Source organism: Hydra viridissima, unplaced genomic scaffold, assembly GCF_058129835.1.
Source record: "Hydra viridissima isolate aposymbiotic clone 2 unplaced genomic scaffold, HvirCarnegie_v1 scaffold_14, whole genome shotgun sequence".
Lineage (NCBI taxonomy): Eukaryota > Metazoa > Cnidaria > Hydrozoa > Anthoathecata > Hydridae > Hydra > Hydra viridissima.
This window is the reverse complement of record NW_028324313.1, coordinates 3511728-3582758: the sequence shown is the minus strand read 5'-3', so window position 1 is coordinate 3582758 and position 71031 is coordinate 3511728. Positions and strand designations below refer to the sequence as shown.

The window sequence follows — 71031 nt, the reverse complement described above, 5'->3', positions numbered from 1 at the left end:
ATGCTGTTTATGACTACGAAAAATAACGACTACTAAAATGATACGTTCAATTATGATTCATCAACAGCGTTCAACGCTGAGAACAAACAAAATATTTTAGTATTTAAATTTTTAATACATTGGATAATTGGTTTAATAGGCTTTTAAGGTTAACAGATTAATGAAGTCGATAAAATGGTTTCGATGAAAATATTCGTCTTCAAATATTTCCTCCTGTGAAAACAGTTTAAACCACTTAAAGGATTTCTTGAGTTCAAAAATCTCAAAAATGTTCGACAAAATGATAAAGTGAAGCAACCTTAACAGGCGCTGTTACTTTGCAAGAATTAAAAAAAAAAAAAAAAAAAAAACAGTAACAAATGCTTTCAAATCAATTGTTCACAAGAGGATATAAGTTAAATGAAATGCAGAATGGTTTTTTCCTTTTTTTTTCTTTAACAAGTAAGTTTGCCATATTTCAAATTTCTCTTTTCCATTAAGTGAGTGTTTGTACTTTTTATTTATAACTACCTTCTTATATCCCATAGTCAAATAATCCTGTGTTTTAAATTAAAATATCTTAGAAACCATGTTGTTTAAAACATCATGAAAAGCATCGACCAGAGACTTTCGTTAGGAAAGCTTAAAGATTGCCATTGGAATAAAATAGGCTTACTTACCACAAGCATCTCAAGCACATTTGTTGCTGTGTTTATGAGCATTCAATGACAGGACATCTTTCAAATTGAAAGCATCAATCCAAAGATTGAAAGCTGAAATAAAATAAAACGTTATAAATTATCACCATTTTTTTTCTTTTACTTTCCAAATAACAGTTTTATATTTGTAAAAAAAAAACAACCTCTCGAAAACTGGATATTTGCCCATCAAGAGAAGTTTTGAAGCTAACTTCTAGTGTTGCATACTGATTGGTTTCTTCTCCAGAGTTTAAAGCCAAAAAAATTCAAAAAAATTAAGTTGCTCTCTTTTCTAACTTTAATTCTGACAGCTTTGCTCTTTGATTTGTAAGACTTGCCAATTACTTTTGATCGAGATGGTCGGAACCCGTTAGCTTTTTAATATTCAGACTAAGATATGTCTTTTGTTTAAAATTGATATCCGTTGTCAGCAAACAGCTGACATAGAATCAAAAGGAATATTGATTTAACTTGAAAAAGAAACGACATTTCGTTGACCGATGACTGTTTAAGATTAAATATCTGGATTTTCCCAGAATTTTTCTGACTTTAAATAAATTCCTTGTCCTATTTGATTGGCAGCGAGTAAGAATAGAACTATTAAAATAACAATGACGCATGTCCCTCCCCTTTTATTCCCACTCCCCCTCCTTCTCCCTGTCCGTTGCGCAATTGACCAAGAAATACGCGTTGAAAAAGTTCCGAGAATAACGAGTTTTTTCAGGGTATATTTTTGAAAAACGTGGCTGATCGAAACAAGTTTTATAGTTTTTCCATGAAAGTCTTCAGTTGAAAAAAATATATATTATTGGCCAATATTGTGCATGTTTTTCAAAATGGTTGCTTGCTGAATTTTTTATTCTTTATTGTTTAGTAGCCTTCTCTCAGAGTTATAACTTTGAATGAGACTCATACAATTTTTTAAAATTAAACAATATTTCAAATAAAATCCATAAGTACTAATAAATACTTTCTGGACTCCTAGTAGTAATAAATTTTTTTAGAGACACATTTTAAATAAAAGAGTTTTTTTTTTTTTAAATAAATCTAGGAAATATTTCCTTCTTAATGGCTAAATAATATTTTTATTTCTAACTTATCCTAGTTTATTAATACCACAATCCTAAAAAATAGTTTGTTTGATTAGTTTTTGTTGTTTTCCATTTTCTGATCTTTGGTCCTTTGGTTTATGCATTTTTGCAAATTCATAAGGTTATGCATTTAGTTTATGCATTTTTTGACCTTAAGTTAAAAAATGCATAAACCAAAGGTCAAAAAATGCATAGAAAAATGTCAATAATAATTGTAGTGGCTCAATGCCCTACAATAACATACATGGTTTTTTCCATGTTTTGAGAATAGGTTAGGGTATTGCTCTTTTTACACCTCTTAATTATCTCTTTAGAAAATATTGACAGCTTCCACATAATATAAAGAGCACGAGGTGTGTTTTGGTCTCCAATTGCCATTTCAAAGTACATTCAATATGCTATGTAAAGCTTTGAGCCTGTAACAATTTTATGTGATACCTGAGTTAATCCAAGATAAATTCTAAAAACATAATAAAATTTATGTCAGCTTTTTAAGTTTTTTATTTATCATAATCTATAAAGTTAAAACTTAAATTTCTAGAAAAAAATTGCAAACAGTAAAGTAAAATATTTTAGATACATAAAAATGATAAAAGATTTACATGTGAAAAATTATTTACAATGTAGAAACCTAAAATCAGAACTGAGAGTTAAAAAAGTTTGTTGATAGAGGAAAACTAATAGCAATTTTGGAATCAGCACACACAAATTTAGTATAAGTAGTAAAAAATGTTAAAAGTAAAATTTTTGAAAATTTTGTTGCCCTGTGTAATATCTTGCAAAAAGTATATAAAAAAGATACAAATTGTATGTTATAAATTGTAAGAAATGTTGTTTAAGATTTAGTACACTTTGTATAACTAATGTGATAAGTATTGAAATAATTTTTTTAAGATTGCAAGTTTGATAGGTTTTTTTATGCTGCATATAAAAATATATTTTTTTGAAAGCTTTAGCACAACAACTAATCTTTTCAAAGGTTATTACAAGTTTTGTGGAAAATTTTGATAAATGCTATGCACAGTTTGCTTGTTCATGTGTATAAACGCAATAAATTATGCAAAGAGTTGAGGAATGCAGTTTTGACAGAAATGTCTGCTTAAATAAACTACAACATGTGAAAATGATGAATAAGACCTCATGTTTTAAAGGTAAGATATCTTATAAGTTTTGTTAATAACATTTATTTTCCTAATGTTTTTATTAAATTCAGAAACTATTTTAATATGACAGAAGAGGCCATACCAAGTTGTGAAAGTAAAGCATAAACTTTTAACCTTTCAACATTTGGTATAACAAAATTAGAATAGTTGTTTTCATCACCTTTTGGATCAAAGTAAAAACAAGTGACTAAAATTTATTTTAATGACTAGACACCATTAAGATAAAAATTCGGCTCTAACAAAAAAAAAAAAGAATACGCACATGTAAAATTTGTATAATTTATCCAAAAGTTTCTTTTAATGCTTGTATTTTTAAAGTAAGCTTGTTAAAAATTATTATGCAATAACAAGATGGGGGCATTAAAATCATATAGGATGTTATGTTAAATGTTCATTCATTTTAAATTGAGAAAGTAAAGCCATGTGCTGACTTTTTTCTCCCTGTTTTTTGGTGATTGTGAGCAGATCAATTAAAGCAGTGTAAAAAATGTGTTTAAGTATAAATTCAGTTATTATGTCTCCATCATGCATGGATCTTAAGCATCCATACATGGATATTATGAATCCATTAATGGATATTATGTTTATTAAAGTTACTTAATTTTTTATTTGGTTTTTAATTTATTTAATTAATATTTAACAACTCATTTAGTTTATTTTAAAGTTAAAGTGCAGGTACTAATAACTAAAGCTACAGTCAATCTACCCAATCAAAATGATCAGAATATTTTATTGATAAAGCTAAAGTCAATCTACCCAATCAAAATGATCAGAATATTTTATTGATAAAGAATATGAAAGAATAAAAGTACTTATTAAAAATAAGAGTCAGTTTCTCTTGCAATTCTACAGGACAGCCTTTAAAATATTAGGTAAATTTTTTTGACTGTTTAAAAATATTTGAATAATGATTCAAATCAATTTAAAAAACTGAAATAAAATATCAAGCTTAGTAAGTTTGATAATTAAAAGATATTAAAATTAGATAAAAAAAAAACAATCTAAAAAACATTTCATGTAAACAGTTGCACTTATAATTTAAGAAATATATAGATAAATCACATTTTGTACCAGGAACCATAAAAATCATGACAATGAAATATATTAAAAATACAATTAATTTACTGTTTAAAGTGTTTCATGTGTTTTTTGTGTTTATGTTTTTAGAAGAGAACCAATTATTCATGTTGTTGTGACAACAGCTGAACTCTTAAATACCTGTTGTACATTGCACTCGGAATCCTAAGCGACCGTGTTAATGGCCAATGACTAATGAGAAGACGAACCCAAAACAACATTGGGTATCTATTCAAGCATTACTTTTTTTAATGTCCGAAAACCATTACCGTTTGGTACCTGACATCTTGACCGTTCGGCTCCCCATAAAAATATAATAGCAGTTGTAATTAATAAATGTAAAAGTAAACTGCTGACTACCTTTTTGTGATCGTGTTATGTAAATTGTTACACTAAAGTAAAGGAAGATTAAAATAGAAATAAATGATGATTAAAATAGAAATAAATGAAGATTAAAATAAAAATAAATGAAGATTAAAATAGAAATGAATGAAGATTAAAATAGAAATAAATGAAGGTTAAAATAGAAATAAATGAAGATTGAAATAGAAATAAATGAAGATTAAAATAGAAATAAATGAATATTAAAATAGAAATAAATGAAGATTACAATAGAAATAAATGAAGATTAAAATAGAAATAAATGAAGAAACAAAAGAGAACTGATTAAGAACTTTCTTTTAAAATTGTCTATTAATCATTTTTGCCAAAATCTTTGTACACGTCCAAAATATTTATGGCTTCATGAGGTCTATTGAGACCCTAATCCACATCATGAGGCATCATTTCTGATGAGCCAACACTATTAAAAACTGTGTTCAGTTTTTTGAATTATTAAAGTATGGCAGTTTTTTTTCAATTTCTGAAGCCAAAGTTAAAGCTTAGAATTTCATCTAGTGACCCTAGAGATTCCAATCTAGTGATCTCGATTGAGATTGGATGGAAGTTTTTTTAATCTTTGACATTCCCAACATTTGAACAGGATCAATCCCATCCAAAATGCATCTCTTGATGATATTTCTAAGTGAAATCGCATATGTAACTCCCGACTTTTGATTACGCATCAGGTGATTAAATCAGTAGGAAAAAAATGAAATTTAAAAAACCAGAAGTAAAAACAAGTCATTTTTTGACATGTTTAATACAGTATTTTAGTTACATCACTTTGTGAAATGTAAAAAGTAAAGATATACAAGAAGATTTTAATTACCTTAACTGTCTTAACCATGGTAAATTATGGAATTTGTTAGCTTGCAAACTTACAAATTCCATAATTTAATTTTATACTGATCGTTGATCTAAATTCAAACTTAAATATGTCATACAAAAGTAATAGAGAAAACCACGACAACTTTTTTTTCATTGTTATTATTATTTGGAATATGTCATACAAAAGTAATAAAGAGAAAACCACGACAACTTTTTTATTATTATTATTTGGAATATCAGAGATAAAATAAGTACGAGATGTTGCTTATACTCATAGATAATGCTTTTTCTTTTGGTGTGGTATCCTTCACACTGCCTTTTGTATTGCAAAGATTACATTCTTCTTATCGTTAACTTTATAAGCGCATACATATATTATATTACATAATAAAATTTAATTGAAATTGTAAATTAATAAAAATATTTAGCCATTTAACGTTAATTTATACTCAAAAATGCATCACTCATCCTCCTTTTGATTTTTATTTATAACTATTGCAAGTTGTATTTGATGTTGAAATTTTTATTCCAGAAACATTAATACAAATATTTTGTACTTTACATAAACAAAATAATTGATGCCAAACTGAGATACACGTGTGAAATTGGCTAGCATTTGAAAGTCAAGCGAATAGGAATATATAATGCGGCATTTTATATCATTTACAAAATGAGTTTTCTTTTTAATTCAAATAGAGAGTCGAGTTTTATGTTTGTATATATCACAAACAGTTGCATCAAAATCATGGCAGGTACTAGTTAGTCTTAAATTGAATGTCTATGCCCCTGCATAGTTTCACAACATGTCATAGAAGATGTCAAGATGGATTAAAAGTTTTCCTTTTCCTATGAATGAGTGCTAGAGACTCTAAGCTAGATCAAGATGTTGTGTTTCCAGTACTTCAGAACAATAGTTATGTGTTGATAACTGTTGTTTCCACTAAAATTTGGGATGTTGACACCTAAGTTGACATCTTAGTTGACGTAAAGTTTGCCTATTTATTTGTTCTGATGTTTTTCTTGAGCTGTCTCTTTTTTCTTTTTTTATCTTGATATTTAACAGCATTATCAATAGAGCAATAATTTTTTCAGCCCATTTTGTCAATATTTAGATAATAATAAAAAAAAATCTTTTGATGAAACCACACATTGGGTCATAAAACAAATTCAAACAAGTTGATGTGCTATTTACAGGTGTGTGAACATATTTATTAGGGATTGATGTAAACAAAGTCGTAAGAGTATGTATTTTTTTTGTACCTCCATTCTAGATAAACTTTACATAAAAATTAAGCATCTGCGTATCGAAACTCATCTTATTACGATATAATACGATAAGATATTGGAATGTGCGTATCGTAAGTTTTGATATATTACCATGATATTCTATCCAAAAAATATGTACGATAAAGTTTTGATATTTATGGAAAAATCTTTATCGTATCTACTCATATCATAATTCGATAATGATACATAAATATACATTTTGTACTGACTTATGGGATATAAGGCAATTAAACGATCAGTATGTAACGTGTTCATAGGCCGTAAAACATTTTATCCAGCTTTCTACTCGCTAAATAAAATTCTAGCACTGTCAGAAATGATTTTTCTTGTTTACTTGTCTCTTCACTTTTTATGAAAATATTTCGTCACAAAAGTCTTTTAAATAAAAACAACATTTGGATAAGACTTGAGAAACCCCTTCTTTCATTAAATGCTGCATTCGTAAACAATGATTTTAAAAATTTTATGAACACCATTAATTATTGAGGAGCTGTTCAAACAAGTTTTTGTATGTTGATTGCAAAACCAAGTGTAAATGCGTAATTGTGAAAAGCGAAACATTTAAAGTTTCGAGAACTTTTAAGCTGGCAAAATTGTTTCATCAGCATTTATCAGAAATTATATTTAGAAATATCTGACTTATTGTTTTTAGATGCTGATGATAAAGTTATTTGCTTTGGATATAAAGCCATATATTTGACTCTGCTATAATGACGACTTACACTTTTCAATCAAATAAATAAATCCCTTTCAGACGTATAGAAATTTATTTTTAAATGAAAGTTATGCTTTCTAAAGAAGGATATTAGTTTGAATTTACCCAGGGGAATTATGTGAATTTATGGGAATTAAACTTGAATTAATTTATGGGAATTAACCTGAATCTTAGCTCATAAATAATTAGATCAAAGGATTTGTAAAAATACGATAAAATAACCTGGTGATTAGAAAGCAGGTTTCGTTTTTTTTTAATTTCATGATTTAAAAGTTAAAGTTCTTTTTAGTATCGTTGATCGTCTCGCAGTACGAAGATTAAAAAGCTTCCTGCAAATCCACTTATGATTTCATTCATCAGTGGATTTGTAGAAAGCTTTTTAAGTCTTCATTTTAGTTCCAGATTGCGCATCATCTCCTGGATATTCAAGGCGTTAAGGATTCTCACCATTCGTTGATCACACAATGGAATGTTAGAGAGCGTGTTCAAATTTCAAGTAATTTTTGTAGAATCGCTACAGATAAAATGGAATCGATATTCAATAGCCATTTATATATTATAAAGGGGCAAAATCTCATAAGAGCTCTCGTTTCTTTATATAATTTTTTTAAAAAAACGGATTTCTGAAAATGAAAGCGACGTTAAGCTGTATTTTAGAAAAAATCGAAATTGATTAGTTTTTTAAAACATGTTTTTTAAACATTCGTTTAATCAGTTCATGAGCAAACTTTTTTTACTTGAAATTTGTTTACTTTTTGTTCATCTTTTTAAATAATATTTAAAAAGCGTTTTTTAAATGAAAATTATCTTTTTAATGCTCGTTGGCTTGTTTGTTTGTTTTTTTGTTTTATTGTAAATAATATCTGATTTTCTTTTCATCTATCTCTGTATTTGTTTGTTTGTTGTTTTTTTTCCAATATATTCTATTCATTATATTTATCTCTGTATATTTTTAAAAAAAATTCTTTTTTTTTTTTTTATTCAACTTTCATCTCAAAAATTCTTTGTACAATGGCTTCCATTTTAACAGCGCTGACGTAATTTAAATCGGAATTTGCTTAAAAATTTAATTTGCGTTTGGTTTACTTAATAAAGTTCTTCATTTGTTTAAACATATTTTGATTTGAACTTTAGGATATTCTTAATTCTTTTCAGTTGTAATATACACATTGATAAGCAGTTCTTAAATAATTTACGTACTAATGATTGAATTACACAATTAAAATCCAAATTGCATTCGTCTCATGCTTAAACAAAGATTTAAGTAAATACCTTTCGTGGCTGAGCTAAAATTTTGTATAACGGCGAGTTTTAAGCTATGCAATTTATAGCTCGCTTTAATTCAAAATTTACAAACTTATTTATTCTAGTTGTATTGTGGGTTGGCTCTATAGCATTGTAGCACGATAGTGGCATGCGATATTTGCATCATGTTGTACGATAGTAACTTGTGAAATTTGCATCTTGTGGACCAAAAGGGCTTTCGACGCATCGAAACGTAATAAGTTAAGTTTTGGTCCATGTATTTGAAAGTTAAATTTAAATGATGCATCATAAAGAGTTTCATTTTATAACAGTTTATTAAAATTTATGAAGATCATAGATTTATTAAACTTCTATACCTCAAGCTTTCTATAATCGTAAGTCCTCACCAACATTGAGCCCCCTAGCTGGGAGTTTGAGGGTAGTTGGGGAAAGGGGTTCTCAAGGCATAATAGTGTTTACAAGAGTGAAAAGACGTAATTTTAAAAAACGTTCTTTTATTTTAAAATAAATCTTTCAGTTGAGAACTCACGAAAACTCAAAACACATCAAAACAAGACTTAATGTTGAAACTATTATGCAACAGACTTATTCAAAGTTATAAATACATTTCTTATCAAATGACATTTAGTGCGAGCCAGGAAACCGATTGCATAACATTATTGAGATATTTATTTGATATACGCATGCAATAACTTTAGAATTGTAAAAAAAAAAAAAATTACGCCATCATTTGCTAACAAACCAAACGGTTTGTTTCTTTGGAAAAATCAACATCATTCGCAGATAAACACACAATCTTTACGTATGTATTGCTGCATCATCAATAAAATAGCTCATTTTGTAGAAACAAACTTTTTCAATTATTGTCAGCAATTTTCAAACCTTTAGATAAAGATTTGTAATATCCATAAAATTTAAATTTTTTTACCAATTTGGACATTTTAATTCTTAATCATAGTTTATCTTAGTTTTCATATTACATTTAAAACATAAAAGTCTTTATTTACTTTTTTTTTTTTTAGTTAAAACCTACTCCAACACGAATAAATTGTTGAAAGCATTAAGGAAATAAATGTAATCCGATTCTCATCTGACCGTATTGAACTGTTGCCCAGTAAAGATTTAACATGATTAACGTCTTGCCTTCAACACAGGTTAACTTTGGTTGCTCTTGAGGAAGCTACAAACAACGTCATTTATGTTTGGGTCTGCTCCATTTTATGCAGCAAAAACCTTAGCAGAGTCTTTTTCAAAAGAAATAGGTGTCTTAAACCTACCATTTTTAAATAAACCTTGTCTATTTGTCCAGAGAAAGAAAAAAAAATCTATAACAATTGAGAGATTATATTCTACAACAACATTTTGATAATAACATTGTGACTACAACATTGTCAAAATGTTGTTATCAAAAATGAATCTGAATTTCAACCATATTTTCTAAATATTTGTTTCGTGTCGACATTCGTTTAACAACCTATAGATTACCTAGAACCAAACTTTATCATACGTGTAAGTTAGAAAATCCATTGTGAAATATATCCATATATCCACTATATGTAATACAATATCTATTATTTTCTAACTTTCAAAACTATACAGTAGATAATAAGTTTCAAACCACTTTAAATATAAGAGAGATAAATAAAGTGGTAATGTTATTATTATTATCTATAGTTTGCTGACCCATTTAAAGGGTGGAACTTTGTTACATGCCATATGGATTTTGTAATATGCAGGAGAATATTCTATAGGATCAGGACGGCAAAGCGATTTATAGAACTATCTTTAGAGAACCTTTTTTAGAAAGTTTGTTCCTTGGATTCTGCTGAACATGAATAACAAATAAGCGATTACATCACTTATAATAAGTTATATATAAAAGTTTATCAATAACAATGATTGAGATTATATCACTTTATAAGAGTTTATCAATAACGATGATTATATCACTTTATAAGAGTTTATCAATAACGATGATTATATCACTTTATAAGAGTTTATCAATAACAATGATTATATCACTTTATAAGAGTTTATCAATAACGATGATTATATCACTTTGTAAGAGTTTATCAATAACGATGATTATATCACTTTATAAGAGTTTATCAATAACGATGATTATATCACTTTATAAGAGTTTATCAATAACGATGATTATATCACTTTGTAAGAGTTTATCAATAACGATGATTATATCACTTTATAAGAGTTTATCAATAACGATGATTATATCACTTTGTAAGAGTTTATCAATAACGATGATTGAGATTACCATCATTGATTTTTAGAAAGTCTTATACTACATTTTAAAGTTCCTGTATCAAATATAATAAAAAACACCCAGCAAAGTGTTAATCTAATTTCAATTATGAGTTTCTCTTGACCTTCTCATTTGATGATTTGTGATTTTTACAGTTCTTAAAAAAAAAAAACCCATTAAGAATGTAATTGATATAGAACAGAAAATCTACAACAATTCAAAGCAATCAACTTTGAATTAAAGTAGACAAAACATCAATCAAACTAATAAGCTGTGTAATGTTTTCTACTCCCTAAAGATTAATAGTTTTGTTGACTTTTATTTGCAAATGATGCAGTTCTTTGACGAGTTCTATGAAAGTCAAACCTAGAAACATAGATGCTTCTTTGACTGCTGAATTCATCTAAGAGCAGATTTTGAGTTAGGAATTACGTTCTTTAAATCCTTTTGTTCAATTTTGTGTTTCAGGAAAGCAGCTGATTTAAAATCTACATCGCCATTGTCGGTTTTTAAAAACTGCTTTGTGATAATAAGTCCTCCCACCGAAATTTGAGATAACAATAGTTTCTCTAATCTACTTCGGCTAAATCCATTTTCCAACTGCAAAAAGTCAACTTCACTTATCGGTGTAGCTGTACCCTTTGTTAATATCATAGATTAAAAATTGTCGAAACCGTACAGTTTTTTTTTCTTTTTTCATTTCATTTTCAATTTGGGCGTAGAAGGAATACGCAGACAAGATGGTGGGCTCTTTCTCAAAATATTGTTATATAGTACTTTCTGCTCCATCTATTCTGTTTACATCATAGCAGAGCAAGGTGTAAAACAACCAATCTTTGGTGTGAGCAGAACAATATCAGCGTACATAACATAGTTTTTACAGTCTCTCAATTACAGGTCTTTAAAAATTTAAGCATTTGTGCTGACAATATTTTCTGCTAATCTTCCAGCATTTCTTTCATGCCATGTAACACTAAATGGTAAATGTCTGTTTTTCTTCCCTCAGAATGGTGCAAAAGTTTCCTAAAATAAAATCAAACGCTTTGTAAAAATAGCTCTCTTTATACCCGGAAGTTGAAGTAACATAATAAAGTTAGTTAAACACATTGTGACTACTGTCTTCATCACCACCTAGAGTATATTTTCTGGTAAATTTCTCATTTTGTTCATTTCTTGGCTTGTAAGTCCTTCTTTGTTTTATGAGCATTTTTGGTTTTAATAATTTTATAGCTTTTGATTTACATTTCGCACAAATATGATAATCTAGATTGCAGAACTGTTTATTTATGCTAGCTCTGTACTCTTCTGTTATTCTCTCTGAACATTTTTCTTACAAAACAAAGTGACAATTTTAATCGATTTCTGGTCCCAAACTTTTTTCTGAGTAAGTGCAACACCTTGTTTTTTTGTATTCATTGTTGATGAATCTTCACTAATAAGGATTCCCCTAGAAATGGGCGTACATAGGAAAATTTCAGAATCAGCCAAAATAGTTGCAAATCTGTTTCAATCAATAGCTGATAGCAAAGATAATCGGCGATGTGAAAAAAAGTTTAGGGTAGGTGGATTGACATGATTGTCGAGGAAAGTTTAAACAACAAGAAAAACAAACTGTTTCAAAGTATCAATAGAAAACTTACGTAAATATAATAACAATAATAATGCAAGTAATAGACAAACAGGCTGTGATAAAAATAAAATTAATAACGTACTCATTTTCAAGGTCTTCACTTTTTGGAGATTCACTTTTTGGGTTTGATTGCACAAAAAGAATCGCAGTAACATTAGCGGCATGGTTTCGGAAAATAAGTACAAAAAAAAAAAATAAAAGCCAACAAAATATAAATAGCATTTGCTTCCAATAACTACTGCTGTTCCAAATTTCAGTTTCGTTTACTTCTTTTCGTCAGTCCAATTACATACAACTAGAACGCACTCGTCAAAAATCAACTCACTCACGAAAATGTTATCAGTAAATCGTTGGAGGGTAGTGCAGATTAGCATTCCCTTGTTCTGCTCTGTTTTAGCCGGAACCGAAAGTGCTAATTTTCCTGCACAGTAAAACTGCAAAAAGGGGCCGTGGCCGAAGTTTGAGTAAAACCAGAATTGAAACAGAAACCGAAACCAAAAAGACCGAAACTTGAAAACCAAATTAATACCAAGATTACATAAAATAACTATTTTACATATAATTAAACGATCAGTATTTCATAATTGAATAAAAAGTTGACCTGAGAAGATGTTTTAATAATTGAAGTTCACTTAAAGAATGATTTGAAAATTATAGCTTGAATTACCTAACGTGGTTTTGGTTAAAATTATAACAACGGTTGATAATTAAAACTGATTGAACCTCAAAAATGTTAAAACACCGACTTAATTGGAAAATCATCACAATTCCATCCTAAACTAGAAGCAGGTTATATAAACAGGTATTATAAAAAAATCAACTTCTTTTCAAAATTACGGTTCATTAAGGTTTCGGCCAATAAAAGAAAAAGAAAGAAAAAAAGAGAAATTTTCTCATCTTCGTTTGCCAACTTTATTTTTTTAACTTAAATTATGAAGCAACCATCTAAAAAAGTTTTCTCAAATGGTCAATATTTTAACACAAATTTCTTTCGAGCCGTTATTACACATATTAGAATTTGGAACGTTAAAAATTTTGAAGAAAATAATAATGAGTAAGATTATATTGATTTGTCAAAATTTCTTTTTTCAAAAATTATCAATACATTTAAAATGAAATGGTTTAAGACAAAAATTAATAAGCTTTATATAACAAAAAACTATTTTTCTATTTTAATAAATTATTAACTATTATACATGTTTATTATAATTTATTTTCATTATAAACATGATTTATAACAAAATATATAAAAAAAATATTATAAAAAAAAATATTATAAAAAATATTATAAAAAATTTTTCTATTTTAATAAATTATTAACTATTATACATGTTTATTATAATTTATTTTCATTATAAACATGATTTATAAAAAAAACTATTTTTCTATTTTAATAAATTATTAACTATTATACATGTTTATTATAATTTATTTTCATTATAAACATGATTTATAAAAAAAACTATTTTTCTATTTTAATAAATTATTAACTATTATACATGTTTATTATAATTTATTTTCATTATAAACATGATTTATAAAAAAAACTATTTTTCTATTTTAATAAATTATTAACTATTATACATGTTTATTATAATTTATTTTCATTATAAACATGATTTATAAAAAAAACTATTTTTCTATTTTAATAAATTATTAACTATTATACATGTTTATTATAATTTATTTTCATTATAAACATGATTTATAAAAAAAACTATTTTTCTATTTTAATAAATTATTAACTATTATACATGTTTATTATAATTTATTTTCATTATAAACATGATTTATAAAAAAAACTATTTTTCTATTTTAATAAATTATTAACTATTATACATGTTTATTATAATTTATTTTCATTATAAACATGATTTATAAAAAAAACTATTTTTCTATTTTAATAAATTATTAACTATTATACATGTTTATTATAACTTATTTTCATTATAAACATGATTTATAAAAAAAACTATTTTTCTATTTTAATAAATTATTAACTATTATACATGTTTATTATAACTTATTTTCATTATAAACATGATTTATAAAAAAAACTATTTTTCTATTTTAATAAATTATTAACTATTATACATGTTTATTATAACTTATTTTCATTATAAACATGATTTATAAAAAAAACTATTTTTCTATTTTAATAAATTATTAACTATTATACATGTTTATTATAATTTATTTTCATTATAAACATGATTTATAAAAAAAACTATTTTTCTATTTTAATAAATTATTAACTATTATACATGTTTATTATAATTTATTTTCATTATAAACATGATTTATAAAAAAAACTATTTTTCTATTTTAATAAATTATTAACTATTATACATGTTTATTATAATTTATTTTCATTATAAACATGATTTATAAAAAAAACTATTTTTCTATTTTAATAAATTATTAACTATTATACATGTTTATTATAATTTATTTTCATTATAAACATGATTTATAAAAAAAACTATTTTTCTATTTTAATAAATTATTAACTATTATACATGTTTATTATAATTTATTTTCATTATAAACATGATTTATAAAAAAAACTATTTTTCTATTTTAATAAATTATTAACTATTATACATGTTTATTATAATTTATTTTCATTATAAACATGATTTATAAAAAAAACTATTTTTCTATTTTAATAAATTATTAACTATTATACATGTTTATTATAATTTATTTTCATTATAAACATGATTTATAAAAAAAACTATTTTTCTATTTTAATAAATTATTAACTATTATACATGTTTATTATAATTTATTTTCATTATAAACATGATTTATAAAAAAAACTATTTTTCTATTTTAATAAATTATTAACTATTATACATGTTTATTATAATTTATTTTCATTATAAACATGATTTATAAAAAAAACTATTTTTCTATTTTAATAAATTATTAACTATTATACATGTTTATTATAATTTATTTTCATTATAAACATGATTTATAAAAAAAACTATTTTTCTATTTTAATAAATTATTAACTATTATACATGTTTATTATAATTTATTTTCATTATAAACATGATTTATAAAAAAAACTATTTTTCTATTTTAATAAATTATTAACTATTATACATGTTTATTATAATTTATTTTCATTATAAACATGATTTATAAAAAAAACTATTTTTCTATTTTAATAAATTATTAACTATTATACATGTTTATTATAATTTATTTTCATTATAAACATGATTTATAAAAAAAACTATTTTTCTATTTTAATAAATTATTAACTATTATACATGTTTATTATAATTTATTTTCATTATAAACATGATTTATAAAAAAAACTATTTTTCTATTTTAATAAATTATTAACTATTATACATGTTTATTATAATTTATTTTCATTATAAACATGATTTTTTAGCGCTAATTCAGCTTATGTATTCATAAACGTTCTAGATGAACTTGTCTAAGAATACAATATGATTTATGAAAATACAATATATTTTAAAAATTATAAACATGATTTATAAAAAAAACAAGTTTTTTTAAATACTTTAGTGCAGATGTTAAATATGGAAGTAATAAAAAGCTGCGTCATTGCATATATCTTTAATTGAAAGAGTCACATAATATATACTTTTTCTGTTTTTTTCCACATACCTTTTTTCATGGTTTGCTTCAATATATCCAGCTACTTGAGTATGACGAACATGCTTTTGTGGTGATTGCTTATTTTGTTCGATGTGTCATAACCTTGAATAAAGACGTCCGGAGTCTTGCCAAAAGCTTCGCATGTGCATTCAGAAAATTTCTTGAAAAATAAAGTGATGCAACTTTTTTCTATTTCAAGAAACAATGTCGAAAACTGAATGAAAACTGCGTCAAAACGAGTACCTGCACAGTACTTTAATTCGCACGATGAGAATATTTACATTATCAGATATATTTATCAAAATAGATTGAATGCTTGTGCCTAAAGCCTTCTTTTTCATCACAAGAAATATTTCTCCGAGAATCTTACCCATTAAATAAAGTTACAGTACCAATTTTCCAAACTGAAGTGCACTTTGCATCAGCAGGGCGAACGTAAACTTTTTCTCCAATTCCATAAGTTTCCATAACTCGTTGTGATCTTTCCTGAGTTTCAGTGTTTTTCTCCTCTTGAATTGGTAGACGCCAGACGTACATATTTTTCTGAGAAGCAGGTGCAGATTTCTCATTTGTTCCCACCGTTGGTGTTGCATTGTACCAAAATACCGCTAGTAACGGACATATTTGTGCCCTCGCAGCTGTTCGTTTTACTGTGCGGTGGTTACGCTCCACTATCCCATTCCCTGAAGGTCTATATGCGCATCTATACTTCCTTTTTACACACCATTTTTCACATATGTTTGAAAATTCTTTGGATTTAAACACCGCTCCATTATCCATCAACAGTTCTTGCGGTGGGCCATGCTCCCTAAATACGGATTCCAATTGATTTACTACACTTTTGGTATCTTCGCACGGCAACTTTCTCCAAACTGCAAACCGACTTGGTCCACAGTCAATCATTGTTAAATATGGCGACCCTTTATAGTGAGTCACATCACAAGCAATTCTATACCATGTGTCTGGTACATCTAGCACTCCATTTTCCCATTTTACTGGTGCTGGATCAATTGAATTACATTGGCAACAATTGCAAACACATTCTTCAACGTCTTTTCTTAATACGTGCGGAAGTCTTCGTTGCACTGTAAACATTGTCCGATTAACGCCAAAATGATGCTTTGAGTGACAATTACGAATTTCCTCAGCAATACTTACCCCAGCTAGTTCTTTAGTATTTTTTTTTGAAAGTTCATTTATCCAAGTTTTTGGAACTCTTGTCAACACGTCAGCTTTGTTTTTGGAGGACGGAACCCATTTCAATGTGATGTTTATACTATATTCTTTTATTAAGTCTTGCAATAGAGAAAGTCTTCTTTTAATAAGCATTTCTGATAATCCATTTGATCGAACCCTATGAATTTCAGTCAGCATACTTTTTAACCATCCATGAACTGTTACTGAATCAGTGAATACTGACAAATTCTTTATATGCCACTTAGCAGCTAGGTTTATCCCATGCACCACAGCAATATTAATATGCATGACATCATTTATTCTTCGAAGCCAGGCTGCATCCTCAATTATTACGCCATTGTATTCTATAGCAACCCCCATTGCCATGCTGCTTGCATCACACCACAATGTCGCTCCATTTTGAATTCCTTCAGCATTCCATTTTCCTCTCACAGAATCGCTAACTTCCAATCGGCGCAATATTTCAATCAACCATGACTGAGCTTGATCTCCGATTAGATCATCCCAAGCATCTCCTTGACTATGTCGTTTTATAAAACTGCAGGCAATTCTGAGCCAACCTCCAACAGGATAGTGACCTAACAAGTGTCCACATATCGAAAAAAGTTTCCGTCGTGTTACTTTTTCAGTTTTGATATCTTGTGACTTTGGAATGGTGTTTCCTCGTTTCCAACAAAGCTCCTTTTTTTCATTTCTAAATAGTTGCAAACCCAATACTCGTGCAGTATCACATTGCTCTGGCTCTTTGGTTACCAATCCATAACGCGCCAAATGATTTACGACCTTTTCAACTGATGTTTTTTCCAAATTAACAATTATATCGTCAATGTAGTGGTCAGTTGCTTCACTAATATCTGCATCTAGATTCAACACGCTGCTAAGATTGAAGACATTATTTTTGGAGCAGAATTTAACCCAAAACCAAGACGTGTAAGATAGTATTTTTCTTCTTTGTAGATTACCCTCTGATGCTCCCACAAACTCGGATCGATGTGTACTTGCATATACGCGCATCTAAGATCGAGTGTTGCAAATTTGTCATCAAGAGTTCTCCATTTTCTAACTTTTTCATCACATGCATCACTTGTGGCATTATGCGAATTAACGTACTGATTCAATTCGCGAAAGTCCAGAACAGGTCGTACCTTTCCTTTATTTTCCTGCTCAACAGCCATTAACGGGACAATCCCTTCTGTACTTTTTTCTTCTTTGTTGCATGGTTTCAACCAGCCATTTTTCACCCATAAGTCCATCTCATTATTAAATTGAGGTATCAACTGGGGTTTTACCTTGTACTGCGCGACAGAATTTCTTAGTTGTGGTTGACCTTGTTTCCATTTATATTTAGCAGTCCACTTTGTACCATCAAAGTAAGCATCAAAATCCTTGTCATTTATACCAACAATTTGTTTCTCTGTATAAATTGAAACAAAACCAAATTCAATTTTTCCATTGTACAAGTGCACTCCTCCACAGCGATTAATGACATCCGCTACTGATGTTATCTGCTACAACTGTGGCAAATCTGGACATGTTGCTCGAATCTGTTTTTCGAAGAAACAAAATGTCAGTGATGGGATAAAATGTTTCAGATGTGGAAACTCAAATGGGGAATCGCCAGCGCCAGCTATTTCCCTAAACAACTAACGGCGCTTCCAATATGCACTGTGCAGGTGAACGCCTTTGCTGGGAAAGCACTGGTCGACACTGGATGTACCCGAACTATTATCTCAAACAACATGGCTCGGAAAGCTGGTGTTCGTATTAGAAGACATGATATAATGGTGTTGGCTGTTAATGGAGAAGTTGTGAAAACGGAGGGAGAAGCTACAGTAACATTAATCATTGAAGGAAAAAAGCTCAAAGCATTAGTAATGATTCTAAAAAGTGTTGTCAACGGTATTGATGCTATTATTGGTATGGATGTCATTAATCGCTGTGGAGGAGTGCACTTGTACAATGGAAATTTCCTCAGCAATACTAAAGAACTAGCTGGGGTAAGTATTGCTGAGGAAATTCGTAATTGTCACTCAAAGCATCATTTTGGCGTTAATCGGACAATGTTTACAGTGCAACGAAGACTTCCGCACGTATTAAGAAAAGACGTTGAAGAATGTGTTCGCAATTGTTGCCAATGTAATTCAATTGATCCAGCACCAGTAAAATGGGAAAATGGAGTGCTAGATGTACCAGACACATGGTATAGAATTGCTTGTGATGTGACTCACTATAAAGGGTCGCCATATTTAACAATGATTGACTGTGGACCAAGTCGGTTTGCAGTTTGGAGAAAGTTGCCGTGCGAAGATACCAAAAGTGTAGTAAATCAATTGGAATCCGTATTTAGGGAGCATGGCCTACCGCAAGAACTGTTGATGGATAATGGAGTGGTGTTTAAATCCAAAGAATTTTCACTTGTGCTCGTAGCTGCTTCGAAATTTCACCCGGCAATCCAGTTATGAACGCTCTTAGCAATAATTCTTCGCTTTCAATATCGGCCAAATTCATAAGTTGACGCAAACTGGCCAAATACACATCGACAGATTCACCGTCATTCCATCTCCGATCTCTGAACTGCTCGTAAGCTTGGAAACCATCAACTGCAAATGCATCTAGTAGGGCTTTTTCAATGTCCTTAGCGGAAGTTTTTTGGCTCTCCCCAAGTTGCTCATATAATGCGAACGCACTGCCTTCAAGAAACAACGGAATGATCAATGAAAGATCGCCCAACTTTTGCAGCTCTCCCACCAGCTTGATCTTTTTCAACCACACTACAACATCTCCAGATCCATCAAATTCTCCAATCATTTTTGCCATGGATGCCATACTGCCGAAATAGCTTGTAAATACAACAACTTTGTTTACTTTTATTTTCTACTGTTTTTTATTCAATTCTTTTACAACTTTTATACAGAAACAAAAAATTCTCGAGGGCGTAATTATGTACAAAAATAGCGTACGACTTGACTAAGTTATTAGTCAAGTCATAAAATGTAAATACGACAACTACAAAAATAGCGTATGACTTGACTCATAACTTACATCAATTAACTTTAATGACAAGAATTTTATAAACGTAATAATAAAGTTTCATAACGATCAGCTATTATCACACAGAATTTCGGCGACATTGACATCTTGACTCCGTCACACTAATACCAGCTCCACCGAAAATCCTTCAAGAGCTAAAGCTAAACATAACAACACAAAACCTTGTATTCACACCAAACTTGAGATAGATTTCACCGCATTTCATCGTAAAAATTCTTTAACAATGCATTATAAACAAGCATCATTAAAGAGTTTTTAACTGTTACTTGGTACCAAATTGAATCAAGCATATGATCCATTACCGGAATGGTAATCTCCGAAGATCGAGCTTTAGCTGGTCCAGATACTTAATGAAGTAAATGTTAAACTGCTTTCAAAATGCAAACACACTGCAGACTGTGTTTCAAAGTTTAAAAACTAATCAAAAAAATAGACAAAAAATTGACATAAGCGCACCGCAGTTTTTATCAAACTGCTGCAATAACGGCGTAATTTTTTAATGCTTTAACTCTATAGAATTGATTAATGGTAGTTTTTTCTTTTTAAATATCAAAACTTAATAATTCATCAAAAAAAAGTTTGAGGGGAATACCCTTGAAACCACACTTGAGGGAAAGGAAAAAACCATTTGTTATATCCTGTGTATTTCTTTCAAATACTCCGTGTATTTCTTTCATATATCCCGTATATATCATTCATATATTGCTAACTTTCATTTTAAAAAATTTAAACATGTCAAGAGTTTTGTAGTAAGTTTTTTGAATGCTTTAATCGATTTTAAATAATAATTAATAATTAATTAATGGCTGAGGAGCAGTAAAAGTTTGAGAAACAAAAAGTGGCTTTTTGTGCAACATCTGAATAAACAACCTTCAAAGGGTTTGACATAAGGTTTAAAATATGTTTGTACGCAGTTTTAGTTTTCAAAAGCTTTTTGTTTCCTAATGTTTTTTTTATTGGACACATCAGTCATTTGTAAATAATGATGGGAGGGCGGGAAGGGAGGAAAGTTAAATAAGGAGTTTGGTATATGGAGTCGTTCCCAAAAAATACTGTTGCGTTTCTAGCGATCTTTCTCTATCGTTTTACAGTTCCGTTAATCACATTCGGTTTAACAAAAGATAAATCTGACATTACACCAGAAAAATGTTGTTCTTTTCATTTCACAAATTCTAATCTTCGTTAAAGTCACAATTTCTAAACGCAGTAAAACCCGCTGAATGAAGTTCTCTAACTATTCAAAGCGATTTCTCTTGTTTAATTGCCTCGGCACTTTTTATAAAACCATTACGTCACAAGCGTCGCTTAAACAAAAACAACTTTGCGATAAGATTTGCAAAACCCCTTCTTTCTTTAAATACCTCACTCGTGAGCAAACACTTTTAAAGATTTAATAACACCATTAACTATGGAAGAACCGTTAAAACAATGTTTTTTATGCTAATTGCTCTACAATTAGAAAATTTAAAACAGTCTAAATGCGTAATTATAAAAAGCAAAACATGCTGACTTTCAAGAACTTTTCAGCTGATAAAAGTGTCTCATCTCCAAGCTTTGTCAGAATTCTTGTTAAGAATCGTTTATAGATGCTTTTTTTAAAAGTTATTTGATATGGACATAAAGCCGTATAATTGACTCTGCTATATTGACAACTTACACTTTTCAATTAAACAAATAAATTCCTTTTAGACGTAAAATTTTTTACTAAGATAAAAATAGTTTATTGCACCTATTAAAAAAAAAATAAAATAAAGATTGAGTGAATAATGAAAGTTATGTTGTTTAAGCCGGATATTAGCCTAAATCTACCCTGGGAATTTTTGGGAATTAACCTGAATCTTATCTCATAAATATTTATATCATAGAATATTTTAAAAGCAAAAAATAACTAACCAGGTGATTAGAAAGCAAGTTTCATTTAATGTCGAAACGTTTTTTAAATTTCATGATTTATGTGTTCTTTTTAGTATCGTCGATCATCTCGCAGTACGAAGATTAAAAAGCTTCCTGCAAATCCACTAATGATTTCATTCATCAGTGGATTTGTAGAAAGCTTTGCAAGTCTTCATTTTAGTACCAGATAGCGCATCATCTCCTGGATATTCAAAGCGTTAAAGATTCACGTCATTTGTGATCATGCAATCGAATGTTATAGAGCGTGTTCGAATTTCGAGTAATTATCGTTGAGTCGTTACCAATAAAATGGAATCGATATTCAATAGCCATTTATTTATTGTAAAAGAGTAAAAACACAAAAGAGCTCTCGCTTTTCTATATCATTATTTTAAAAAACGAGTTTCTGAAAATCAAAGCGACGTTAAATTATTATTTTTCGGGAAAAATTCGCCATAAATTAACATTTTAAAAATTTCATTCACTTTTTGTTCAATTTTCTCAACAATATTTAAAAAATTTTAAAAAAGTCAAATAATATTATTCTCTTTTTTTAATGCTCGTTGACACTTTTATTTGCTTAAGTTTATTTATTTTTATCAATAATCTGTGTGCGTACCAATTTTCTTTTTATTTTTCTCTGTGTTTATCTATATATTTATCTCTGTATATATATATTTTTTAATATTTAACTTTTATCTCCACGTTTTAATATTCAACTTTTATCACCAGCAACAGTGCTTACCCAATCTTAATCGAAACTCGCTCTACTCAGTTACTCGATTCTTTGGTTTACTTTTTTCGGTCCTGTAATCTCATTAACATACTTTGATTTGATTAATTATAAGATTATTCTCTAATATTTTTGATAAAAGCAATAAAAACGAGGTCTGTAACTAAAACAATTTAGTTATTTTTTTAAATTCGTCATCACGTTGAATATATGGCGAATTTTAGCGTTTTCGTATGAATTTTTAACTTTTTCAGATTAAATTTAGTGAATATTAAGTTGATCTAAAAGTATTGTTTCCAATACGTTTTCTTAGCTATGGACGACGATCTTTTATAATCTGCAATAAAAATAGAGAGAGAGAGAGGGGGGGGGGGTACGAAAGTAAAACAGCGCCGTTATTGTTAAATTGCATTTCATAGCTTTCTAAAGACTAGAATGTCACGAATTCTATAATGAATTTTAAATATCCAGATTATAAGCACTGCTTGTAATTAATTCAATAGCTTGCTCAACTCCAAATTAGAGAAAGCAACGCTGATGTTCAAGAAGTTTTGTGTTTCAAAGTTTTTCTCACAATGTTGTCAAAAATGAATCTAAATTTCAATCAAATTTTCTACATATTTGTTTCATGTCAACATTCGTTTTCCGAATTTCCCTGATCAAATGATAAAATGACACTAATACTTGTGAATTGTTGTCTTTTTATAGATGAGAGGACTTTTTTAAAACGTTGTAAAAAACTATACTTTTGCGTTTAAATGAAAAGTTAGTTAGGCATTAAATCAGTGAGTTTAAAAGCGTGCAAAACCAAAGTAGGCCATTTTTGTTTTATGTTTTAAAATTGTTTTGAATATGAAGAATGGATTGAGACTAAGAGAAGTACAATTTGATAAAATAATTTCATCAAGTCGAACTGCATTGCTGTTGATATTATTTCGTCAAGCTGTAGTCAGTTATTATAGAAATTTTATACATAATATCGTACATCATTGATGAAGCTATTTAACTAAATACTATCCATTTTAATACAACCTTTATATACAATCATGTAAGCGAACAACTACTGAAGCTAGATTAGGATATTCCTAAAGCTTTTTAATTGATAGCCTGTCATTAGCAGGACATCAATTGAGATATCAATTCAAACATTCGATGTAATTAAACCTGAAAGAGCAACCTTTGTGAAGTTAAAAAAATATATAATTAATGGTTATTCCAACAAATATTGAGGAGAACCACAAACGCAAAGTACCTCGATGTTACAAAGTTCAAAAAGTGGATTCTTTTTTGGGCTTTTTCTTAGTGGAGATAAAATAAAACATCCGACACAATAAGTTTAAAGGTACAAAATCGCCTTTTAATCTTTGCTACTTTCGAGCAAATATCTATTTTATTATACTTTGCAGATGCTGCTATACGATTACTGATGGAGGTTTTACGAACATACTCGACAGGTTGTAAAGATTAGAAGATAAGTAAATTGAAATCAAAAGCTCACAACTTGAAAAAAAAATACACGGAATATACCAATACACGGAGTAACTGCATGGAATAGATTACCTAGAACTAAAAAGAACCAAGCATCTTATGCATCAAGCCTATAAGATATATATATTTTAAAAAGTTTGAAAGTATACAATGATTTTTATACTGATACCAAAATCCACTTTGTATTTTCTAACTTTTAAAAATATACGTAGATAAAAAAACTTTCAAACTCTTAAAAGCATGAGAGAGATAAACAACATCTCATAAGGATGAGAGAGATAAACAAAGTGCTAATTAACTTATCATTTATAGTTTGCTGACCTTTAAAAAGTATAATTTTTAAATATATACCAAATAGGTTTCGTAAGATGCAGGAAAATATTCTAGAGGATCAGAATAACAAGGAGATCTGTTGAACGTTCATTAAAAAGTGCTTTTCATAAAGTGTGTTTCACAGATTCTGCTGAATAACATGAATAATAACTAAACAATTTTATTGATTATATTTATTAATTGTATCGCTACTTTGTGATTTATACGGTTCTTAACAATAACCACTAAGAACTAAATTGATACAAAACAGAAAGTCAACAAAGATTTGAAGAAATCGAGAAGTTCCCCATTAGTGAGTTATATCGATTCCTGGATAGTGGTTTGGATGTCGGTAGTGGACATCAATTCCTGGATATGCAGGAACCTTTGGTAACTTGTTTGCTAAGTTAGAGGAGAAACAGCTCAAAGATAGTTTGAAAAATAGTGAATTATTCCATTTTTTCAGATAGTGAGATTCTCAAACTCCCGATATTCCCTTTAAAGTGGATTAGATGTTCCATGCCACAATATCGACTGAGCTTAGACTATGACTGCTACTATTACCAGTACATTCTCTAGATTAATTGATAGGGTTTTATTTAAAAATGGTAGGTTTTAACCTCTTTCGTAAAAGACTCTGCTAAGGTTGGTTTTGACTAAAAGGCATAAAATAATTTTATGTTTTTAAAGTAATATGAAAACTGAGATAATGTATGTATGTATGTATGTATGTATGTATGTATGTATGTATGTATGTATGTATGTATGTATGTATGTATGTATGTATGTATGTATGTATGTATGTATGTATGTATGTATGTATGTATGTATGTATGTATGTATGTATGTATGTATGTATGTATGTATGTATGTATGTATGTATGTATGTATGTATGTATGTATGTATGTATGTATGTATGTATGTATGTATGTATGTATGTATGTATGTATGTATGTATGTATGTATGTATGTATGTATGTATGTATGTATGTATGTATGTATGTATGTATGTATGTATGTATGTATGTATGTATGTATGTATGTATGTATGTATGTATGTATGTATGTATGTATGTATGTATGTATGTATGTATGTATGTATGTATGTATGTATGTATGTATGTATGTATGTATGTATGTATGTATGTATGTATGTATGTATGTATGTATCATTTTTTAAGTTTTAGTAAATTTTTGTTGCGTAGTTTTCTCAGAAATTGAGAGTTTCCCACACTTTTTATTTCATTCTTATTTAAGTAATTTATTTTTACTAAGAGTGAGTTGTTTTAATGGTATTAATATACATTTACATAGTCATTTATTAATCACAGTTTTTCTCAGCATCTAAATGATTTTGAGACTGATAGTGGTTTCCAGTTGTAATTTAGTTAATTTTGTATGTTTGAGTAATACTTGGTAAAATATGTGTAGCATTTGTTTGTTTGAGAGGGAAAGTTGATTCTAGATAAAGCACTTTTTGCTTTATCCTAAATTTTTTAATGGTAAAAAATTTAAAAAAAAAATTTTTAATTTAGTATCAAGGCTTTCTGTAAAAGTCTGAGTGAAAAATGAAAGGAATAATTTTTTGAAAATTTAAATACGAAGATGACTTTTATATAATATTATAAATTCTTTGATAAATCTTGAAAGGTTTTATTTCTTTACTTTTAATTAGCAGGTTAATACTAATGAAGAATTTAAAATGGTCTGTGTTTTTGATTATCTGTTCTTTTTGCTCAAATGAAGGGGATCCAGTGTATTTAAAAAATATTGACTGTGGCTCTTATGTAGATTATGTTCCAGTTGATGAACAGTTTTTTCGTTATATGCCATACTATGTCGAGTTGTACAGATGTCATGGTGCAAACCAAATTGTGAATCCACAAAATCGTCAATGTGTTCCAAAAGACGGTGCTGTAGAAAATATAAGCATATATGCAATTGAAATTGCCTCTCAAAAACCAACAGTTCTAACACTAAAAAATTATACCTCATGTGATGAAAAATGTCTTTTGAACTCTTCATCCTGTACTCCTTATCAAACCTTTGAGCAAGAAACATGCTATTGCGAATGTAATTATACAGACACACCTGTTCCCAATCCATGTACCAGTCCATATGTTTGGGATAAAACAGCTTGTAATTGTGTTTGTCCAGACTCAGGGTTTTTGTGTGAGGAAAGAAAGGAGTTTAATCAAGAAGTGTGCGGGTGTGTTTGTCAGCAAAAGTTTAATGTTCTGTGTGCCAGTCGTAATCAATTCATTGATCAAAAAACATGCGCTTGCATAGATTTAGCAGAAGTTAGAAGCTCTGCTAGGATTGGCTGCAAGGATGGAGTTAATGGATCAATATTAGCAGTAATAATGTTCATAGAAGCGTTTTTAATTATAGCTTCATACTTTGTACTTTATGTGTACTGCTACAAAAAAAAAATATTTAAAAATGAAGAATTCTAAAGCTTATGTTGTAAAGCACAGTAACAGTGTTGATGAGGTCAATTGTGAAGAGCCACAAATTGAGGAACCAACTGAGGAAGATTTTCTTAGACAGAAGAGTCTTGTATATTTTGATGATAAGATTAGAATGTCTTTTTATTCAGAAGAAGAAAAATCTTCTATAAGAACAAATGGCTTTGAGCCAGAGTTTCATACTTATGATGATGATAATGATGATGATAATGATGAAAGCAAGCAAGAAGACTCAAGTTCACCAGATTGTTTTGCATTTTGCAAAAATATTTAAAAATGAAGAATTCTAAAGTTTACGTTGGATAATTGGCGATAAAATTTTCTAAATAACTTAAAGTTTTTGTTGCTCAATTACATTTTTGTTGCTCAATTACATTTTTGTTGCTCAATTACATTTTTGTTGCTCAATTACATTTTTGTTGCTCAATTACATTTTTGTTGCTCAATTACATTTTTGTTGCTCAATTACATTTTTGTTGCTCAATTACATTTTTGTTGCTCAATTACATTTTTGTTGCTCAATTACATTTTTGTTGCTCAATTACATTTTTGTTGCTCAATTACATTTTTGTTGCTCAATTACATTTTTGTTGCTCAATTAACTGCACAAGAATGATAAACAGTTACTTAATGACATTTTTAATAGTTTTTAAAAACATCATAAGTTAAAGATTTTTGATGCTTGAAGAAACAATATAGAGCTGTTTTTCTGTGAGTCCATACATGAATAACTTCTTATTTGCCTCTGTTAACAAAATAATTCTAATATAACTTCTATCAACCCATTAGAGTTTTTTTGTCTGTCAAGTCTTTGTTATTTTCCAGTTGATGTTCCTGTTTCATCACAACGTGTCGCCCTGTCAACCGTAATTATACTTTTGAATATTTATAATTGGAGATTAAGGCTACACAATATGAATAAAATTTTAAAGCGATGTCGCCTTAAAATGCATGTATAATTTTTAATGTTTTAAATTGTAGATAAGGGATACATACATTTTACAGCGATATTCCAAACCAAATATTTCTAAGCTGGCATTAAATAAGGAATAATAAAACCAATGTAAGTAAAAATAATCATGCATACCAACAAACTCAGCAAAACTAAATCAAAAACTCAGCAAAAAAAAAAAACTTCACGTGGAAAACCAAATCAGAGCTGTCCCAGTAAACATCGAACAGTTGGTAAGTAGTTGGCCCGATCCTAATAACCAACTATTAGCTACAGTTGGGCCAACAGTCGGCTATTTAGTTGGTACCGTGAAAAAAACGTAACGCTTTTACCAACACTTAGCCAACTGTTTTTAAACAATTGTTTGCCATTAACGGCCCAACAGTAATAAAACAGTTGGCTAACAGTTGGTACCATTACCGGCCCAACTATATGATTTTTTTTCGCGATTTCTTAAATTCACTTTTGCGTTTAAATTGAAAGTGCAAAAGTTATAAATCATGTTTTGAATATTGCTTAATAACAAAGTATAACTTTGCTTTTTCATATTTAATTTTCTATCAAATAGTGATTGTTTGTATATCAGACTTTACCAAACAGTACTACTGTCGACACAAAATATTGTATTATTTATAGATAACTTAGTTGAATACAAAAAAAAGAACAAATTTTTTATCATTACACTTCTATTTCCAGACCATTAAAGAAAAATATTTACAAATAAAGAACTAAAAATATTCTATCATTGTAGTTAATATTATTAAAGGTTTGAAACTAATATTGGCAACTTTAATTAAAAACAATATTGTAAAACGCTAATATTTAAAAACGTGGCGATTTATTAGATAATTATTAATAATAATTAAGAAAAATTAGATTTATAAATAAAATCAAGAAAAATAAGCTTTTATAAATTTTCAAAAGAAAATAATAACTAAATATTCTTTTCATTGATTAACTGCAACTGATTTTTTATAACCTTGCTTTTCGTCTGTCTATTTATTCGCCCATCTCCTTGATCATTTGCGCCCTGAAACCATCTTGAAACCATCGGGTAAATAATTTTATCCTTGGAATTAAGATACTGAATTCTTACTGCTGCTAAAAGAATAAAATGAAAATAAATTTAAAAACTTAATTTTTTTTTTGTTTAAATATAAATTACTTTTTAAGTTATTTTTAAGCTCTTATACGTATACTTTGCAAATCAAGAATTACATTAACTGGTTAGCAGTTTTAAAAATATGTGCATATGATAATAAGTTCAAGTCACCAAGGGAGAATATAATATCTTACAAATTTACAACTAATGACAACACTGGTAATTGTCATAAGTACTAACATATTTCTTAGTGTTGTAAACATATTTTTGTAAATATAAAAATACAGTTGACTTTAATAGACTAAAAATTTACATAACTAGTAATACTTACATAGTAAGCACTTTAACACAAAATGATAACATCGCAACTTAACCTTGCCCATTCCAGTAGCTATCATCTTACTTGAAGATCCGTTTAAATTACATAAAACGCTAAAATTTTTGGAAAACATGGCTCCCAACACACATCATATGTATTTTGGACGTTCAACTTTACCGCCAATAGAACGCAGATATTTGACCTAAAAACAAATAATGCTACATATTACAACTTTTTTATTTAAACTATTTTTTCAAAGGTAAATGAAAATGTAATGCAGTATAATATAACTAAGGTATTATTAAATTACCTTTGATAAATTACAATTATAAGACTTATAAAAAAACTTATCTTTGATCTTATAAAATAATAGTTACTAGTTTAAACGCAACCTGAAGACTGCTAGAAACATTATAATACAAAAAATAATTTCAAACTTTATAGAGAGCCATCTCAGATTTCATCTGTATCATAAGGTTAAACCTCTCCAAATCTTCCTTACTTTCCATTGGAAGGCCAGGGGGAACAACAATATCTTCATTATCCAAAAAACTTTGAACTTCTAAAAACTTATTTTTTTGCTCCAGCTTTGTTAATCTTAACTCCAAAGCTGCTAACTTCTCTATAAACATACATAAATAATTAAATAATATTTGATTGCATTTGAATCTTATTGGAAAACTGGTTTCAAAAACACAATCTAGTTTTTAAATTGAAGACATACATGGATAAAGGTGTTATGGAACTCAAATATTTGGAGTTAAAATTTTAAACATTCATGTTATTTATCCCTGTAGGTGAATTGATTACTGTAAAAATGGTATTCTAGCACATTTTTGTGCTGTGTTATTAAGGCCATGGAAAAGAGCGTTATTTAAAACCTTTATCTGCATAAAAAAGTAGAAATGTGTATTTTTGTAACATGAAATATGTATTTTTTTAAAGCCTTCATCCATTTATGACTTTAATTAAAACACAAGTTAATTTTCTTTACAAAAAATATAAATAGTTTTCCTTTGTCAATATGTCAGCATCTTAATCAATGTATGTATGCATAACACATATACAATGTATAACAAGTAGTAAAACAAAAAAAAAAACAAAAAAACAAATAGTTTATCCAAAACCTTACTTTCCTGATCCCCAAAATTTTGAACAGTTTTCTCATAGTTTTCAGAAGTCGAAGTCCCTTTTAATAAAATGCTATAATTATATGCATTATATGAATATATATATATATATATATATATATATATATATATATATATATATATATATATATATATATATATATATATATATATATATAATATAAATGTTATATATGCTTAATATGAAATGTATATGTCATATTGTATATGCAATTGCATATACCATTTATTTATATACTGCATATATTATGTCAATATTGTATATGGCATATATTATATGCAATATATACAAAATACATAGGGATGTCTGCCAATATTTTTAGGTGGATTTCTCTGACTTTTCCCTGATACTTTCCTGACCTTCTACCTGTTTTCCTTGATTTAACTTAAAGTTACCCAAATTCAACTTCACAAAAATTGACCTAGATTCGTTTAGAAAAATGCTCTTCAACTGCAAAAATGTAAACAATAATACAACCCACACTAAATGTATCAAGTATTGATACATTTAATATGGGTTGTATAATTGTTTACATTTTTGCAAGTGAAGATTCAAGATTCGCTTGATGCAAGTGAAGTTCATAAAACTATCTGCCAAATAAACTTTTATATTACATGTACTATGTACAACTTATTTAAGTTATGTAAGTTTGATGAAGAGCCATTTTCCCTGATTTCTCCCTGATTTTTTTAAAATTCAACCTAATTTCCTTGATTATCCTAGATTTTTTGCAGATATCTGATCTCCCTGACTTTTCCCTGAATTCCCCTGATCTGGCAGACACTCTGTGTATATATATATATATATATATATATATATATATATATATATATATATATATATATATATATATATATATATATATATATATATATATATATATATATATATATATATATATATATATATATATATATATAGATAGATAGATACATACATACAAACATACATACATATACATACAGAAATACACACATAAACATACTACTATACACGCGCATATACATTTTAGCTGTATTTAAACTTTTGATAATAGTTAAAATAGAGCTAAAATGTCTTATACAAATACAACAATGGTGTCATCATAAAAATAAATTAAAAACTCAACCAATGTCAAAAATTATATCTGAATGTGTCACTAATGGATAAATGTAAAATATTTCTACTTACCAGCGTAACGGTTATATTAAGAGGTGTACGAGAGTTTGAGTTTAAAAGTTTAATTAAAGGGTAGAAAAAGCGTTTGAAAGAAAAAAATGATAAAAAGCTTCAAACTAAACTAACTCTATTGAATAGTTTTAATCATTGAATGAATCTATTTGAATAATTTTAATAATTAGTCGCATGGTCTAAGTGAATATATTTATAATATACATTTACAAACTTACGGGAAACTTTTACGATTCAAAAACACGCGGTATACAGTCGGTTAATGGTTGGCAAGAAATGCCAACAGTTAGCCAACTGTAGCCAATACTGGCCCGTCAGTTGGACCAACTAAAGCGTGTTTACTGGGGTGGCTAATCTCATCAGGTAAATGGTGGATCCAAAATATATTCAGATTTATTATATTTAAACAATATATTTAACTTCAGTGTAGGGTGAAATTCAGTATGGGATAGGACCCAGTGGGCACCCGATGTCAAACCGACGTCGGGTTTACGTTGGGTTTTCATCGGCGATGTCAACCGACTTATTACAACGTTGTTATAACATCGCGATAACGACGTCAAAACAACGTTGTCTTACCAACGTTGTTCTGACATCGTGCGATGTCTTTTGCCCTAAATACGACATAAATCGAAAATTTTACTAATAAATAAAATTTACATACCGTTGTGTGACCTAACAAAGTCCTATGCTTTAAATAAGTCCTAATTAAAGAAATGACAAATTTCGTATATATAAAAGAAACATTTGCGGAAAATAACTTTGTTATTTTAACTAGGTATCTAGTTAGATAAAATAACTAAATTTTTTTCTCTAAATGTTTATTTCATGTAAACACCACGGTAATTTTATTATATTTTTTTGAACTGGAAGTTTGAATACCGGAAAATAAACATCTTACTGGAAAAAAGTAGTTATTCTACCGGAAAAATTATTATTATTGGAAAAAAGTAAATTTACCGGGAAGATATAAATTTAATGCATAAGACTTTATTGACAGCCATAACATATTGACAAACCATAAAACGCATGCTTTTTATGGCAACGAAATTCCTTTATTTTTTTACTTGATTTAATTAATTGTGATACTTTAAAATATATGCATGCATGTATGTATGAATGTATTTAAATTAGTAAAAATGTTTATGACTTTTTTTATTAATTCATTATTGCACTGTTTTTAAGGTTATTTGTGTATGTAAATTCAACAAGAGTGCTCAATGAATAAAATCAGAGTAATTTATTTATTTTATGTGATAAATTTGAAATAAAACTGCATAATGTTTACTACTTTAAGTTTCATGCTAATTGCAATTATCAGGTAAAAAATACATTATTTGAGCTTTTTGTGAGTAAATGTTTGTGGTTTGCACATCTTTATTTCCATTCTTCTTCGGATACGCCAATATACACTTTGTTAGATGTATTAACTGTTTCATCATGCTTTATGGATCTTGTCTCTGTTGTTTCTATGATCTTGTCCCACTTTCTTGTTTCCATGTTAATTTTTTTGGATAGGCACATAGTGGGATAAACATGAATATTCAAAAGTGCATTTAAATGAATTCATATTACAATCTATAACTTTTTCAACAGCTTTTTAACATTATTCTTTAGATGTCTTACGTTAATAATTGGAGAACCCAGAATCGAGAAATCAGTAATCTAATTAAGGATTTTCTGCGAAATGATTCTGATGACCAGTGTTGAGTATTTTAAAAAGTATTTTAAATGAAAGTATTTAAAATACTATTTAAAATACTTTTGTATTATTTTTATTTTTATTTGAAATGCTTTTATTCATTAGTATTTTCAATTTAATTTCAAATACTTTTCAAGGCCATTTTTTATTTTGTTTAAAACACAAAATACAAAATACTTTTCCACCAACAGCAAATTAATTAAAACTTGGTTTCCAAAAGTGTAATAATAAGACGACTACATTCTATATACGTTATGTATTTCATCCTGACGTTAATCCGCTTTTACAATTTAAATATCATTTCTTAATTCATTGTGCACAATGAATTATGCACATCGAGCCATATATAGTCATTGAACTACATATTCATTGTGCACAATGAATTACACAATGACGCAACTACAAAAAGTTCTTTGGCTGGATTGAGCTGCCTTAGACCACCCTTGGTAATGGTAATTTGTTATTTAATTACTATATTAGAGGGAACCAATCTACCAAAAATTCAAAATGGCGGAAGAGAGGGAAACGACTAAAATTGTAGAAAATGAAAATGCTGAGAGTGAACAAGCCGTCCCTGCCATACTTGATGGAAAATTTTTCAAAATTATATCTAAAAGTAAAACTACAGGGGATGTTAAAATTATTGCACAGTGTATGTTATGTGTTGGCAAAAAAACCTACAGTGGTTCACTGAAAGCAACTTCTAATTTTACTCAACATCTTCAGGTATGTATATAACTACAAAAACACTATTATATTGCGCACTAAACATTAAAAACAATAAACTCATAAAGCAACACAGACAAACGCTAATGCTATAACATAACACAAATAAATGCAATAATCTCGGTTGATTGACTGTTGTTGTTGTTGTTGCAGAATGCTCATGGCAAAAAGCGAATCGAGGAATACAAGCAGCACAAGGTTTCAGTTGCAAAACAGCGTAAGCGCTCGGTAACTGAGATGGAATCTGGAGTTGGAGGTGGACCTTCTGTCGAATCTGGTCCTGCTTCTAAGAAGTTGAAACAAATGCATATTATGCCTCGAAATCAAACATCCATTTCACAGGATGAAGTTGACAAGCTTATTGCTGACTACGTTGTGCAAGAAATGCGCCCCTTGATCACAGTGGAAAAGCCGGCGTTCAAAAATTTGATCCACGGACTCAATCGCAATGTCAGTATACCTTGTCGCAAAACATTAGGCAAGCGATTAAACGCCCGTTTGCAAAAAATGCGTGATGATAAAAGAACAGTCTTCAGTAAAGTACCATTTGTTTGTACAACAGCTGACATTTGGTCAGTGAACCAAAAGAGCTACTTAGGAATGACAGCTCACTATATTGATATTAGTACTGAATGCTCAGTATCACGCATATCTGTTGCTCTTTCCTGTCAACGTTTTGTTGGAAGTCATACTTACGACTCAGTGGCTGCAATGATCTCAAAAATTCATAATGATTATGGGTTACACGTGGAAAAAATTACAGCAACAGTAACAGATAATGCCTCTAACTTCAGCAAAGCCTTCCGAGAATATTTTGTAGATACTAGCAGTACTGCATCTGGTTCAGGGATCTCTGCAACTGCTGAAGAACAAATTCAGGAAACAGGAACTGGTGATTATGATGAAGCAGAAAATTCCGACAATGATGTTGAAATAGCGGACATGACTGCAGTCCTAAATTTACCAGTTAGCGAAGACACGGATGATGATACTGAAGTTGTTCTGCCTCACCATGAAGCTTGTAATAGTCACTCTCTCAGCCTCGCATCAACTACTGATGCAGATAAAGCATGTGATTCTGATGCTAATTTCAAACGTCTTTATCGAGCTGCATTAGCCAAGTGTACCAGCATTTGGAATTTGCTTCATAGAAGTTCCAAGGCATCGGATGCTGTGAAAAAAATCATCGCAAGGGCAATACTGATACCAGTCCCTACACGATGGAACTCCCGGCATGATGCATTGAAATGCATTCTCCAGTTGCAAGATAAGCTTGGAGAAATATGCGACGTTTTGAAGTTGCCAAAGTTCAAAAAGAAGGAGTTAGAATGTCTAGAAGAGTATGTAATGATAATGGCTCCTATTGCTGTTGCCATTGACAGGTTACAAGGTGACAATGTGTACTTTGGCGATGTATTTCCGACGCTGCACACCGTACAGCAGAAGTTGCAGGACCTGCAGCAGAAATCACTGAAGCATGCTAAGAAATTTGCAGAATCTATGCTTACAAGCTTGAAAACAAGATTTGAGGTTCATCTATCATTTTCTGAACATAATGCCAGCAGGATAGTTGCAGCAGTATCGCATCCCTACTTCAAAATGAGATGGGTTCCGGGTGATAAAAAAGATTTCTGTCGTGATCTCTTCGTTCGTGCAGCTAAGTCTCAGCAACAACAGTTGTTGGACAGAGCTAATACTATTTCTGGCCCTGACCCACTTCCAGCTACTCAATCAGCTGGTGGCAGTGGCATGAGTGATGATTTTTTCTCGTTTAGCGAAATTAACATTGCAGAACAAACAACAGTCAACAACGAATGTTTATCGTACTTAAGCGACTCTGGTACGGATTTTAAAATCTTGGCAAAATATGAAGTTATAAAACACGTATTTGTGAGGTACAATACGACCTTACCTTCATGCGCACCTGTTGAGCGGTTATTTAGCACCGCTGGACAAATTCAGACGCCACGAAGGAACTGTCTTAGTGATGCAACATTCGAAAAACTGTTACTTTTAAAGGCCAATAAATGTTGATTTAAAGGTTAAATTATGTCAATAAAGTTGTGATGTACGATTCGAGTCGTTACAATTCCAGTATTTTGTATTTAAAATAGTTTTATAATGTATTTTTATTTGAAATACTTTCCTTGTATTTTATTTTTATTTTCATTTCAAATACTTTTTAGGTAGACTATTTTATTTTTATTTCAAATACTTTTAAAAAGTATTTTGCCTAGCACTGCTGATGACAATGTACAATTTGTTAAAAATTAATTTGAATCTCTTCGTTCTGAGTCAGCTAACAGTAGTAATTGATCATTATTTATTATTATTAATAAATATCATTATTATTGTATTAGGGTCACTCACCCTAATACAATAATAATGATAAAATAATAACCGGTTGGTACAGTTAAGAGATCCAAGTTTGTGAATGACTTTGTAAATAAGGGGGTAGACTTTAGAATATATATTAAAATATATAAGAATTTTGTTATGTGTTATTAATTTTGTTTTGTTAAGTTATTAGTCATCCTAATAAAAAAATAATTCAATACATCCCTCAAATCATATCAAACCAACATCACAACAACCATAAAAACTAGGGTTTAAAAATTAGGGTGAATAGACATGAAAACTCTGTCTTGTTAGTATAATTTAAAATTATTAACAAATTGTATAATAAAAATATCTGTTTTTATACTATTTACAGTAAAACAAGCAATAAGATAAAAAGTAAAACGTAATATCAATAGTATCTTAATGCTTTTCTTTTAGGTTGCTTGTCTTTTAAAAGATAGTGGGATTAAATGAAAAGAAAATATTAACAACATGTTAGAAAGGTAATATTATGATGCTCTTGTGGGGACTGATAGCACTGAGTAAACATTAAATGGGTAATATAATAACAAACACAAAAATTTGTCAAAGCGTATTAATGGTAGAGTAACTTTCAAGTTTATAAAACTTTATTTGTCTATGCTATTGTAGTTCAAGGTGTTAATTTTTTTAACAATTTCTTTTATGCAAACTAAAAAAATGGCTATTTATGAGTTATTTCAAAGTATGTTTTGAATTTTTGAAAAAATATTTTTTTACCTTGCATCGGCAGAAACATTTTAAAAAAATCAGAAGTTCTCACTGGTTATCAAATATTTGGAGACCTAAGTGTGCTACTGACATGCATATTTGATAGTTAAGAATATTTATTTATCAATATATTGATTCCAAAAACAATATCTTTTGTTTTTAGAATCAACTTCAGAGTCTGATACAGAGAATGGATGCACCATTCATTTGAGAACCAGATATCAGGGACAGACCATTACTGTTATTAAAGAAGATATTGGGTAAACCATGAGAACTGATGTAAGTTTGCATATGCATATTTGATAATTAAGAATATTTATTTATCAATATATTTTGATGATGATATGGATACAACCACTAAAAAGACTGCAATATCCCCCATACAGCTACGGCAAGCTGGACATGTCATATTGGGAAATAGGCTCCCTCCACAATAAAGAACTCAAATTATATATTTTAAATGTAAAATATTTTCTTAAGGAGCTTGCAAAACATTTTTTAGGTCTCTATGGCAGTCGCAACACTTTGCACCAAAATCTGCACTTTTTAAGGATTGATTGATTGAGCTTGGTTTTTTTTGACTTAATTTTAAAAAGTATTTGGCACAAGGTGATGCAAAAGAAATAGGTACTCAAATTTTTTTACACATCACAATGACATGATCAATTACCAAATATTTCATATACTTGTCTGTAGCACACTCATGTCTCCAGATATTTGCTAACCACTGAGAATTTCAAATTTTGTAAAAAAAAAAAGGCATCTGCTGGTGCAAATTTAAAAAAATTTGTTTTCAAAACATTAAAAATATACTTTAAAATTACTCAGCAACTTTTTAGTCTCCATAAAAGTCAATAAAAGAAAATTGTTGATTTCATTTTTCTAATTTTAGGGAGTTCACAGTTTTAGTGGCTATAATTATTAGGGGACAGAAATTTTGTTGATCTTATGGTGACTTATTTTTCTGATTATATGTTTTTTTCTTAGAGGAGGATCCAATTGTTAAAGGGATATATATACATATATACATATATATATATATATATATATATATATATATATATATATATATATATATATATATATATATATATATATATATATATATATATATATATCCCTTTAACATTTGCATCCTAAATTTGACAATAATTTAGCTGATTTCAACATTGGTGAAACCCTGAAGTAACAAAACAGACTAGATATAAATCTGTTTTATTTACCTATAAAGATGGTAAATGGGTCTAGTTTTCTGAAAGTTTTTAACGTTTTCAGTCAATTTAAGCTGTTCTTGTCGGGTAGTCAATGGATTATTTTTTTTTAAATTTCATTAGTTGCTAATTTTTGTAACCGAAATAACTTTACTTATATGATTTGAAATTCTAAATTAGTTAAAGTTGGTCTTTATATATTTATGCCTTTATACTTTCAACTTCTATTTAGCTAGCGTCATGACGAAAAGAAACGAGGTTACGGTAGTCCATATCAAAGTGGAAGTTCAAAAGGTTTTGCGGTAGGCCCTAGAAAAGTTGTTGGCGGGGATGGTGGGCGTCTCCAGAAAGATACTGATCCAAAAAAGAAAGTTGTTTTTTGTAATAAATGATTTTACGCCAGAAAATATGTGCTATTCTTTAATTGTATTTATTATGTTGGTTTAACATCGCTCTACCACATAATGACATCGTCTTTACGTCAGTAATCTGACGTCGTTCCGACGTTAGTTTAACATCGCTCGACGTTGAATGACATCGGAATTCTGACGTCGCCCGATGTCTTTTTTTCGACGTCGCCCAACCTTTCCATTTCCAACGTAAATCCGACAGCGATCCGACGTCAGCTCCGACATCGATCCGACGTTGTTCCGACGTCGCTTTGCCCACTGGGGATAGTGCTTTAAAAAAGCTTGCATAGGTTTATTCGAACAGTAAGAAGTAACATAATGGTAGAGCTATCATTATGCTGATGGTAGTGTACTAATAGTTTAATTATTTGTCAAGTTTTACAGTTATTATATTAAATATAATTATGGGATTAATTTACTTGTGTAATTGTTCAATTATATTCTAAAATTTTTTAAAAAGTCAAGCATTTTATGAAGTTCCACTCATAAACAGTTTGCAACTTAAAAAGTAAGCAATGAGAAAAAAAATTCGTTGTTAATGCAAAGTATGCAGCAAGGTAATTTAATCTAAATGAAATTTCAACAAAAAAATTTCAATCTTATAATATTTTTATTGTAAGTTTAATTAAAACACTTTTGTGATAATTAGTTTCGGTAAGATATTTTCTTGATTAATCTGTATTTTATTTACAAAGTGCTTTTTTTTTTTAGTGGTCTTGTGATTTGGGACAATTGTTATTCCATTTAAAAAATAATAGAAGAACTTCTAGGACCTGTTTGTTTTAAAATTTTAACAGAATCAGGCTTTGGCGTCAGCCCCATCTAACCGATAAGTACGAATCGTGCCTAAATATTTTTTAGTACTTGTTATTTTTTAGTAATTGTGTTGCAACAAATATGACCTATCAGCTTTTAAAGATTTTGGCAATATTCTTTGTCTAGCGAAATTGGACTGTAAAGAGTTGGAATGCATAGATGAATGTTGCATTATTTCATTAGATTTCAGAATATGAGTTATGTTGTAAAACAAATTGATAAATTGCTAAGATTGATGCTATATAATGTGATTTCTCCTGACACAGATTGGAAGGTAACTGATCAACTGATTTTTGCTGTTTATGCACATTTAATTGATAATCTGAATTCATTTCTGGTGAATCTGATCGCATCTGTTCAAATGTTATCATGAACATTTTTACATTTAGCATTTCTAAATTATTTGAAGTTAATTTTTAAATTAAACTAGTTTTGTGGTAATCAAGTAAAAATGTGACAGTTTAAAAAAGTTAAAATTGATATGAAAAGCAAAAAAATAAATAAATTTTATGGCATTACAAATAGCAATGCGCTTAGTTATCTAGAACTTTTTATTCATAACAAGGCTTAAGATAGGTGTCCAAATATAACAATTAACTTTGTATCAAAGTAAAATAGATAGTTATAAAGGTTGATAAAGTATGCTAGCCATATATTCCAAGACATTTAACAGTAAACAGCAACTGATCTGTTTCAGGCATTTGAAGTGACTTGATTGCTTTTATGATTTTATGAGTTAATGATGATTTAGGTGGCCAAGCACAACGTGTTCGGTTCAGCGTTAGCCTTGTTAAATTTATTTAAATAAAAATTTAATTTTATACTATTCTATTTATAAAATACATTCAAAATATAGACCAGAAAAAGACAGACTATATTGATTTAGAAATGTATAAATTAGTTTTATATTTTGTAATCTTATTGGAAGTTTGAGAAGTGCAACTGTAAATTGTTATTTGTGTGTATAAAATGTTGTATAAATTGTTATTTGTATAAAATGTTGTATGAATTGTTTTTAGGTTAAAGAAAACTGTAAAAGAAGTAAAGAATATGGAAAAGGTATTTAAAACTTAATCTTATTGGATACGTGCTCGTCATGTTAAGAAACTTGCAAATATAATTTTATTTGGTCAATATGATATTAATAGTAGTTATGGTGACATTAAAATAAATACAATATCTATGTGTGATGAAAATTCTTGTATTACAATAGATGGCTTAATTGATAATAATAATTGCAAGTACTGTAAGCAGATTTTTTAATTTCATTATTGTGCAGTGGTTGTTTTTTAAACAAGTAATGGGGGAAGAAGTTAATGCAGTGCCACTGTCATGGTCGTTCGGCTGCCGATATAAATAAAAGCGATGATAATAACTGTAAAAGTGAATTATCTATTTGGAGTCGTGTTGCGTGAGGTGTTTCACCAAAGTATGTTTTTTGGAAAAGTAGTTACTAAAATTGAAATTAATAGCAGTAATTATCACGGAAATAAAAAGATGTTCCAAAATTTGTACTTAGAGTATTTCATTATTGCAATTTGTAAACAACCAGTACTCTTTGAAAACTATTTGTTATTTCTTGAAATGTCAAGAGCAGCAAAAAAAACAACGAATCAGATCATCAAGTTCTGTTGGTGCATAAAGGAAGATTAAATGATAGAATAAATTAAGAAAAAATGTTTTCATCTTTTTTTTCTTTTTAATAATTTTTGACAAATTCTTTTATTTTATGAAGTTTATTGAGGTTCTAGTCCTCATGCGGTTAATTCCTGATGAGCCAACACTTTTAAAAACCGTATATATTTTTTTGAATTACAAAAGATATGGCAGCATTTTTTAAGTTCTAAGGCTAAAATTAAAGCTTAGAATTTCCCAGATGGATGGAAAGCCTATCAAGTGACCCAGTATCTGAGATTGGATTGAACTTTTTCCAATCATTGGCATTTCCAACATTTGAGCAGGATCAATCCCATTTGTAATACATCTCTTGATGATATTTCTAAATGAAATCGCATATGTAAACACACTTTTAAAAAGACCATTTGTTTTCTGCAGGGATAGTAGGTCGGAAGTAAAAATAACTGACTCCCGACTGATGAATTGGTTCAGGAAAACTAATTCCCGACGCCCGTGTTAACTCCCGACTTTTACTTACGCACCAGTTGATGCATCACTTGGAAAAAAATGAAAGTCAAAAAACTGGAAATAAAAAAAAAGTAATTTTTTGACAATATTTTTAGTAAAGCTTTTTATTGTTGTAGTATTTATTGAAATGTAAAAACAAAAAAATTTTGAAGAAGTTTACAATTACCTTACTATATTTTAACCAAACCACCCATGAGTCCAGTATTTTAATTTTATACAAAATTGTTGATTTTAAAAACGCCATTAAAAAAAAAAAAAAAAAAAAGAAGCACATAACGGATTTAATTGTAATCTTTCCGACCATTAATAATCTTACGCGTTGAAAAGTGAACCTTTCTACTGGATACATGAAAATTGTACTTCTGATGGTATTTAGAATAAGAATGGTGACTTGATGATCAAAAATTAAAAAAGAGAACTTTTAGCAATGTTAACTTTATGAACAGACATTGTTAAACAAATTGATGTAAACTCTTTCAACGTTCATGCAAAACTTTCAAAGCCTCTCAAAGTTGATAATGTTTTGACAGATACTTTCAGTTGACTTACATTAAGTAGTAAAATTTTTTTACGAATTTACAAAATTGATGAATTTTCTATCAATTTTTACTACTTGAACTGGGTTTTCTCATGGTTTTGTTGAGCATTGAGCTGCATTTCAGCGACTTTGACATCTTGACTCTGTCACACTAATACCAGCTCCATCAATAATCCTTTAAGAGCTAAAGCTAGACATAACAACACAATAAACTTGCCTAACGCAGTCAACCAGACTTCGTAGCCCTTCATCACTAAATTAAAGGAATCTAAAATGAAAATGGAGCATTACACCGTTTGTTTTTACCATATACTCACATCAATCTTGAGGTAGATTTTACCTCGTCAAAGTTCTATGAAGTATATAATGAAGTATAATTTTACATTAATTAACTTTTGAATGAGTTTAAAGTAGGAATTGAAACCATTAAATGATTTTGAGATGATGCATACTGTATATGAGAATCCAATCTTTAAAAAGAAAAAAGTTTTAACTTTGAAAAAATGGAAGTGTCCCGGAAGCAACTGCTGAAATGTTTTTTTATGAATAGTATTTCCTTTTAACTTGAAATATGACATTCTTTTTTTCAAAAAATTTTTTAAAGTTTTTAAGTATGTTAGTTGTCTTTACTATTTTTTTTTAATATGCTTTATATATTAGGAAGGAAAATAAAGATAAAAAAAATTTGTACAACATGTAAATAACGAGCTATTCCATTGAAACTAAGTAAAACTAACTTGGCTCTTCTATAATTGAAGGGGTGAAGTAGTAAATTTAAATTTTATGCTAAAACTGTTTGTTCTTGATTGAAAAGAATGACTCAAATATTATATATATATATGCGGAATAGTTGTGCAAAATATTATATATGCGGAATAATTGTGCAAAATATTATATATGCGGAATAGTTGTGCAAAATATTATATATGCGGAATAGTTGTGCAAAATATTATATATGCGGAATAGTTGTGCAAAATATTATATATGCGGAATAGTTGTGCAAAATATTATATATGCGGAATAGTTGTGCAAAATATTATATATGCGGAATAGTTGTGCAAAATATTATATATGCGGAATAGTTGTGCAAAATTTCGTATCGTAATTAAATCATAGATTGCGCTTTTGAATCGCCGATATTTCGGTACTTCAATTATCTTCGCATTAAAATACCCAATGTGCGAAGAAAGCCTTGCTTTTTTTATATTCATAGAAACCAATCAAATTACATTTTTAAAAGAAAGTTTGCATCTTTGTTCATTTTCCTTCAATAATCTGTTATTGAACCAGAGAAACATGCCAAATACACGATCATTCTACGATTAATCGTCTATTAAACTCTATTACTCTACGATTAATTGTATATTTAATCGTAGAGTGATATTCTTAAACACTATTCTCAAAATACTCCTGAAGCTAACGTTTGTACAACATGAAAGTATTGCAAGACAGATAATACCAGGGCTGTGGAGTCGGAGTCGGAGTCGTGGAGTCGGAGTCGGAGTCGGAGCTCATTTTGGCTGGAGTCGGAGTCGGAGTCGGAAAAATTGTACCGACTCCGACTCCGGTTTAAAAAAAATCTTTCAAAGTTTCATAATTTTCATAAGGATTTTATAGTTGTTACAAAACTACAAGTCCCAGAATGCTCTGAAAGCTGTAGGATATCCAGACACAATGGGAATTGTAGTTTGCAACAACTGGAGGACAAGGAGTTTGACATGTTATTTTTAGGCCTTTAAAACAGTGATAAGCAATAGGGTATTTTGCTGCTTATCACTGAGAATCATATATCACCTCCCTTGCGCTCTCCTCTAGCTTCCGTTAAACTATATAACTTCGTGATCCCCTAACTCCCGACTTAAATTGTCTGGCACTGTGCTACATATTCTTAGTAGAAAGCTAGGCGTGCCACCACCAAGCACCAAAGAGTTGCTCCACAAACAGAAAGACTGTAAGTATTCAATTAGCTTTGTTTCTCTGGAGAGAGAGAGAATATTAGAAAATTAGTGATTGAAGAAGCTGTTAAACAAAAAGAAGAACTTAATGAATGTCTCAAGGGACGCTTTGTGTTTCTTAACAGAGTGAACTATTTTGCAATCAATGTTTAATTCTTTTTTGAAAAAAATGAAGCAGTTACCAAGACATTGGCAGTAAAAGACGCCAAAACTAATCACACCAGCGAATTTCTCCAGGTCTCAGTAGAAAAGATTCTTAAAGAATATGAACTTAAAGAAGAACAAGTTCTTTCATGTTTGAAATATTGTCCAACTGACAATATTTCAAACATGATTTTGACAAATTTATAATGTTATTAGCGACTGCATAAGAGTTTATTGCATAACCAGAGTTCAGAAAACTTGTTTATTCAGAAATTGTTTTCTTATAAATATTGTTTAAAGCACTAAGTGGTTGGATTATTTGTATCATAGTGATGAAATAGCCGATGTTAACATTTTACTACAGTTATTTGTTGTTACGAACAAATAACTGTAGTAAAACAAACAACTATTTGTTGTTAGAAATTGGTTACTTATGAAGGAGTCGGAGTCGGTCCATGATAAAATCAAGGAGTCGGAGTCGGAGTCGGAACAGCAGCTTACCGACTCCACAGCCCTGGATAATACTGCTTGGTTCATTTCATTCTTCTCAATTTAAGCACAATAACATGGTTACAAACATGTTTTTTTGCTTAAATTGAGAAGAGCCAAGTGGAGATTGCTTTCTACACACTGAAGACTGCGTTTCAAAGGTTAAAAACCAATCAAAAAAATAGACAAAAAATTGGCATAAGCGCACCGCACAGTTTTTATCAAACTGCTGCACTATGAATCCAAATCTCAAAAATGTGGCCAAAAGTCGTTTTTTAAAAGTATTCCAATATATAAATATTTTTTATAATTTAGAAAGAATATTTACCCAATAGCTGAAAAAAATATTTTGCAGAATTTTTAATACGTCCTTTATATGTTTTGGGAGTGATTTATTGCGCTTAAAAAATAAAATAAAAATTTCCAAAATAATTCACGAATTTTTGTATTTTTTTAAATAAGACAATTTTTATATTGTTATACAACATTTGTAAACTTTTTTAAAATTTCATTTTCATATATTATTGTTAATATGGTTTTAATCAAAAAAGAAGTAATAACTCGATTTTTTAGCTTTAGATTTTGGGTTTTTGAAGAAAGGAGTAAAATTTTTAAAATATGTATTTCCCCGGTTAGAAAAAGTGATAAAGCTTAAAATGTCCACTTTTCACTCCTCCTAAATTTCTATCACATTATTATGAACGTATTGGGTATAAAACAAATAATTTTTTAGCTGCTCGAATTTGCTCCATTTTGGTTTTATGTCAATTGTTTCAAAAAAAGACATTAGAAAAAGCCCGGGGGGGAGGGAGGGGTGAGAACAACAAATGCAAGACTTCATTTCAGCATTTTTATAACTTGAGATCTTTTAAAGTTTATATATATACCTTAAAAGATCTCAAATATATATACACACATACACACATGTATAAACCAATATTTGCAACATTTAGTAATATAGTAAAAATTATTTTTAAAAAATATTTATTGTTCATCAAGCAAAAGGTTTAAAACTTCAGAATCTAAGTTAACAGCACTAATAGATTTAGTTTTTTTGAAGATGAATGATGATACTATTGGATCACTACGTAACAGCAGATAATGATATTGGTTTTCCATTGCATTTTTTCTAGAAATTTTACATGTATGGTTTAGTCTTGCATTTCGAATGTATTTGTTTTGTGCTTCCTGTGCCTCTTCTGAGTAAATACCTATTGGGAGTTCAAAGCAATCAGAAATTTGATAACCATGCTCTAATAGCTTGTGTACTGTAGGTGGCATTATGTACCAGTTATATTTTTTAATTATTATTTCAGAAGTAGCTAAACAATATTTTTTGAAGGCCCCCAAATCAAGGTGGTATCCACTGCACACAGCCTTCATTATATTTCTCAATCTAACAATTATTTTAACATCAACTCCTGTAATGTCTGCAAAAGTATGTGCATTGTCAAATGCTCTTCTGGCTGTGTTACCTGTGTTTGAGGAACCATAGCCATGCTTTGGCATATCGACAACAAGGCTGAGCTCGCTTCTAAATCTATTCTGAATTTCATTTTTTTGCTCAATAACAGAAAGCTTATGTTCTTTTGATCTAGCCTGATACTTTTTAATTTTCATTTTATATCCTAAGTGTAGCACATACTCAAAAAGTCTAATCCAACAATGTAAAGTAGATAGTCCCATAGTAAGAGATTTTTTATTTGGAGTAAACATTCTGATTTTTACTAGATTGTTCATCTCACTCGGTTTTGCAAAACAAATATTGCACGATTGTGATGAATTCGAAAACATGATAGCATTTACTGACTTGCCATCCAACATAGTCAAGTCAACAACAATTTTAATTTTTATGGAACAGTGCTTTTTACTACTGAGAAGATCTAGATCTAAAATATAGTCTTGCAGATTTTCGATTTGTTTTCTAAGATTTATTTCTTCTGCTGCAATGAGTTCATTTGTTTCCTTTAGGTATTGTAGTTCAAGAGGTCTACAAAAATGAGGGCTGGATGGTTTAGGATTATTCCAGATGTTTGAACCCCCAATTTTTAATTTCAAAGGAACTATTGCAGTTTGAAATACTGACTGTTCATTCTGCACTCCAGTAGTAAGATCAGTATCATCAAACCTTTGATTATAAATACTTTGTGAAGATGCACCATCCATGCCACATTTCAAATTGAATACTCCATGTGTAACTGTTTCATCTAAATTTTGAAGCTGCTCAGAATTTAGTTTCAAAATTCGAAGCAAGGTATGGTTAACCATGTTCTGCAAACTACACTTTGCAGACGTTTCTGTAATATGCAAACCCTCTGGATAACAATCTGCTTTTGATTTTAGGATTGCTTTTAATGGGGGATAAATGTCAGCATTTTGCATCAGAGATGAGTTTCGAATAATCTGGTATTGTAAATCACTCAAATCACATTGAATTTTAAGTGATAAAGCTTGATCAGCAGACATCATAATTGGCTGATAATTATCAGATTGGTAAGTTTGGCCTGGTAGATCTTTAGAAAACATTTTAACATTTTTTCCCAAATCAGATTTTCCAGGACTTGATTTTGCACGTACAACAGCAGCTTCTGCTAATTCTTCAGTTGTATGAGTTTTAGCCAAACTAAAATAAAAATAAACAACATCATTATTTGATAAACTATTTCCATTATGATAATTTCAAAAATTGATACTATGGAAAACTGCCTTAACCACACAAGTGTGGAACTGTGGGTGTATATTTTTATTAAAAATTATGTATTTAATCAGTGACTTTTAAAAACAAAAATAGCAATTCTAAACTAGAAACTACCTTGAAACTTTCCTCCTTTTTGTTCTTAATGAACACTCTATCCATTCTTTTTCTGGTCGTCCAGTTTTTAAAGTTGAATCAAGTTTAGTATTTTGATTCTGAAACAACTCACCCTCTAACCAGCCCACTTCTTGTTTAACTAATCTTTTAAAATTACGATTATGCTTTGCATATTTAACCCGAAATTTATAAATAAAAAGTCTAATTTTTTCTGAGAGTTCTGCATCAGACAGTTCTTCATTGGTTAACAATTTATTTTTTGCTTCAGTTTCTAAAACGGCTTGCAAATTCGCATGATTAACACCAACTTCTTGAATTACGCTTATAAGTTCTAATCTTTTCATATTTAATCAACAACAAAGAAAAAACACCTGTATAATCTTCTAGATGCACTCTTTGCAATTAATATTTTATGAAAACAAAGCTATAAATTTTCTTTACAGAAAACGACTCTATATTGAGTTTAAATACAGTTTACATCTGTTTAAAGTAAAAAGATTGCACAAAGTTCACTTTCTGTTAAAAAAAAATCGGAAAAAAGTTTGGGCCACTTTTTCGCAATTTGGACTCATTGTGTGCTGCAACTATGGCGTAACTTTTGATGCTTTAACTCTATATAATTGATTAATGGTAGTTTTTTCTTTTTAAATATCGAAACTTACTTAATAATTCATCAAAAAAAAGTTTGAGGGGAATACCCTTGAGACCACCCTTGACGGAAGGGAAAAAACCATTTGTTATATCCTGTGTATTTCTTTCAAATACTCCGTGTATTTCTTTCATATATCCCGTATATATCATTCATATATTGCTAACTTTCATTTTTAAAAATTTAAACGTATCAAGAGCTTTGTAGTAGGTTTTTTGAATGCTTTAATCGATTTTAAATAATTAATAATTAATTAATGACTGAGGAGCAGTAAAATTTGAGAAATAAAAAGTGGCTTTTTGTGCAACATCTGAATAAACATCCTTCAAAGGGTTTGACATAAGGTTTAAAAAATGTTTGTTTCCTAATGTTTTTTTAATTGCACACATTAGTCATCTGTAAATAATAATAATGGAGGGGGCGGTGAGGGAGGAAAGTTAAATAAGGAGTTTGGTATATGGAGTCGTTCCCAAAAAATACTGTTGCATTTCTAACGATCTCTCTCTATCATTTACAGTTCGGCTAATCACATTCGGTTTTACAAATAATAAGTCTATTTGACATTACACCAGAAAAATGTTCTTTTCATTTCACAAATTCTAACCGCCGCACAGTGAATCGTCTAATTAAAATTAGCTGAACAAAAACATTTTCTTCACCAATTCGATTGTTCTGGTCATGAATGGTTGAAAAAAATAATACTTTGTTGTTTTATTGAATAATTACCTAGCGTTTGATATCTTAAGGGCCTGTTTATATGGAAAGCGGGCTGGCTCGCCTTGTTTATATAAACAGGCCCTAAGGGCCTGTTTATATGGACAAGAGCTACCCCGTTTGCCGAGCTAGCCCGGAAAACGAGCCAGTTTTAAAATTGCGTTTATATGAGTTTTTGCCAAAAAAATAAAAAATGATATCGAGGTCAGCCTGGCTTTTTCTAGCAGGGCTAATAACTTTAAAGATGGCGGCTAGCGACAAAAAAAGCACATTGCATTTTAACAATATGTTTAACTGGTATTATAACACAAATAATGCTTCTTAAAAGTCTAATTGTGTTATATAAGCTTTACAAATTTAAATTTGATAGTTTTTAAATATTATTCTTTTACGAAAAATATCACAACCATTTCAAAAGATGAAACAAGCAAGAGAGAGGTGCCTTAAAAGAAAAAATCGTAGCTGCTGGTTTAAAACTGGCAGAACTGATTTATGGTGGCATAATATAATAACTGGTGTAGCTCCCATTGATGTATGGAAAACAAATTTTAGCTTTTCACGGTTTCTTTTCATGAATTTGGTTTCAGAATTAAGCCCTTATTTATCTCCTGACCCTTTTTTGCCTAACTCTAGAGCTCTATCAGCAGATAAAAAAGTAGCTATTACTTTATATTACTTAAAAGATACTGGATCTTTGGTAAATGATAAAAGCAAAACAACTAAAATTTTAAGTACACGGAAGTTGTCAGTTTTATTATTAAATTTATTATTTTACGCGGAAGCTTTCAAATATAAAAAATGTAAGAGTTTATACGCATGCGTACAAATTTATATAAGAAATTAACCACCCCGTTTGCCGAGATCTCGGCAAAAACAGTGAGATCTCGCTATCCAGGCTAGCTCGTTTATTCATACAAACGCAAAATAAAGTTAAGTTAAAATATTGATGACGTCGATATCTCGGTAAATGTTGGAATAATTATTTGAATAAAATTTTCAATAAAATACTAAGTACATACCCTCTAAAGTAAAGTTCATCGCAACAGTTGTAATTTTTATTCACAATAAGTTTTCTATAAACTATTCCTACACTGCAAAGTTGCAACAAATTTGACAACAAAAGTATATTTTCTTTAAGTGTCGCTGAAACGCTAACAATTCAATACTTAAAAACAGGTGCACTAAATGATGCTTGGAATTTTTCTCTAGGGAGTGTTCAGAAATATCATGGGATTATCTACCAATTGATTCCTTGAAATGACTTTGGTCCACCTGGCTTGTATTAAATGATTCACTGTGCGCCGTAAAACCTGCTGAATAAAGTTCTAAAACTATACAAAGAGATTTCTCTTGTTTAATTGCCTCGGCACTTTTTATAAAACCATTACGTCACAAACATCACTTAAACAAAACTTTGTCATAAGATTTGCAAAACCCCTTCTTTCTTTAAATACCTCACACGTGAGCAAACACCTTTAAAGATTTAATAACCTATTAACAATGGAGAAGCTGTTCAAACAAACTTTTTTTATGCTGATTGCACTACAATTAGAAAATTTAAAACAGTCTAAATGCGTAATTATAAAAAGCAAAACATGCTGACTTTCAAGAACTTTTCAGCTGATAAAAGTGTCTCATCTCCAAGCTTTGTCAGAATTCTTGTTAAGAATCGTTTATAGATGCTTTTTTTAAAAGTTATTTGATATGGACATAAAGCCGTATAATTGACTCTGCTATATTGACAACTTACACTTTTCAATTAAACAAATAAATTCCTTTTAGACGTAAAATTTTTTACTACGATTAAAATAGTTTTTTACACACATAAAAAAAAAAATCGAGTCAATAACGAAAGTTAGGTTATTTACGCTGGATATTTACGATACGCATGCGCAGAACAATTTGTTAACTTGTTTAACGACTAACTTTTTAACGCAACACCGGACATAAACCTGATTCTACCCAGGAATTAACCTGAATCTTATCTCATAAATATTTATATCATTGAATATTTTAAAAACAAAAAATAACTAACCAGGTGATTAGAAAGCAGGTTTCATTTAATGTCAAATCGTTTTTTAAATTTGATGAGTTAAGTGTTCTTTTTAGTAACCTCGATCATCTCGCAGTACGAAGATTAAAAAGCTTCCTGCAAATCCACTAATGATTTCATTCATCAGTGGATTTGTAGAAAGCTTTTCAAGTCTTCATTTTAGTACCAGATAGCGCATCATCTCCTGGATATTCAAGCCGTTAAGGATTCACGCCATTTGTTGATCATGCAACGGAATGTTACCTGACGGTGAAGTAAACCTGATCAACATGGGGCTCGCCCCCCTATAATTGGTCATCAGGATACTAACTCGGACGAAGGTGGGTCTTTGTCTACTGGCTGAAAGGGGAAGGGGGGGGGGGCAAACTCTAAGTCGACGTTAACAGGGTATCCTCTGGACGGAGTTGGCATGCGTCCACAAAGCAATTATTTGGAGGACACTAAATTATAAATGCAATCGAATGTTTTAGAGCGTGTTCGAATTTTGAATCATTTTCGTAGATTTGTTACAGATAAAAGGGAATCGATATTTATTACAAAATGGCAAAAACTCAAAAGAGCTCTCGTTTTGCTATATAATTGAAGACTCCACGGGAAGAAACGGAAGGGTCACATTTTGAAAGTTTCGACTTTTTACAATTTCTAGCTTTACTAACCATAATAGCATATTTTGTATTTGAATTCAAATCAAATAAACGATTTGATGCATATTTAAAGTTTTTCTAAATTTTCCTAAAACTTCGAAACTTATAAACGCTTAAAAGTTTAATAATGATTTATCTCAAAATGAAAAAAAGTGACCCTGCCGTTTCTTCCCGTGGAGTCTTCAATTATTTTAAAAGAACGGATTTTTGAAAATGAAAGCGAAGTTAAACTACATTTCGGAAAAAGTTCGCCATAAATTAACATTTAAAAAAATATTTTTAAAAATTTCATTCACTTTTTGTTCAATTTTCTCAATAATATTTAAAATTTTTTAAAAAATAATTTTTTTTTTTTTAAATGCTCGTTGACACTTTTATTTGCTTAAGTTTATTTACTTTTATCAATAATCTGTGTGTATGTATCAGTTTCTTTTTATTTTTCTCTGTTTTTCTATATATTTATCTCTGTTTTTTTTTTTTGTTGTTTTTTTCTTTAATATTCAACTTTTATCTCCATGTTTTAATATTCAACTTTTATCACCAGCAACAGTGCTTACCCAATCTTAATCGAAACTCGCTCTACTCTGTTACTCGATTCTTTGGTTTACTTATTTCGGTCCTTTTATCTCATTAACATATTTTGATTTGATTAATCCTAAGATATTCTCTATCTATTTCCGTTGTAACATGCAAATATTTTTGATAATTTCTTGTGCTTTAAATTATGCATTTCTTAAATAATTCATGTGCTTAACATTGAACTTTAAAAATTAAATCCAAGTATTCGGCTCATGATTAAACCATGATTTAAGTAAATACCTTTCATAGCTGAGCTAAAATTTTGTTTAACGACGAGTTTTAAGTTAGGCAACTTATAGCTCGCCGCTATTCAAAATTTACAAACATATTTATGCTAGTTGTATTGTGGATTGACTCTATAGTATTTTTTTTAAGTACAGTAGTGGCATGTGACATTTGCATCAGGTTTTGCGTAAACGGCTTGAGACATTGTGACGGATTGAAATTAAATGAGTTTTGTTTTTATTCATATATTTTAACCTGTGTTTGGAATTATCTGGAAATTAAATTTAAATGAAAAACCAAAAAACATTTCGTTTCATAACAAGTTTTATAACAAGTTTCATAAGAAGTTTATGAAGATCGCAAATTTATTACTCATTTTATTTAGTTTTTATTTTATTTGATTTATTAAATAGCTATACGTCAAAATTTACATTACAGATGTATTTTCATTCACGAATATTTCCCCGCCATCAAACCCCCTTGCCAGAAATTTGTATGGGGGGTAGGCATGACACTGATTATCAGATAAGTTATATTGCTGTAACTTCAAAAGGAGTTATTAACTCCATAGTTAATTTCATATCATTATTTTCATAATTTATATTATTGTAATTCCAAAAGAGGATTTTTTGATTTTAAAATAAAGATTTTAGTTATGAAAACAAAAAAAAACAAACGAAAACACTAAAAAACGACTTAACGATTATGTTAATACACAGCCGTTATAATAAAATTCTTTTAAGTTCTAATTACATTTCTAATCAAATAAACAACTTTAAGCCATTTTTAATGCAAGTTAGGTCATCGAGTGCATAACAATGTTATTTTACTCGATTGATACACGCATTATAAAATTAATTAAGAAAGGAAAATAACAGAAATATTACTAAAGCAACCATTTACTAACAAACCGATCGGATTTTCTCTTTAAAAAAATCTTTATCATACATACATACATACATACATAAATACATACATACATACATACATACATACATACATACATACATACATACATACATACATACATACATACATACATACATACATACATACATACATACATACATACATACATACATACATACATACATACATACATACATACATACATACATACATACATACATACATACATACATACATACATACATACATACATACATACATACATACATACATACATACATACATACATACATACATACATACATACATACATTATATAAATATAATGTATGTATGCAGTGGCGTATCTAGGGTAGGGCAGGCAGGGCACGTGCCATGAGCGCCAACCTAAAAGGGGCGCAAAAGAGGCTAAGCATAGAGCGAGAAATTACCGAAGAAATTGATTTTGACAGTGTTATTAAGAAATTTGCAGCAATTAAAGCTAGAAAAATAAATTTTTAATATATGTTACATAAACAAATTGTTTATTTATAATGAATAATGAAGTTTTATTAAAAGTTTGTGTCATCATCTATTAAAAAGTTGTAGTTAAGCACTTTATGTGGGGGGAGGAGGGGCGCGAGATCGGTGTTTGCCCAGGGCGCTATTTACCATAGGTACGCCACTGCATGTATGCTTTTTTACTAATTTGGGGACTTCACTTATCTCAGTTTTCATATTACTTTTAAAACATAAAAACATAGATCGATACAATTGATAAATATAATCGATGTAATCGTTTATTTATTATTCATGTTATTCAGCAGAATCCGTGAAACGCACTTTATGAAAAGCATTCTTTAATGAAAATTCTACAGATCTCCTCATGCTTATAAGAGTTTGAAAGTTTTTTATCTACATATATTTTTAAAAGTTAAAAAATACGAAATGGGCTTTAGGTATTAATATAATAATCATTGTATACTTTCAAACTTTTTAAAATATATATATCTTATAGGCTTGATGCATAAGACACGTGTGATATGGCTTGGTTCTTTTAAGTTCTAGGTAATCTATTCCATGCAGTTACTCCGTGTATAGGTATCGTATCGGTATTCCGTGTATTTTTTCTTCAAGTTGTGAGCTTTTGATTTCAATTTACTTATCTTCTAATCTTTACAACCTGTCGAGTATGTTCGTAAAACCTCCATCAGTAATCGTATAGCAGCATCTGCAAAGTATAATAAAATAGATATTTGCTCGAAAGTAGCAAAGATTAAAAGGCGATTTTGTACCTTTAAACTTATTGTGTCGGATGTTTTATTTTATCTCCACTAAGAAAAAGCCCAAAAAAGAATCCACTTTTTGAACTTTGTTACGTCGAGGTACTTTGCGTTTATGGTTCTCCTCAATATTTGTTGGAATAACCATTTATTACATTTTTTTTTAACTTCACAAAGGATGCTCTTTAAGGTTTAATTACATCGAATGTTTGAATTGATGTCTCAATTGATGTCCTGCTAATGACAGGCTATCAATTAAGAAGCTTTAGGAATATCATAATCTAGCTTCAGTAGATTAGGATATTCCTAAAGCTTCTCAATTGCTGACTTGATTGTATATAAAGGTTGTATTAAAAAGGATCGTATTTAGTTAAATAGCTTCATTAATGATGTACGATAATATGTATAAAGTTTCTTCAACAACTGACTACAGCTTGACGAAATAATATCAACAGCGATGCAGTTCGACTTGATGAAATTATTTTATCAAATTGTACTTCTCTTAGTCTCAATCCATTCTTCATATTCAAAACAATTTTAAAACATAAAACAAAAATGGCCTACTTTGGTTTTGCACGCTTTTAAACTCACTAATTCAATGCCTTACTAACTTTAGATTTAAACGCGAATGCATAGTTTTTAAAACGTTTTAAAAAAGTTCCTCTCATCAATAAAAAGACAACAATTCACAAGTATTAGTGTCATTTTATCATTTGATCAGGGAAATTCGGAAAACGAATGTTGACATGAAACAAATATGTAGAAAATTTGATTGAAATTTAGATTCATTTTTGACAACATTGTGAGAAAAACTTTGAAACACAAAACTTCTTGAACATCAGCGTTGCTTTCTCTAATTTGGAGTTGAGCAAGCTATTGAATTAATTACAAGCAATGTTTATAATCTGGATATTTAAAATTCATTGTAGAACTCGTTTCGTTGTAGTCTTTAGAAAGCTATGAAATGCTATTTAACAATAATTATAGCAGGATTGTGTAAACAAAGTCTTTAAACGCTTTTTTGGTTTCAGCTGGCATTAAATGACCTATCCTTTAAAATAAAATCTAACATTTAGATTAAATAAATTTTCTAACGAAGAAAATAAAGCGTTTTTGCTGAGCATTCCTTTCCCAGTAAATTTTTCACGGATAACTACTTCTCATCGTAGCCGGCATCGGAGTTGTTGGTACCTGTGAAAAAATAGTTTGATTCATCCTAATATTACGAGGCTTATTGCTGAGAACAGTGTCTTTACAATCAATTACATCTCACAAAACTTTTCGTTCAATCCTAATTTGACATGGAATTACCTACTGTAACATATAGCAAAGCAGAATATATTGAAACGGTACGAGCTTAATAAATCATGGTATATGTATAGTATGTTATGTCTTAAATTGAGAAAAGTCCTACAATTTTATTTAGGTAGGAAAGAGTAGAGTAACATTGTTATTCTCTATCCTAAATGATAAATAAGAAGTACGTAAGTTTTGAGTACTGTAAAGTCATGTTGGTTTTTCTATCACATGATGTTAGTAGTATGCATAGCTTAAGTATTGCATACTTATAACTGATTGAACTTTATGTAAATTGAATCTGAATCGGACTACTTATATTTTCAGGCATCTGGAAATAAAGTGAGTCGTCAATCAGTATTATGTGGGAGTCAGAATATTGTTTTAAATGGAAAAGTAAGTTTGTAATCAAGTTTTGTTAGTTATAATAATATTATGCATTTTAATGAACCATAAAGGTATGTATGTATGTATGTATGTATGTATGTATGTATGTATGTATGTATGTATGTATGTATGTATGTATGTATGTATGTATGTATGTATGTATGTATGTATGTTTCTATGTAATAATGTTTGTATTTATGTAAATGTGTATGTGGGTGTATAATTATATAATTAATCATATTGTTAGTTTTGGAAAAGAGTTACTAGTAGTAGGTGGTAGTGCACTTTTGCACCACCTTTTTTCAATCCTGGTTATAAAATTAGATTGCTTAAAATATAGAGTGTTTGTATCTATTTTATTGACTAATTTAAAGACTTCATCGAAGAAAAATAAATCAAAGCAGTGAATTTTTCTGTTTGTTTCATGATTACAACTTGTTATTTAGAGGTTTTTATTTGGATAAGGGTTTTTCTTTTTCTGGCAGAAAAAAAAAAGCTAATAATTATAACATCTCTGCCAGCTGATTTTCTGAGTTAACTTAACCTTTTAGAGGGAGAAAAAGAGTTTCAAATATTTATATGAAATGTATACAAATACATTTCATATAAATATTTGAAACTCTTTGTACACAAAAGAGATAATTAAATATTGTAGATGCATAATGAGGTATTTTGCAAATTTTTTTTTTTAGAATTTATGTGTAACTTTACAATAAATATAAGGAAAGTTTCTTAATTTTAAGCAATAAAAACCTCTTTTACATAGATTTTGAATTATGAAATTTAAATTGATCACATAAAATAAAAGAAAAACAAGAAATGCTCTTTTTTAGGCTTTTAATTTTTTTTTCAAATTTAAATTTGAGAACTGAGGGTAGATAAAAAAATGAAGTAAATACTAATTTTCTTTATTTTAAATCTTCATAATCTGCAACAACAACAACAAAAAAGAGAGAGCGTGAAAGTGCACTAGAACTGTAATATTTATGTTTTTTTAAATTAAGTTATATAGTTATATAAGTTATATTTGTTAAGTTATATGTTATATTTGCTAAAAACGTTAATGATTTCAATTATTGATTGCAATATAAAAAAATTATTTTGAATTTACTATACTTGTTTAGAATAAATCTCACATCTTTAGACTATTATAATGTCTGAATGTATTGTTCGTGGAGATCTGGCTAATGTTCGGATTGGAAGGCACTGTATTATCAGTCAGCGTTCTGTTATAAGACCTCCCTTCAAGCGTTTCAGTAAAGGGTAAACTTTATATATTCTTAGGTCTTACATGCATTTATAAATTAGGTTAGTATTGTGTTAATGTTTACACTATGTTTGTATGATTTATCTATATATTTAAGTATATAGATCAATATGTGTTTATATATATTTTTGTATGCATATATTTATTTTTGTATATATATATATATATATATATATATATATATATATATATATATATATATATATATATATATATATATATATATATATATATATATATATATATATATATATATATTTCAGTACTTGTATCTATATATTTATGTATATTTATACTTATCTTTGAATATATATTTGTGTATGCATACAAGGTGTAGAGCATTTACAACTTATCTTAGTACATTAATGTGGATGCATCCATGTTTTAGCCATTAAACAAAGATGCAGCTTATAAACATGCAATACTATGAATTAAATGCTTTTAAATTTTTTTAGTGGTGCATTTTTCCCTCTTCATATTGGTGATCATGTTTTCATAGATGAAGATTCTATAATTAATGCAGCACAGATTGGGTCCTTTGTTTACATTGGAAAAAATTGTGTTATTGTAAGTTTAGAAATTTTCATATTTTGTTTACATTACTGGCTTAAAATTGAATTATGTGTTTTAAACCATTTTGGACTAGGGTCGTAGATGTATTTTAAAAGACTGTTGTGCTATTGCTGACAATTCCGTTCTTCCACCAGAAACTGTGGTTCCACCATTTACAATAATGGCTGGCTCTCCAGGTATACTAATTCCATAAACAGTTTATTTTTTTTATTCAATTAAACTCATTTAACTAAATTTCTTGTTTTTTAGTTTTTTAACAGAATAATTTTTTTAACAATATTTGTACTGTATTTTTACAAAATGTAATATTGGAATCATTAAATGTGAAACTTTCAACCTTTAAGTCATTTTAAAATTTCATTGTAAGTTTTTAATGTGTGAATTTTTTTTAAAATTTTAGCACAACCTGTTGGTGAATTACCAGAATGCACACAAGAAAATCTCACAGATCTTACAAAGAGTTATTTCCAGAACTTTATCCCTGATCCTGCCAGTGTGAAAGCCAATCCAGTCAAAAAATAAAAAGCTAGTAACTGTTAGACTTTGTTATTTTGAAGAGAAATTTAGTGGACTTTATTTTTCTGTAGACAAACAATCCAAACTACTGAATATAAATAATAATTCTGCATGTAGTTTTGTTTTATAGGTATCTAATAGTTTATATTGAGCTGTTTTTTGTTGCTGTAATGATACAGTCAGATAGATGAAGTAGTATCTTTTACTTTTATTTTTTGTTCAATATTATTTTTTTAAGTTTTAGTAAATTTTTAGCAAAGGCTTCTCAGAGATTATGAGTTTTCCACACCTTTTATTTCAGTATTATTTAACTAATTTATTTTTACTAAGAGTAAGTTATTTTAATGATGTTAATTTATTATTATATTCATTTAAAATCTTTACATTGGAAATCTGTATTGATTATTTTTTTTGATTTTTAAATTATTCAATGACTTTGCATCAGGTTTGATTATTTATATAGCTATAGGTCATTTATTATTCAGAGTTTTTCTCAGTTGTTTCAAACTGATCAGGATACTGATAATTGTTTCCAGCTGTAATTTATTTAAATTTGTATGTTTGAGTAATACTTGGTAAAATATGTGTTGTATTTGTTTGTTTGAGAGGGAAAGTTGATTCTAGATAAAGCACTTTTTGCTTTATCCTAAATTTTTTAATGGTAAAAAATTTAAAAAAAAAATTTTTAATTTAGTATCAAGGCTTTCTGTAAAAGTCTGAGTGAAAAATGAAAGGAATAATTTTTTGAAAATTTAAATACGAAGATGACTTTTATATAATATTATAAATTCTTTGATAAATCTTGAAAGGTTTTATTTCTTTACTTTTAATTGGCAGGTTAATACAAATGAAGAATTTAAAATGGTCTGTGTTTTTGATTATCTGTTCTTTTTGCTCAAATGATGGAGATCCAGTGTATTTAAAAAATATTGACTGTGGCTCTTATGTAGATTATGTTCCAGTTGATGAACAGTTTTTTCGTTATATGCCATACTATGTCGAGTTGTACAGATGTCATGGTGCAAACCAAATTGTGAATCCACAAAATCGTCAATGTGTTCCAAAAGACGGTGCTGTAGAAAATATAAGCATATATGCAATTGAAATTGCCTCTCAAAAACCAACAGTTCTAACACTAAAAAATTATACCTCATGTGATGAAAAATGTCTTTTGAACTCTTCATCCTGTACTCCTTATCAAACCTTTGAGCAAGAAACATGCTATTGCGAATGTAATTATACAGACACACCTGTTCCCAATCCATGTACCAGTCCATATGTTTGGGATAAAACAGCTTGTAATTGTGTTTGTCCAGACTCAGGGTTTTTGTGTGAGGAAAGAAAGGAGTTTAATCAAGAAGTGTGCGGGTGTGTTTGTCAGCAAAAGTTTAATGTTCTGTGTGCCAGTCGTAATCAATTCATTGATCAAAAAACATGCGCTTGCATAGATTTAGCAGAAGTTAGAAGCTCTGCTAGGATTGGCTGCAAGGATGGAGTTAATGGATCAATATTAGCAGTAATAATGTTCATAGAAGCGTTTTTAATTATAGCTTCATACTTTGTACTTTATGTGTACTGCTACAAAAAAAAATATTTAAAAATGAAGAATTCTAAAGCTTATGTTGTAAAGCACAGTAACAGTGTTGATGAGGTCAATTGTGAAGAGCCACAAATTGAGGAACCAACTGAGGAAGATTTTCTTAGACAGAAGAGTCTTGTATATTTTGATGATAAGATTAGAATGTCTTTTTATTCAGAAGAAGAAAAATCTTCTATAAGAACAAATGGCTTTGAGCCAGAGTTTCATACTTATGATGATGATAATGATGATGATAATGATGAAAGCAAGCAAGAAGACTCAAGTTCACCAGATTGTTTTGCATTTTCTTCTATGACACAAGTTTAAATTATGATTTATTTTCTATAGTTATTTTAATGTTTTTGCATCTTTTCTTTGCTCTTAAACTTTATTCTTATCAGTTTTACCGTAATGAAATAATAGTGTTTTATCATAAGTTCAAATTTTTACTTTTAATGTGTTTTAGAAATTCTTTTATTTTTAATCTCCATGTTTAATTTTATTCTTCCTAACAAAGGAACATTTTATTTACTTTGAAGTGTTCATGGATTATGTAAATGCAAATTTTTTAAAGCTATTTTATCCAATTCATGCTTTTCAATAATTTAGCATTTACTTCAATTTTTTACTGTGATCAATGTAGCTTTTTAGGCTTTAAAACCTCAGTTTAGTTGTTTAAGACTATGTCTAAGGGAGCTTGTTCTTTTTAAATTTTAGGGTTACAAATTGCTTGTTTTATTTTTTACTATCTTTAAACTCCATTTTGTTGTTACTTTTTATTGCACAGTTTTATGTATGTATATATCAAATGGATGAAGTATTTATTTAAACTCTAAGTTATTTTTTTATGCAGCATAATCATGCTGGTATTTGTTTTATATGTTTTTTAATGGAATTGAGAGTCGAAGGAATTTTTTCTAGTAAAAGATGTCAGTTAAGTCTCTGTTCAAAAAAGCTTTTTTAAAATTTTTGTTTTTGGTTGTACATTAACAATTTTTCATCTATTTTTTAGTATCTTACATAATTACAAGAGTTTCTTATCTGTTAAGCATATGTTTAGGAAATGTAATGCATTATTTTTGTATTGTGAAAATTGTATTTTTATGCTGTTTTATGTGTGCCAAATCAGTTAGTAAAAATGTTACTAGAGATAATAGAAATACACAGTCAAAAAATTATATTTATATAAAAAATTGTTGTTGTTAGTCTTCTTTCTATGAAAAATAATTAAAAACCTTGTTGAGTATTTGTGACAAGTTGTTCACAAATGTTTGACCGAGTTGAGCGAGTCCTTAACTTTGTCCTACTTTCAAGAGACAGAAAAGATAAAATTGTTAAAAGATAATGACTCTAAAAGAATCAATTCCAATACAGGGGTTTTTCTATAAAGTGGGCTAGAGTCAAATGGCTTGAAAATTTTACACTATTTATGAGATACTCTGTTGCTCAATTAATTTGTTTTTTAAGCTTGTTTTAAAACAAAATTTGTTCAAAAGATATTTAGGATTTTTAATTAAAGCGAAATAATTTTGATGGAAAGTTTTCTCATATTAAGATATATGAAAATGGTTATAAAAATGATAAACTGTAAAACTCTTTACCAGGTATTTTTATGAAGTCTCAGAGTTCATAATTATTTTTTTAAAACAACCTAAAAGGTTCTTTACTTCTTTGGACAAAATATTAAAGTTTTTATTAATTTAGCAAACACCTCTTAGTGTTGTTAACAGCTGTCGTTATTATTTACAAGTGTTCATCATGATCGCTAATATCAATTTTATTTTTGTTTCCTTGATTATTTTAACAAAAGACTAATTGAAAAGGTTTTTTAGACTTACTTTGTAAGCAATTTCTAACTTATTGAAAAACAAAAGAAACAAACCTAAATTTCAAATCCATTGAAATGCTTTTGAATTGAAATTTTGATTTTATTTGATTAAAGCTTTAGTTCAATATAAAATGCCCTCTTTGTTGCCATGGCTGCATTTTTTAAATACTTCTTTTTTTATATATATAATGGAATTTTAAAAATGAGTAAAGTTATGAAGTTTGCTTTAAATTTTTTGATTTTGTTATAATAGTCATTTTTAATTTATTTATGGATTAATTTTTTATTTCTATATTTTATCATATTAATGTATAAATACTGAATATTTTAAATATTTGTTTTAGTGTTGTTTTTGTTTTTGTGATGAAATTATAATCCTTATAATGACATAATTATAATCTGTTGCTTTTGTTTCTTTTAAGAATTAGTTTGTAATATCTCATTTGCTTTTTTATTTATTTGTTGTAATGAAATAATTTTTTTATTTGTTAAAGGATCTCAGATGGATATTTGCAAGATAAAGAAGGAGGAGAGTTTTAAAATGTCAAAAGATTTAACAGAATATTGAAAAGCCTTATACTTATCATTTGTTTAATTCATTTTTTTAAAATTGTAATTCAAATTGTTTGTAGTTTGCAATTGATTGATTTGTTCATTTGTCTAATTCATTTGTTTGAATTATCTTATTATTCATTTGATATTTTATTTGTTTAATACTTATCATTTGTTTGTGTATCATGAGAGTTTTGAATGTTGATAAATTTAATATTGAAGTTTTAATACATTAAAAGTTTAATTATATGTTTAGTTCATTCAAAGAATTGAACCTGGGGGGTTGCTGTCATTTAATTTACAGGTGTTTGATCTCTTTTTTGCTTATTTTTGCTACAACTTATATAAGTTGTATTAAAGCTTAAGTAAATATTTATCTTAAAGTTTTCTATTATGTTTATGTATACATATATCTCTATGATATTTTTAACTTCAGAAATATGAAATTTGCTCGCCTAGCTTACATTTTTGCATTTGTTAGTTGCTTATCAGTTGCTGTAGTAGAACCTAGGAATGTTGACTGTGGAGCATACCCTTATACTGTTATTACACACAAAGATTACAAATTTATGCCACTTGCAGTTAATATATCACGTTGTTTAGGAAAAGATACTAAACATATGTTAATGAGATGCATGCCAACTCTAACAAAAAACATAAGTTTTTCAACATTCTCTTTTGAAGGAAAACATGGTACAGCTGAATTGGTGAATCATGTTGCATGTGAAGAGAAATGTACTATTGATGCTTCAGCTTGTAACCAGTATCAATACTTTAGTAGCAGTGAGTGTCAATGTATGTGCAAACAAACTACACCACCAGTCTCTTGTAAATCTCCATTAATATGGGATAAAACTTTATGCAACTGTATGTGTATGCGTGATAAGAACAACTACAAATGTGGAAAGAAAAAAATATTTAGTGTTTCTGAATGCAGCTGTGTATGTAATCCTAAACACCACAAAATATGCACAGAACAACCTAAAAAGTTATTTAACCCAACAAATTGTGCATGCGAGGATTTAGCATTGGTAGTAGGGAAATTAGAAGGCCCTTCTTGTAAAAATGGCATCTTGAGTATTATTGTTGTTGCAGTTGTTTTATTTGAAGCAGCAGTTCTTTTTCTGACTTTATTCTTTTGCACCCGATACTGTGATGCAAAAAAGAGAGAAGAGACAATGACATTTAAAAGTAGTAGTGTAAATAGTATAAAGATGTCATCAAACCAAAATTTTGTAGGTACAGGTTTAAAACTTAATAGCCATTTAACTGTTGATGACAGTGAAGTAAAAAAGCTAACTTCTGATGAAATTTGTAATGTTAAAAATAATTTAGACAGTTGTTATGGCTCATAGAAGGTTAGAGGAATGGATATTTGCTACACTTGTTTAGTTAAGTGAAATTTTATGAAAAGTTATTACCTGACAAATTAAAATTTTTAAATTAAAAAAAAATCATTCCACGCTTTTTTTTGTTTTTTCATAATTTACAATTGCAATTGTTAATATGATGGTTATTTATTTCATGTAATTATTATTTATAGTAGATATTTAAATATTTTATTATTTGTTGACTGATATTTTTTATTAAAAACTGACTTTTTTCCCCTGCTTTATCTTGGGTGTTGTTATTTTTTAGAACTTTATTTTGCTGTTTAAATATTAACATCCATGATTAAAAATTGTATATTTTTGAAGTACATTTTTTTCCAAGTGATAAAAATATTTTCTATTGGAAGCAGATTTTCTAAGGGTTTTTTTTTATTAATAAAAAATTTTCTTTTTTTAGTAATTTCTCTGTTAAATTATTCTGTTTTGGTTTATAAGCATGGAGTTCTATATCATATTTATCATATATACTTTAGTTTATTTAATTCAATTGCTAGGCACATTTTTGTTATTTTCAGAATAGTAATTATGGTTTTGTTACTTTTTTAACTTATTTTCCAAAAAACAGTCTCTAGGCAAATGTCTTATTTTCATCTTTTTCCTCATATGAGCTATTACTTATAAACTTGTACTAACTGTAACCTTTTTGTAATAATAATTTAAAATCTCAATTTATTAAAGTCTGTTAAACAATTTAAGATACTTTTGATTTTTTTTTTTTTCATTATTATTCTTTATTATATATTTTTTAATATTTAATCACTTTTGATTAGTATAAGAAATAAAGTTGAAGTAATTGAATAAAATTAGAAATAGTAATTAGAAGTATGCTGTTTGAACATTTTGAGTTTTTTTCTCCTAACATCTTTAACGTTGGTGTTGTTGTTGTGGCGTGTGTTGTCTTAATTTTAACATGGATATTTTTAAAGCACAACGACAAGCATTTTGGTGGCAAGGTAATTTTTTTTTTTTTTCAAGGTATTTTTATTACCTTATTTTGGATTTTTGCTTTTTCATGTTTATTTGCTTATAAAAATCTTCATTGCTTTTTTATGCAGCTTTTTTTTTAATCATTATATGTTGTAATTTATCACTTTATTTCTTAATCGTTACACTTTAATCATTGTAAGGATCTTTATCATCATAGCAACTAAATTTACAAACAATACGTTAATTCTATGTAGATCTAATTGTTATAAAAGATCGTTTGATTAAGTAGAGTTTGAGGAATAAGACTAAAGGATGCAGTTATATAAAGGGAGGAGACAAGGATTGGATATAGAGAATGTTTGTTAGAAAACCTAAACTAAAAAACTTTTCCTCCAATTTACTAAAAATTGCCTTTTTAATAAATTCAAGATCTTTCAGTACTCGTTTTGTTTTCATTCTGTTTTTTTTAATAGAAAATCTATTATGTTACTGTATTAAGTAGCTACTGTTTTTTTACATAATGCCCTGCACATAGAAAAAAAAAAGCTATGTTTATTGCTGTAACTTTTTTGTTCTTTCAAACAGTCTTAAGACTTTTATTTGAATTTTAACTTTTAATCACATAGAAGTTTTTTTTAAGTTGATTTAACTACGTAATTCACTTCCTCATTTTACTTGAGTTATACTGCTTCATATTTTTACTTGAGTTATACTGCTTCATATTTTTACTTGAGTTATACTGCTTCATATTTTTACTTGAGTTATACTGCTTCATATTTTTACTTGAGTTACACTGCTTCATATTTTTACTTGAGTTACACTGCTTCATATTTTTACTTGAGTTACACTGCTTCATATTTTTACTTGAGTTACACTGCTTCATATTTTTACTCCTTTAAATTTTAGATTGAGTTAGAGATGCTTTAAATTTTATTTTCAGCCAGAAATTACAGAAGAAACCACGACAATAAAATCTGTTATAAATAAAAAAGATACACAATCTGGAAATTTTTCTACTGCAGACTTTGAAATGCTATCCAAAGCTGAACACTTAGATATGAAGAATCCATCGAATGTGAAGAAATATGTCCAAGAATTGAGGCAGCAAACATACAAAAAAAGAGAGATGTCAGAGGAAGAGCAGGATATGGAGAATCAGTAAGTTATTTAATTGATTTTTTTTTCTCTATTTATTGATTTAGATATAAAATAATATCAGTTATGAATTTTTCAGTTATATATTCTCTCTAAATATTTACAGAAGTTTTCTTTAAAAAAAACTTTAACTATTTGTAACTATTTACTGAAGATTTCTTTCATATAAATTCTCAGTCAAAATAATTTCTCAGTGTTATTAACTTAAAGTTTAATAGCTTTGTTACCTGTATTATACCTGTTTCACCTGTAAACATTACCTTTATCACAGTGACTGTATTTTAAAAAAGGTATCTGGATTGCATAATTCATTATTTTATAAAATAACAAAATAATTAACAACTAAATATATAAATAAGGTAATTAAAATAGTCGAAAGGTAAATTAAAATTTTCTATTTTTGATTTGCTAAAACGTTTTGTTTTAAATCAATGTGCATAAGAAAAACAAGAAACTGCTGAAGATTTATGTGAACAAGTCTTTCTTGTTTTTCTTGAATTTTTTTTTTAATTCTTAGCTTTGGTTAGCATGTATGTTTGTTTGTTTTTTTTTATTGATTTTAAAGGTTTTCAAACCTTTCAGCAAGAGTAAAACTCCCTAATAGTTCCATAAAAATGTTTGCAAGGAGTGTTGTGTTTTAACTACTGGAATGTCTTAACTTAAAATGTCATTTACAAGCAGAAAATGTATGTATATAAAGTAATTTTTTTTAAAAAAAGTTCTCTATTTCAAATATATGTATATAATTTTTTTTTTTTAAAAAAAAGGTTTTTTTTAAAAAATCACTTTATATACTCATATATTTTCTGCTTGTAAATGACAAAGAAGGATTTCTAATAAGATTGCTAATAATTCTCTATTTCAAAACATCATAAAAGTAAATGTATTTGATGAAGCCTGACTTTTTTTTTTTTCTTTCTTGCATGGTAGGAAAAACATTTCTCTATAACTAATATGTTGCTAATAAATCCACTAACAAGTCAAGTGCATAAAAAAAAGTAAAGTACTACAAAAGTTAATGTCTTGTAATAATTTGAATGGATTTCTATTTTCAAGCAACATTAGATATGTCTTGTAATAATTTGAATGGATTTCCATTTTCAAGCAACATTAGATAGGATGTTAATGTAATAGGTAAGAAGAATGGCTCCATCGTGAACTTTCGAAAATCTTCAATGAAAATCATAAAAAATGTGTTTCTTCAAATTCACTTAGAAACGTTTTTGCTTAGTAAAATAGTACTATTTATACAGCCATTAGAAAACCAATAATGATGGACAGAGAAAGGCTCAAAAAAGTAGGGTGGTGTAAGGAGAGAACTCCTTGGCCTATGGAAAAATAGAAAAAATTAGTTTTCAGTGATGAAGTAACTTTGAAGTAGTAAACAGGAAGAGAAAAGTTCTTGTTCAATGGTTTCAATTTGAATTGATATTGGAGTTTTTCTGTTGTACAAGGTTGCAGGGTCGTGATGGGAGTGTTTGATTATATGGAGGTTTTATGCAGGTTGAATCAACCAACAAACTTACATAAGAAAGCTAAAGAACTGCAAGATTCTATCAGCAGACTTCCAGATTGTTTTAAGCAAATAGTTGCAGTTTTAGCAAGATATAGCTCTTGCCCACAGAGCTTGCATACTAAATCTTTTTATGAAAGAAAATGAAAAGAATTTAATGGTCGAAAAAAAAAAATAAAAAATTTAAACTACTGTGTTGTTGTAAAATATTATAATACATAGTTTTATCTCTTATCTCTCTACATGGTTTTATCTCATCTCTTTACATGCTGAGACTATTTTCTATTAATTATTCTGAGCATCGGCGTTTGGTTTTTCCGTTAGCAACGAATTAAGTACAAACTTCTATATTAGTCTTTTAAAATACAACAAACTCTCTAAAGTTTATTAAAATAGAACTCTACATTTAAAATAGAAAAAAATTCGTACGAAATTTTTTTTTTTTTTTTTTTTTTTTTTTTTTCTCTTCTAATAGAATAAATTTTGTATGAGTACAAACATGTCAAAATAACTTTGAAGGTCTAAATATAAAAATTGTTATAAATTAGATTGATTTTAAATGAATAATATAGAAATTTATACTTTATTCGTTATTATTCGTTATTAACAGAAAATCAAAACGCCGATGCTTAAAGGATTCAATATTATCTCGACTTAGTTAAACGATTCGATATTATCTCCACTAACTTTCAATTATCTTATATTGCTTTCATCTCCGCTGTTTTTTAGATAAGTTTTCAACGGTAAGTTATTATTTTGGTATCCACTAAATTTTAATTACTAAATCTCCACTCATATTCAATAATTAACTGTTAATTTCTTTAAGAATTAATGATTTAAGTTGACTTTTATCTCCACTAATTTAGAGCGAAGCAAAAACAACTTGCGCAGATACACGCATTATTGAACCAAGAAAAGCACAAGTTCGGCGGTGAAATGTCATTTGATGAGCTAAATGCTCAAATGGCACTTTACAGTTAACACAGTTTTTTTATATAGTTTTCCAGTTTAACTTGTTTGGAAGTTCCGTTCTTTCTGCTAATTTTATTGCAAAGCATGTTTGGATGCTTGTTGTTTCGTATTTTAAAGAGCTTCAAATCTAAAACAGTTTTTTATATGAATATATATATAGATGATTTGTAAAAAGTTCCTGAAATAAATATTTATTTATTCTTTTATGATCTTTTGAAAAAAAAGATTAGTTTTAGTTAAAAGAAAAAAATGAGAATGATTAGAAATTGAAGTCGTCTCTCAAACAATCAGTCATGATAACTTTATAAAAATAACTCGCCGGAAGCTACTCGCTTCCCTACATAAAAAATATTTAATGTTTTTGTTTTCGTATAGTTTTCAATTAGTCAAGTTCATTTTTTTGACTGCAAACTTCGAAATTTATCCAAAAAAATGAACGGTAAAAGCTGACTTAAGCATCGTAAATCTCGAAAGAAAAAACACTTACAGCACAAAAGCCATCCAAACATGAGGAGTAATATCCGGAAAAAAATCTAGGAAAGAAAATGTCACATACAAATGTTATAATACGAAGCTATTTAAGTTAAAATTAAAGTTAGTAAAATAATAGTTTGTTTAAAAAATTGCTTCATTTAGTTAACTCTGAGCGTCCTTCTTTTTCTTTTGTTTCGATGGTTATGTTACTCGTTTTACTTGTTAAATCTTGTCTGAACAGTTCAGCTGTACAACGTCAAAACACAGTATCTGTATTTTTCATAATTGGATATGAAAATGATTTTGTAAAGTACGTTGGGCCGCCAACTTAACTTCATACTTATCACTTGAAGCTTCATAGTATGAAGTTTCAAGTGATAAGTATAAAGTTAAGTTGGCGGCCCAACGTACTTTACAAAATCATTTTCATATCCAATTATGAAAAATACAAATACTGTGTTTTGACGTTGTACAGCTGACTTCTGTTCTTTTAAACCATGTTTTTTTTTACGTTACTTCACTTTGAAAAATAGCCGGTAGACGAAGAACAAGTTCCACAATTGTTCATAAGGTTTTACCTGCAACAGAAATTCTGTTTGAGAATACACACAGCATTATCCTTACTTGCAGAGTTCAATGATAATTTCTCTGCGCATGTCAGACAATTTTAGCCAAGCTATGTGCATTTTTTGAAAAACATCATCTACCTCTGAAAACTCTAAATTTGTTGTTGCACATGAGGTGATTTAGTTTTATACAAGTACAAATCATTCAAGAGTTTCGCCTCTCACGGAAAAATGTTGTAACTTTATGATAAAAATTTGTGAGTAACATTTTTAGAAGAAAATCAATAACAGCTTAGATGAGAACGACGATCTAATAATAAAAATGTCGATTTTCACCGGAAATATCGTAGTGACTGGCAGCAGGGTCATTGGGTTTTTGGGGCTATAGAGCGACATTTGGGACACTGGTGCCTTGTAAGGTGCTTGACAGATGTCGAGAGACATTTCTTCCTGTAATTGAACAAAGTATTTAATCTGGTAGCTGAATAATCTCTGATGGTTAAACACCTTATGGTAACATACCGCTTTTCTAGTCAAACATAGCTGAGTTTTAAAGGCGGATAAGAGTTAAAGATAAAAAATATGGGTAAATAATAAAATGTATTTCAGATATTTACATGTCTTCTCATTTCTAATGTTTTTATGGTAAAATTTATGGCATTACTACACTTTCTTTTCCCCCCTTCTGCCACCCCCCACCCCCACCCCCATTTTTATGATTGATGGTGATGGAGAATTTAATGCTGGTTAAGTATTGTATAAAAATATAGGTCTCAAAACTAACCTGAAGTTGAAAGTTGAAAAATGCAAAGCAAATCTCTAATATATTGATTAATAAGTTGTTTTTTTATTTAAAAGTTATCTTTTATAAGTATTAACAACGTGGTTTTTACTTTTTTTATAAAGTTTTCGAATTATAGAATGTTATGAGAATTTTATGACGCTTCTTCGAATCCAATTAAGTTTATATCACGTTGTTTTGTTTTTGCGATATTCTTACTTTGTTGTCTAAAATATCTTTTATTAATTTAAAAATCCTTTTATTGATTACATAAAACAATAAACTCTAAAACTGTTAAAATTATTTAAATCAGTAATACATAT

General features: G+C 28.7%; 8 protein-coding genes, 2 long non-coding RNA genes and 1 pseudogene across 36 annotated transcripts in view; 7 read left to right on the top strand and 4 right to left on the bottom strand.

The window, feature by feature from the left end:
- Nucleotides 1-1197, bottom strand: part of LOC149878886 (uncharacterized) — an 11478-nt gene extending 10281 nt beyond the window's left edge. For all 14 annotated transcript variants that reach the window (XR_016446854.1, XR_016446855.1, XM_090071482.1 and 11 more), the window contains exons 1-2: nucleotides 842-1197; nucleotides 660-752 (exon numbers count right to left, since the gene is read on the bottom strand). Coding sequence is in view for 2 of the 14 variants with exons in the window: in XM_090071493.1 (XP_089927619.1) it covers nucleotides 660-701 (42 nt within the window). In the remaining 12 variants the exon portion in view is untranslated. The remainder of the gene's footprint in view (nucleotides 1-659; nucleotides 753-841) is intronic.
- Nucleotides 1198-1376: 179 nt separating this feature from the next.
- Nucleotides 1377-9533, top strand: LOC149878885 (uncharacterized). 2 transcript variants are annotated; one of them, XR_016446857.1, is made up of 3 exons: nucleotides 1377-2919; nucleotides 4099-6411; nucleotides 9508-9533. It is a non-coding gene; the product is annotated as an uncharacterized LOC149878885 (long non-coding RNA). The 2 variants fall into 2 exon arrangements; XR_016446856.1 differs by having other exon boundaries at nucleotides 4099-6458.
- Nucleotides 9534-16098: 6565 nt separating this feature from the next.
- LOC149878884 (uncharacterized) lies at nucleotides 16099-18750 on the bottom strand. Its single transcript, XM_090071233.1, has 4 exons — nucleotides 18714-18750; nucleotides 18133-18631; nucleotides 16391-18091; nucleotides 16099-16180 (listed from the first exon to the last, which is right to left on the bottom strand). The coding sequence occupies exons 1-4, from the start codon at nucleotides 18748-18750 to the stop codon at nucleotides 16099-16101; spliced, it is 2319 nt and encodes a 772-aa protein (XP_089927359.1).
- A 4810-nt stretch (nucleotides 18751-23560) lies between these two features.
- LOC149878883 (uncharacterized) lies at nucleotides 23561-27948 on the top strand (annotated as a pseudogene). The gene has a single exon (XR_016447001.1). The product of XR_016447001.1 is annotated as an uncharacterized LOC149878883 (transcript).
- Nucleotides 27949-28887: 939 nt separating this feature from the next.
- On the bottom strand, nucleotides 28888-32211 carry LOC149878882 (uncharacterized). Of its 5 annotated transcripts, none has more exons than XR_016446940.1 (4): nucleotides 31859-32211; nucleotides 30669-30739; nucleotides 29549-30158; nucleotides 28888-29213 (listed from the first exon to the last, which is right to left on the bottom strand). It is a non-coding gene; the product is annotated as an uncharacterized LOC149878882 (long non-coding RNA). The 5 variants fall into 5 exon arrangements; XR_016446937.1 differs by having other exon boundaries at nucleotides 28888-29216; nucleotides 31859-32207; XR_016446938.1 differs by having other exon boundaries at nucleotides 28888-29216; nucleotides 30669-30725; nucleotides 31859-32207.
- Nucleotides 32212-33795: 1584 nt separating this feature from the next.
- LOC149878881 (uncharacterized) lies at nucleotides 33796-39542 on the top strand. Of its 4 annotated transcripts, none has more exons than XM_090071895.1 (6): nucleotides 33796-34286; nucleotides 34440-36327; nucleotides 37065-37129; nucleotides 37540-37655; nucleotides 37879-38003; nucleotides 38820-39542. In XM_090071895.1, exons 1-2 carry the CDS (start codon nucleotides 34068-34070, stop codon nucleotides 36318-36320), a joined length of 2100 nt encoding a protein of 699 aa, XP_089928021.1. In that variant the 5' UTR covers nucleotides 33796-34067; the 3' UTR covers nucleotides 36321-36327; nucleotides 37065-37129; nucleotides 37540-37655; nucleotides 37879-38003; nucleotides 38820-39542. The 4 variants fall into 4 exon arrangements, with proteins under 4 accessions (XP_089928021.1, XP_089928020.1, XP_089928018.1 ...); XM_090071894.1 differs by having other exon boundaries at nucleotides 34440-36354; XM_090071892.1 differs by having other exon boundaries at nucleotides 34440-37129.
- A 6066-nt stretch (nucleotides 39543-45608) lies between these two features.
- Nucleotides 45609-48488, bottom strand: LOC149878880 (uncharacterized). Its single transcript, XM_090072212.1, has 2 exons — nucleotides 47897-48488; nucleotides 45609-47707 (listed from the first exon to the last, which is right to left on the bottom strand). The coding sequence occupies exons 1-2, from the start codon at nucleotides 48238-48240 to the stop codon at nucleotides 46069-46071; spliced, it is 1983 nt and encodes a 660-aa protein (XP_089928338.1). The 5' UTR covers nucleotides 48241-48488; the 3' UTR covers nucleotides 45609-46068.
- Nucleotides 48489-55644: 7156 nt separating this feature from the next.
- LOC149878879 (dynactin subunit 5-like) lies at nucleotides 55645-59082 on the top strand. 2 transcript variants are annotated; one of them, XM_090071777.1, is made up of 6 exons: nucleotides 55645-56280; nucleotides 56555-56623; nucleotides 57739-57877; nucleotides 58337-58448; nucleotides 58528-58630; nucleotides 58855-59082. In XM_090071777.1, exons 3-6 carry the CDS (start codon nucleotides 57768-57770, stop codon nucleotides 58974-58976), a joined length of 447 nt encoding a protein of 148 aa, XP_089927903.1. In that variant the 5' UTR covers nucleotides 55645-56280; nucleotides 56555-56623; nucleotides 57739-57767; the 3' UTR covers nucleotides 58977-59082. The 2 variants fall into 2 exon arrangements, with proteins under 2 accessions (XP_089927903.1, XP_089927902.1); XM_090071776.1 differs by having other exon boundaries at nucleotides 55899-56280; nucleotides 57759-57877.
- Nucleotides 59083-59743: 661 nt separating this feature from the next.
- LOC149878878 (uncharacterized) lies at nucleotides 59744-62261 on the top strand. Its single transcript, XM_090071771.1, has one exon. The coding sequence runs from the start codon at nucleotides 59818-59820 to the stop codon at nucleotides 60874-60876; it is 1059 nt and encodes a 352-aa protein (XP_089927897.1). The 5' UTR covers nucleotides 59744-59817; the 3' UTR covers nucleotides 60877-62261.
- A 292-nt stretch (nucleotides 62262-62553) lies between these two features.
- On the top strand, nucleotides 62554-64534 carry LOC149878877 (uncharacterized). Of its 4 annotated transcripts, none has more exons than XM_090071774.1 (3): nucleotides 62554-62989; nucleotides 63186-63233; nucleotides 63366-64534. In XM_090071774.1, the coding sequence occupies exon 3, from the start codon at nucleotides 63370-63372 to the stop codon at nucleotides 64282-64284; it is 915 nt and encodes a 304-aa protein (XP_089927900.1). In that variant the 5' UTR covers nucleotides 62554-62989; nucleotides 63186-63233; nucleotides 63366-63369; the 3' UTR covers nucleotides 64285-64534. The 4 variants fall into 4 exon arrangements, with proteins under 4 accessions (XP_089927900.1, XP_089927901.1, XP_089927899.1 ...); XM_090071775.1 differs by having other exon boundaries at nucleotides 62587-62989; nucleotides 63411-64534; XM_090071773.1 differs by lacking the exon at nucleotides 62554-62989 and having other exon boundaries at nucleotides 63049-63233; nucleotides 63411-64534.
- A 554-nt stretch (nucleotides 64535-65088) lies between these two features.
- Nucleotides 65089-69140, top strand: LOC145193356 (uncharacterized). The gene is made up of 3 exons (XM_090071086.1): nucleotides 65089-65273; nucleotides 66188-66405; nucleotides 68782-69140. Exons 1-3 carry the CDS (start codon nucleotides 65145-65147, stop codon nucleotides 68894-68896), a joined length of 462 nt encoding a protein of 153 aa, XP_089927212.1. The 5' UTR covers nucleotides 65089-65144; the 3' UTR covers nucleotides 68897-69140.
- The last annotated feature ends 1891 nt before the right edge of the window (nucleotides 69141-71031 follow it).

Coding starts and splice junctions, on each gene's coding strand:
- LOC149878884 (XM_090071233.1), bottom strand. CDS start 18,750: ATGTCCAGATTTGCCACAGTTGTAGCAGATAACATCA. Junction 18,632..18,713: donor AGTTGTAGCAGATAACATCA/GTAGCGGATGTC, acceptor CAATTTATACAG/AGAAACAAATTGTTGGTATA. Junction 16,181..16,390: donor ACTGTAACTTTATTTAATGG/GTAAGATTCTCG, acceptor TTATTTTTCAAG/AAATTTTCTGAATGCACATG.
- LOC149878881 (XM_090071895.1), top strand. CDS start 34,068: ATGGCGGAAGAGAGGGAAACGACTAAAATTGTAGAAAATGAAAATGCT. Junction 34,287..34,439: donor ATTTTACTCAACATCTTCAG/GTATGTATATAA, acceptor TTGTTGTTGCAG/AATGCTCATGGCAAAAAGCG.
- LOC149878880 (XM_090072212.1), bottom strand. CDS start 48,240: ATGAAAAGATTAGAACTTATAAGCGTAATTCAAGAAGTTGGTGTTAAT. Junction 47,708..47,896: donor AAAAGGAGGAAAGTTTCAAG/GTAGTTTCTAGT, acceptor TTTTTATTTTAG/TTTGGCTAAAACTCATACAA.
- LOC149878879 (XM_090071776.1), top strand. CDS start 56,233: ATGGAATTACCTACTGTAACATATAGCAAAGCAGAATATATTGAAACG. Junction 56,281..56,554: donor AAGCAGAATATATTGAAACG/GTACGAGCTTAA, acceptor TTATATTTTCAG/GCATCTGGAAATAAAGTGAG. Junction 58,449..58,527: donor TTGGAAAAAATTGTGTTATT/GTAAGTTTAGAA, acceptor ATTTTGGACTAG/GGTCGTAGATGTATTTTAAA.
- LOC149878878 (XM_090071771.1), top strand. CDS start 59,818: ATGAAGAATTTAAAATGGTCTGTGTTTTTGATTATCTGTTCTTTTTGC.
- LOC149878877 (XM_090071772.1), top strand. CDS start 63,178: ATGTTTAGTTCATTCAAAGAATTGAACCTGGGGGGTTGCTGTCATTTA. Junction 63,234..63,365: donor TGCTGTCATTTAATTTACAG/GTGTTTGATCTC, acceptor TTTTAACTTCAG/AAATATGAAATTTGCTCGCC.
- LOC145193356 (XM_090071086.1), top strand. CDS start 65,145: ATGCTGTTTGAACATTTTGAGTTTTTTTCTCCTAACATCTTTAACGTT. Junction 65,274..66,187: donor ACAAGCATTTTGGTGGCAAG/GTAATTTTTTTT, acceptor TTTTATTTTCAG/CCAGAAATTACAGAAGAAAC. Junction 66,406..68,781: donor GAGCAGGATATGGAGAATCA/GTAAGTTATTTA, acceptor CCACTAATTTAG/AGCGAAGCAAAAACAACTTG.